Genomic DNA, 72,089 nt, shown 5'->3' with positions numbered 1-72,089 from the left:
CGTTGAGAGCTGGCCTCTGTTTTCAGGGTCTGAAGACACAGCTGATTCGGTATATGGTATAAAGCTTTCTGGATAATTTTATGGGGCCATGTAGGAGAGAATCCAAAATACATCTTTAGAAAATCCCTGTTGCCAGCATTATACACTGATTTTAATGTCATAGTCATTAAAGAACTGGCATAAAGGATTTTTATAGTAACGTGACAAAGATAAACTGTTGAAAAAAGCCTGAGTGGATACTGGTGAGCTACCTACAGAGAATTCAGTCAGTATAATCTATGGGTGGGATTATTTTTCCTGGTTTGCCTCACCTGGTGAGGACAATTTGTGTTGATATCTTACAGCAAGAACTGTGAGGAAAAAAATTAAGATAGACCAAATCATAGTGGCTTTTCTTCTTCTTGAGGAAGAAACAATCTGCACAAGAAAGACAAAAAATTCAAAAGATTTTTCTCAAATGGGTGTCATCGGAAGTAGGAGAATGTCTATTTATGAACCAGAAACCATGGAATAATTGAAATTGAATGGTACAGGTGATAAAGATGATCATGTTTAAAGCCTTGAAGGACTTCAAGGGTTAGTGGAAAGATATTTGAATACTTATTTTCATTAATTTTTTGCTTCAAGAAAGCTATTATTCTTTCCATAACATGCCAGTAGGTGTTTTGCAGTGCGAGTTCACGATTACAAGCACTGGGCAATCGAGGTTCATCCAATATCAATGTGCTGAAGTAGTACTAAGAACTAATAATGTTATTCCATAAAAGATGTTTAAATGTTTCAGTAAATTTGGAGCCCTCTGTGGCTGGAAGCATAAGGTACAGCCAAAAGGCATTCCTGAAATCATAAATTATTCTGTAGAGTGGTTTATGTAGGTGGAAAACCTTTGACGCTATGACTCTAGAGAGTTTGACAGCTAAAAAACCCAATTATCTCTAGATACAGAAACATTGAATTTCTGCTTAAAAACTAAGATTACAACATTAATTTGAAAGTTACAAACAATAGTGGTGTACATATGTAACTACTACTGATTTGACTAGGTTGAAATTATAGTTGTGGGTTTCATTCCATCCATAGAGGTGCAAAATATACTCATAAATCAAAGAAAACCTGTACACTCCATATCAGAGGCTTATACCTCAGTCAAAGAAAGAATTTCCAAGCTGCTATGCATCTGAAGGAGCATGGATACTAAAATTGCTTAGCAATCAGTGCAGCTTTGATTACAGCTAAGTTGTATTTAAATATCTTGAGCTTATTATCAGTAATGCTTCCTTTTCAAAGGAGAAGTATGCGTAATATAGCTTTATAATGCATGAATGATTGGTGTACCAAACTGTACAAATTTCATTTGACGAGCCTGTATTTCCAGAATGCTTTGCAGTCAGAGGTATAGTTTGACACATAGGCTCTATATTATACAGGAAAGAATGTTGCATAAAACAGATAAAAAATTAAGAAGTGGAGTTTTGTGTTGTTAAAGGTGAATATGGGTGATAACAAAATCTGTTTCTGCTGTGAAGAATCTCATCTCACTGGATGCGCAGAAGAACAGACTGCACTGATGCTATACCGTGTGACGTTGTGCAGTGTTGCTTACCATCTGCTCAAGGTACCCTGCACACGCTGCTTACGTGACTGCTTTGATAATGTCCACACTTGTGTGACAGTGCAGTGCTGAGGTGACTGCTGTATTTACTGTGAAAAATTCCATTATTTTTCTGGTCTTCCACACTGTTCAGAAGCTCTTTGTAGTTCTGTAACGGCCTTTTTGTTGCCCTTCACCTCTGGGTTTTGACCAGTGCATTGCAATATGCGCTTCCTGTCCTTCCTGTGTTTTATGCAAACCAAAACGACAGCTGAATTCAGACAACGTTACAGGGTAAATATGGTATAAATTTTAGCTAATGATTTGATGCTTTCACTGGTCTTTTGATCTTCTTAGCCTTTCTTGGCTTACATACTACTAAAATGCAACTTCCAAGCAGCATCATCTTCAAATATAGTGCTTTAATGTTTCTTTAATGGTGATTATCTCACATTTGGTGAGAAATCTGGATTTCCCACAGAAAAGTTAAGAGGAAGGTTATAATTCTTGGATGAATAGGTGGACTATAAATCACATCTGAGCAGTATTAAGCCCTTCTAGATCTCTGTCAGGACACACAATAGGGCAAAACAAGCTTTTGCAAGTAACTGCAATCTTGGAGGTTACCTGACCTGAAGACTTCATCACATATGCTCCTAAGAAGTAATTCTCATGGTCATCCTTGTGTTTCCCGTGTTTGTTTTTGCTTGTTTTTATTACTATTATTTTGACATTTACAAATACCTTGATTTAATCTTTCGGTTTCCATCATCTTCATGTTCTTCAGAAAGTTCTCTTTGCACTTTGTGCCCTGAATGCTATCACCACCACAGTTTGCTACATAGCGGCTACCCTGCATTACTTTGAGAGTTTTTCTACAAGAAGATCCTGCACTGTAAGTGAGCGCAAGGCATTGCCCGCTATAAGCAGCGGTACTAGTGGTATCACGAGATTACAGCAATTTTTTGTATCTAAGAAGGTTTTTAACAGAACTTTCCTTTGATTAGGATGAATCTCAGCTGGAAGACCAAGATGATGTTTTGGATCCTGATGATTTTGTCCCACCTGTGCCACCTCCCTCCTATTTTGCAACTTTTGATTCATGTGGCGCACAAGTGAGTCACAGGTAAACCTCTACAGTCTCTTCCTTTCTTTTAGTGTCTCTGGAAACACTGCATAATCTTAATTTTTTTAAAGACCATTCTCTCTGTTGTTAACGGAAAGAGGTTGGTGACTTCAGGAAAAAAAAAAAGGGAAGAAAAAACCTGTTGAATTAGAAGGTAGTGTAAATACAGTGTGGATGAGAGGTATAATTTTGTGGGTTTCACTTTAGATTCTGTAGGAACTGTTCCTGGGTAAGAGAAATACCGTAATTTGACAGGGCCGAAAACTTTTACGATGCTGCCGGGAGCTGGCCAGGGCGGCGACAGAAAGCCCCGCGCGACCACTTGGCAAGGCTTGTGCGAGAGCTCCCCGAGTGGCAGCCTGGCCGCCCACAGGTCTTCCTGCCGGAGTGATGCCCCTTCTCTCTTTGGCAATTAGGGCTGACTGAAGGGTATGTTTTGATTGTACAATTTGATGCAATTTGACATCTGATTGTCACAATTTGACCTTGTGAGTGGTCAGGCAGGGTTCGCACTGGTGTTACTGCTGGGCTTCTCGGCAGTGGCAGCGGCAGGATGGAGCAATTTAAAAATCAGCAATTTAAAATGTAATAAAAAGCAGAGTAAATTGAGACACTTTGGGTAACAGACTCCTCTAAAGACTGTGTGAGGAAGGTCCCCTTGGCAGCTCTGCTGTTGACCACCACGCTTTGTTCCAGTGTTAATGGGGTAATGTAAACTTAATGCTATCAAAATCGGCATTTGCCAAAAAAAGTTTCTCCAGGCACTGTTCTGATTTCTTCCCACTCAGAGCTACCTCCTAAGAGGAAAATGATACAGCAAAAGGTCTTTGGGATTTCTGCTGTATTTCAGGTTTCAGAGAGCTCTTTGAAAACTGAGAAGTAAGGTTAACCATGAGGTACATTTGCCTCATAACAAGCCTTCGTGAATTGATCAACTATAACTTTCTTAGCCAAGCATCATCACAGAAGTAGACATTAGTTTGAGTTTGCCTTTTTCCATGCAGCTGTACATGAGATCGTAAGTATCTTGAATTTCAGGTATAATTAAGACTTTAGTAGTTCACAAAAATCTGAGCTAGGCTATCGCATTTTGAACTACCACCTGTATTTGAATCTTTTGAAACAAAACTGACTCTCTGGGAAGTAAAACTGAAATGAGTTGGGCACAGTACTGCCCAAAGATATTTGTAGCTCTGGTGAGCACTTTGGAGAGGCACGTCCTAAGGAGTGATTTGGGAAAACCTCTTGCAGCTCTTTGTGAGTTCATTAGCTGTGACTGAGATCCCAAAATCTGAGCTGGCATGGGAAAACCAGTGGACTTTGGTAGCTGATGATGTTTTTCTGCAGCCAGAAAGCCATACTGATGGAGTTGCTCAGTGTTGTTTGTTGTTTGTTGCAGGATGCTTGGTTCTGATGTGATTCCATCGCCCCATAGCTACGGAGCGCGAATCAAAGACCTGGAAGTGTTCTGCCCTCTGCGTGTACCTCCTCCTTATGAAGCTGTGCAGAGACGTCTCAGCTGTAGGCAGGTATGACCCACAGGAGTTTATAGCATAACTTGTTTTTCTATTATAAAAAGTCAGATTGCACTGACAGAGGCACGGTAAACATGAGTCAGGTATCTTTTCATTTCAGAATAGCAGGAGAATATGTTTTGTTACAAATGTGGCCTGCTGTAAATTTCACATAAGTTTTTAACTAGTCACTTACCTTTATTATCGAAAAGTTTTCCTCAATTGGAAAACTGTGTCCAAGCATGGGAGAAGGAGCAAAATACACTGTGAAGCACCCTTGTTGCTGGTTATTCTAGAGGACGCCGGTGCTGCCTCCTTGTTTTACTTCCCTTCCACACCTGCACTCCTCCCATGTGGGACTAGGTCAGGGTTTTGCTGTGCTCACTGATCCTTTTTTCACTGCTGTTTTCAGAAGACAGCTGCTTTTTCCCAGAAAATACTTAGGAGGCTAAAATTGGCCGACCTGGGTGGTGAACGTGAATTTTAGACATTCACTAGTCTTGTTTTTGCAGTGGAATTAAACATGTATCACATAGTCACCGTGCAGTTAAGCAAAAGCATTCACTTTCTAAGGTGATGTTGCAGTTCTTAGAAAGTACTGGAAAAAAGATGTTGGCTTGTGAGTTTTTAACTCTTCTATTTTATTCCAGGAACGTGCACTGCAAATACGTGTCATGGAAGTTGTTGTTGATTTGAGGGAATTGAGTTATGGGTGGAGCTTTCAAGGTAAAAAATACATTTTAGGATTTATTCTAGAACAGTTCTACCCAGCCCAGATGACGTAATGTAGCAGTAGCATTATTATTTCTTTGAAAGACTGCCACCATATTGCAAGCCAGAGATACAGAATCGTGATTGTTTCGGACAGCAGGAATAGGCATTAATGTTTAAAATACATAAAAAGTTGTTTGCTCTTAAGATACGAAAAGAAAGATATATTTCCTTCTTAGTAATCTGCAAGTTAATTGTCGACTCTATGTCCATATGTTGTAAGAAATCATGTCCAGCTCCAGTGCTTCCATTTGTTTTGTACACCTGATGGTGCCTGTTGACAATTTGTTGCTGATGAAAATAGGAAGCGGATAAAATGATGCTGTGCTGTAAGATAAATGTGGGAATTACTCTTATTCAGCCTGCGCTGGAAGAATTACTAAATAGCTTCTGCATAATGGTAAGGACATAGCTAGACTACATGTAGAGACCACATCAAGCTTGTTCAGCATTGTTTTAGAAAACCATGGAAATGGCTCCAAGTTGTTCTCAGCCTAATATTTGTTGCAGTGTGCACTTGCGGTTAAACGTTATTGGCTCCCAGATAAGTCACAGGCAGCTTTTCCAGCACAGCCCTGGTGAAAATCTGTTTCATTTGAACTTGCCATTATGGGGCAGATTGTCTTTTGTGCAACAGATGGCCATGTGCCCATCTGCACAATGTTCACCCTGCAAGCATATAGAGAGCAAAGACACTTGGGGGAAGGGGGTGGGGAAGCCCCAAATCTGTGGCTTCTCTTCTGCCAACCTACCTCTCAAACTATAGGAAAACTTTGGTGTGAAGTTTATCAGCTGAAATTGTCCCTACTATGTGGTGGCAGGAAAAAAAAGGAATGTTTACATAAAACCATACTTTAACCAAATAACGAGTCTTTAACAGTTCTCTGGCAGTCTACCTGAAACTTCTGAAAACAAGTGCTTCGATGCTCCTTGTACCTCATCAGTTGTGATAACCAGAAAGAAATTTAGAAGAGTTGTAGAAAAACTTTAGTTCTCAAAGACTTCTCATTGATAAGACTGCTGTTGCTTTCTCCAGGCACTTTGGGCACAAACAAAAATAGGGTATCTAACATAGGGCTGAACTTATGAGAACAGAAAACAGGAAAAGAATACTATAGAAAATGCAAGTGTTGTGAAGGAGAGTCATAAAAGTAAAAAAAAAAAAAAAAGCCATGATGAGGCATTGTTTGAGTTTTTATTTTAAAACTTTCTTGGCAAGCAAGCAGACCTGAGCACATGTGATAAATTGTACCTTCCTCCCCACCTTCTTAACTGGTTAGTCTGTCTTTTTTTCCCTCGTAATAAAAAGGCCTGTAAAGAGACATTAAAGGCTCAGCCCGGCTGTTGAATTCAGATAAAGAAGAAAGTGAGCATCTTAATGAAGAAAATTAACACTGATGCTTCTAGATGCCAAGGCTTCCTAGGGGCAGTGAATTTAAGAAAAGGAAATATGCTGAGCAGTATCTCTTCCTTTATTTATATTTGGGGAGGTGTACTGGGTCTGTCCGGGATGGAGTTAATTGTCTTTGCAGCAGCCCATATGGTGCCATTTTGGATTTGTGACCAAAACAGTGTTCGTAACACACCGATGTTTTAGCTCTTGCTAAAAGCACTGCGGCTTCCTCCACCTCTTACTCTGCCCCCCACAGTGTGTAGACTGGAGATGCACAAGAAGTTGGGAGGGGCCGCAGCTGGGACAGCTGACCCCAACTGACCAAAAGGATGTCCCATGACATATAATGTCATGCTCAACAATAAAGACTTGGGGGGAGTTTTCCAGGGTTGCCATCGCTCAGGGACTGGCTGGGCATCAGTCAGCTGGTGGTGAGCAATTGCTTTTGCATCACTTGTTTTTGTTTGGTTTGGTTTTTTGTCACCCTCCCTATGCCAAGCTGTCTTTAACTCAGCCCACGAGTTCTCTTACTTTTACCCTTCCAGTTCTCCTCCCCATCCCACTGCGGGGGGAGTGAGTGAGCGGCTGTGTGAGGCTGAGCCGCCTGCGGGGGTTAAACCACAGCGGGAGGGCAATACAAAATGAGGGGATATGTTGGAATTGTGGCAGAGTAACTCTCCATGGGCTGTCTCAGCTGATGTAGAGTGACAGTCTGTAGATAAAAGCTGAACTTGAGGTCTATGCCAGCAGCCTGTCGCGACAGGGCATTTGTGTATGACACCATGATTCCCTGCTGCAGGAGAAGCTATAAGCTTCTCTGTGCCAGCTAAAACAGTTTTACCGACTTCAGAAGAACTCCTGTCAAGCAAAATGAGACTTTCCCTGCTGACTGTAGTAGGAAGACATGCAACCTTCTACTGATGGCAGGGGATGCTTGGCAGCTGGCCTATATCACCACATACTAGGTATCTGCATTTCCAGTATGCACCAGCTTAAGCCTCTGACATCTGATACCTTAATATTATGAAGAATTATTGCAAAATCATGAAATAATTGTTTCATTCATCTGTTTATTATTATAAACAAACAAACTTCTCCAGAGTGACAGCAGCACTGTACCTCAAGGACTGACTGCTAGCACAGCTCCACTGATGTTAAAAGGTTTATATTGGTGATGGATTCTTTAATCCTGCCTCATTCTTGTTCTGCCATGTTTTGGCTAGTTTCTGGGTCCCACTTCCTGACTTTCCAGACTGTTAGCTGCTTTATATAGGTTGTGTCACTGTTTCTTCTCTTTAGAGATTCTAGGTTCCATTTGTGTAGGAGATAAGGTGCTGCGCTCAACAAGTACGTATTATCCAAGCCTTAATTTTCTCAAATGCTCCAATCACTGGTACATTTCTGTTAGAGTAGCAGCACAAACATTTGTCATGTTCTGAATAAGAGACTGTTTACATTAATTTGGCTTTTTGCTCTTGTACGAGCAAGAGCACTGTTTCCTGTAACATGCCAGGTGCCATCAGGTGGAGGTACTGAACCAGGCTTAGTGAGAAATACATAGCTTCATCCTGTCCTGTTCACTAAAAGGCAGTTGTGGCAATCAGAGCATATAATTTCACCCTAAGGAAAAAGAGGAATGTTGATTAATTGGAAAGATGAAACACATGACAAGAATTCAGAAAAATCTTTATTTTCATAACGAACCTTTTTTTTAATTCCCTTATAGGGACTGGTGACTAATTTATGAGCTACCTACCTGCAAACAGTGACTGAACTCTGTGATCATATGCTGTCGTGTCTTGGTACAACTGCTTATATGCAGTTGTGTTTCAGGCTCTGTGAGATTTAGTTTTCTCTCCAAGAAAGCTGTAGCTCCCTTCTCTCCGATCAGGTAGTTTACAGTGATGTTTGTACTAGGCAAAGCTGTATTTTTTTGCTACTCCAGTTGTATAAGGCTGAACAGGTTTTTGCAAATGTTTAAGCTGGCTTTAGACTGGTGTTACTGGTGAGTGTGGGCATATGCACACATACATGCACCTCTAGGCTTTTGTGTCCAATCATTACAACTTTGCACAAAAAAAATCAGTAATAATATCTAATATCAGCTTGTACAGATCTGCTTTGTTCTGACTGCTTTCCTTCATCTTTGCTATTCCTGATTACTCAGGTGAAGAAATTCCTGAGTCTTCCAGCAGAGTGAGCTTTTTGCCTTCAAACTCAAGCGTGGTGCCTGAAGAAAACACACGCAGGATAGCCTTCAATTTCTTGTGGAAACAGTCTGAAGGTGACTCTATGCTGCACTGCTGGTTGCTTCAAGGTGACTTGCTTTTCTCTATCAGTGCTTATGATGTAATGAGTCCTTAAAAGAGCAGTTGTCAGAAGGCTAGTACCTTTAACGTAAGTACCTGTAGAAATCACCTACTGTCTCCAAACAGAGTACCTACCTTACAGCAAACAGTTTGTGCTTTGCTAAATCTTCTCCACCCAGCACTTTAGTCTTGCTGCTCTTTAGGCTTTCACATCTAGGAACGGGGTCTGTAGCAGGCATTGCTAGTTTGGGGAGGGGGAAGGGATCGTGGAAGATGAGGAGGAGGGAGCATGTAGGATTTCCCAGTGTATTTGTACACTGGCATCTAAAGGCTTGAAAAGGCAGTTGTCAATGTGATCAATCTAAAGCAAAATTAGCTTGAGTATTTGGTATTAGCCTATAAATTTGCACCCCTGTTCTCACTCATCATAGCATCAAAAAACCTCAAAACTCAACACAAAAAACCCACAGTGGAGAGCTGGTGAAGTCTGTTGCAGCTACTTTGGTGTCAGTGATCCAATTCAGTTGCTGTGGGAGAACTTCTGGTGCAGTGGTAGAGTTCTGATTCTGTTGACAGTCTTAAAAATCCAGTGGTCAAAAGTCTCACAGTTTTTATTAGAGGATGTTGGAATTCCCACTAGTAGCTGTTGATGCATATTAGCACTCACGAAATATAAGCAGGGAGTGGGCATGTTTATTACAACCATTTATTTTGAATATTGGGAGCATGCCTATCTGGATTACACTTACTATTTTGTGGAATGTTTTCATGTCTCTGCTACATCATGTGTTTTCTCTTTTCTTCCTCTCGACCTCCACCACAGCACCCCAGAGAGCCTATTCGTAGCTGTGAAAGCGGAGCAGAGCGCTTCTGCTGTAGAGTCCCTCAGTCAGAAGCATTTGGGTGCTTTAGGCTTAGTGTAACTGAGGTCTGTTCAGTACTCGACCTGAGAGTTACATACACGAGTGCTGCAGAAAGGGAACTCGGCTGGAACAGAACAACGGAAGTTGCTTCAGCTTAGTGCTCCTCTTGCTGGAAAGTTTTCGATATTCTCCTGGTATTGTTGTGTTTGGCATGAAGCCAATGTTAAAGTGCTTCTTGAACAACCTGTTGGTACTCTTAGGGCCAAAAATTGATCATTGTTATTTAGGCCAAAGGCAGTGGATTTTTATTTGGACTAAAGACAGTGGACTTGATTCGCTGCTGCCCTTTGTTTAGTCCTTGCAGGGTAATTTTGATTTTTAAAAAAAAAAATATTAAATTTCCACTTTGTAGTATTACTAGTTTCCAACTTGACAAGCAATTATTTTCAGATATTTTCTAGCTAGCCCTCTTGACTGGTAATAACTAAGTTGCAAAAAGTTTAGGAGACATCATAAAAGCCTTCAAGCTTTGCTTAACCTGCTTTGTATACCATGTGTTAACATTAATACTCAACACTCATTTCAGACCTATTCAGAATAGAAGCAAAAAAGAAAGGAACCAATGTATACAAAATGGCAAATAGTTTTCCCAGAAATGTCCCTCCAGACCCTTTGACATGTGATATGCACTCAATCATAGCTATGTACTACTCTTTCACGGGCATTTTCTCCAGTGTAAATCCAATACGGAGTGAGTCTTGCGTGCTGCCCTGACCACACCAGACCATTATGTTTTACGTGGTTGAACTGTGCACTGCATCATCACTGAATCAGGTTTGAAATCTCAGGGGATACTTGTTGAACAGTACTGTGAACCAAGCGGATTTTTTGCTTTGTTTGGTCTTTGTCTTTATGGGCAGTGCTCAGCCGTAAAGCTGCAATTCAGGCTGAAATAAAATCAGAACTCGGCACTGTCACTTTGCGGGAGAATGTGAGAGCAAGACCTTTGAGGGGAAGATGCCGGCCTTTGGTAGACTACAAGCCTTACACCAACACCAAACATCTTGTGGAGTGGATCCTGGAGGAGCTGACCTGCATCACGGGCCCTGAAATATATGAATTGCTGGAAAATATCAAGTTTATTTTAAGATCAGCTGAGGAACATATAGCAGAAGATATCACCAGTGCCACCCTCCTTGAGCAGGTACTTTTATTACTTGTGTTTATCAGGTGATGTGGAAACCCAAGCTGTATAGGCTTACTGTTTGCCACTCTGCTTTGTGTGTCAAAGTTTTTGAACCCAATTAGCTTCCTTCGGTACTTTAGTTTTATTTTGGGAGTGTGTGAGAGGCTGTGCAGCTATGATGTTTCTTCCTTTATCAACGACACAGCCAGGCAGGTTATCAGAAGACTGAAAACGTGAGTATTTAAAAGCTGAAGGAGATGGGCTTCTGTGGTAGAATCATGAACTGTAAGTAACATGACAGTGTTTTGTACTGAGCGTGGCAGGGGAGAGGCAAGAGGTGTTATAAAGCATTAATTGCATAAAGCAATTCTAAAGGCTGACAAGGAAATTTTTATGTCAACCCACTAGAAGCAACTTTTTGTGATTGGCTCCCAGGACAAAACTGAGACCTAGAGTACTAAGGGGAAAAAAGCAGAAAGTAGAAAACATGTGCTTACATTAATGGAATGAATATTCAGAAGTTTCAGACATTACAGACTTCATAAAAGAATTGTATTGGTAGCTTACAGACCATTTGGATAAATGAGTTGATTCATGCATGTAACAAGTGATTTGCTGTGACAACTGGTTTTGGTTTGAGTTCTCATGACAAACACATCAAAAATTGTAATTTAGGCTCTGCAGATAAAGGGAGATTTCCTACTGCAGCCTACAGGCAACAAAAGCCTCAATAAATTTGACAGAAACAGATGAAAAAAAAAATCTGATGAAAATCTAGTTTATCACACTGGTCTAAAGATTATTCCAGGCCAGTGGCTTCTGCAGCAAGCAACATCTAGATTCCTATCAAGCAATACCTGACATGCCATCGTTTGGGGTGAGCTAATTCTTGCATAGCTTTAAAAATAAACAAAAAACCCAACAGAACACCACCAAACAAAAACCTCACTCCTCTTCCCAAATGGGATTGCTTTTCCCATGCCTCCTTGACAAATAGCAGTTTTAGTCTCAGCTTTTTTTTAATTATTCTTTGAAAATAAACAGACAGCACTACAACTAGCTTCTTCCTAGTTGGGTAAGAAATTATTTTAATGGAACAAGAGCCTGAAAACAAATCTGATTTACATTTTTTTGTTGTTGTTGTTTTCCCTTTCTAAAGGTGATTGCACCTGCCCAGCAAGCTGTGCCGTTGAGTGCTGATGTGTTACCTGGATTGCTGCACGTGGAGAACTGTGGTGGCCTGAGTACTTTCACCACAGATGATGAGCTGGCAGAGAGGGAGATCCTGAGAGCAGAAGATGAACGGCCTTGCAATCTTATTGGCATTGTCAGGGAAACTACACTGTGAGCTGGTGTTTGTCTGTCTTTGAGCTGGATCCTCTTTATTCCTAAGTAGAGCACTTCTATGAGACATACATGCTGCACAGGAAAATAATCTCTGACAAGCAGGTAGAAGAGTATGGCAATAATCGATTTTTTTATACCTTCAAGCTCAGACTCTAAAGGGACGCTCATTCTAAAAAGCCTATTAAGCAGATTGCAAACTGGCCTTTACTGGACTGCTCAGGTACAACTAGTTTGTTTGTGAAATGGTACTATCCTCTTGCGTCTCTCTGGTCTGTCATCAGTTAGGATGGATTTGGTTTTTTTACTCAGCTGAGAAGAGAGATGGCAGAATGGCTCTGTGCCTTGGTTTACTGGGGTGAGGCAAGGACAGTTAATGCATGTGTGCACTTTGTGTCTTCTTGGAGAGCAGGACCAGTATCAGCACCTATGTTCATCTGGTGTGTGTTACTGTAGCTCCACTGATTTGTTTGGGTGGTTGTCTTTTTTTTTTTTCCTGGCATATTTACTTCCTAGTAGAGGTGCTTGACAGAGAGGTACCAGCTGATATCCATGCTGGAAGCATGTACACAGCCATCTCAAATCCTCTGCAGACATGCAGGTGACCTAATTAACCAGTAGGCCACAGTGACCTATCAGTTGACACCCTCTGCCTAACAAATAAATGTAAACACCAGTTGGCTCAAGCTGTTGACTGCAGATAGTTTGTTAAGCTATATGTGTGCTGCTAACTCAGAATACACTTAAGTATTTCTGGAGGCTGGGATCAGGCACACAAATTTTATTTGCAAGGCTAGTTGACTAGCGTGTCTCAGCAGGAAGCCTACACATTCCTACTGCTATTTTAATGATAAAGCTTCCTTTAAAAATTAAACAGCTTTCCCACTGAAACCCCAAAAGCTTTAAAGTGAGTTTTAATTAAGCTTGTTCAGAAGTTGAAACTGTGCAGTACGGCTTGACTCACTAAAGATGACAAATAAAATGCATATCTCTATATTGGACTTAGTGTTTTATTTTTCCTGTCTAGTAGAAGAAATACATTAGGGGTATTGAGTTTGCTGGAGCATTGGCATATTGGTACGTTTTGCTCTCAGAAGTATGAGCATAGCAAGTAAAAATTGAGGGGTTTTGTCTTGGAGAAGAAAGAAAACACCACAAGAACACATTGCTTCGTTATGCTACCTTTTACCTCAGATCTGTTACGTATTTTGCAGTTCCATCACATTTAGAACTCCAACTCCTCTTGTTACACGCATCATTTTAAGTGTGAGTTCTTTCAGATCTTCAGTATCAGCTTCCTTTTCCCAGTTAATCACTGCCCTTCCAAAACTAGGTTGTGGAAAATTATGCACACCCCATCAGTGCAAACAGTACTTCCAGCAGCTCTTGACAGCTCTTACCTTGCTGTCACCCTCTATATATAAACTTCCTGCAATCCTACTGGGACAAAAGTTGGCAAAGATCCCCGGGCTCCAAGTCAGGATGCAACGTAAGCTTATGCTTCAAGAGACTTGATCATAATTCAGTTAACTGCTCATTACCCCAGTGGAACAGGACTAACCTGAGCAAGAGTTATCAGCCATGGGACAGTGCTTCAAAATGCAGGTGCATGTTTTGGATAACAGGAGAGAAAAAAATCTGAATTCAATAAATTATGTGCTTACCATAGCTGTTAGTTTCTAACTGATGAGGTGATCACTCCACGATGAGAGACAAAATTATTTATAAAACCTATCAGTGAAGGTATGGCCCAAGTAAGCTGTTTCCTTAGTGACCTACACAAAACATGACCCATTTTTTTATCTGGTCGTGACTTAACAGACACTAAGAGTAACAACATGGCAACAGCAGCTGTTCCACCAGGGGAAAAAGATAGAAAAAAATATAAATATTCAGAGTCATCAGCCTTCACGAACAACGCTCACCTTTCTGTTATCACAGGCTTCTCTAGAAGACCCGTTCCCTGTCCCAGAGGAGTATTTCAGAGAGCTATCTATAGCCAGGGCTATCCCGGGGTGTGCTACGGATACCCAGTCTCATTTCATACAGAGAATGCACGAGCTGAAGCACGTTGTGTCAGGGTAGGAGCCTACCTGTTCTCCATGTACCTCATGTAATATACCTGCAAATTTTGTAGCTGAATCAGTGCATAAAAAATACTGGAACTCCCATATTTCTTGGAGACTGGCCTGGACACCAAGCAGGCCAGTTTCCGTAGCCAGGCTGTGCTCTATTCTGCACCAGTGACTTGACAACCTTACTGGCTCTGGACTGGACAGGCAGGTCCTTGCTCACCGCAAGGATTAGGTACCATTCAGGACTCTGTTTTGTCCACTACTGCCCAGCCCCCTCAGACACTACACCCAGTCCCACACCTGGACTGCCATGAACTTACAGCCCACCCCACACACCTCCCTGACTGTGGGTCACCCATCCAGGAAAGATTAAATACTTTCTAGATAGGAAGAAAATCTACTGCAAAATAATGCTCTCACAAATGGAGTAGTTTTCCAAGACAGAAGGTTCTCTACAAGTATTGGAACAGTAACACGTCAAGTTTCAAAAAAAATGAGTTACCCCTATACCCAAACAATGTAGTGAGTTTTAATTATCTTCAGGTGCTGAGACACACAGTAGCATAGCCAGTTGCCTTTTCTTGGTCATAGACAGTCTTGACAAGAGACACTGTAAAGGACACTTACCACACTTAATGCTATTTCAACAAGTTTAAAACATGCAAAGATTTCAAGAGCTACAAGGTGTCTAGTGGCTAACTTTAATCACCGCAGTTCCAGTGACAGTGCAGCCCTTAGCGACAGAAGAATAATTTTCATTTCCTGAAGTGTTTTTTATCCCTCAAGGAAAAGTTTATGCAAATCTTTTTAATCGAAAGTCTCCCACCTGTGGCTCCCTTCTTTTTTTAAAAAAAACTACCAGCTTTATGAGCTAGAATACATTAAAAAGATAAACTTCTCATGCTCTTTTCCGTGTGCAAACACAGCCCCATTTCCCATCCTGGCAGCCTTCAGAACTAATGAGAAAGTCTCACTTCATCAACAGCACTCTCTCAAACACACATGCCTTCACCACTCCTCCTGCAACTCTCACGCAGTGGAAAAGCCACTGGTTAGAGCAATGGGAATTTTTTAGTGGGTGAGACGCTGCCCTCTCAGTGCCAGACCTTCTCATTCTGAAACAGGGGGGCTCACAACTCAGCGCACTCTCTTCCCACTGCTGCTGGGTACATTCCCCTGAACTTCCATGGTCTTTCTGGAGATGCCTTTCTGGAGATGGAGAAGGAGCAGATACACATCTCCTCACTCCTCCTCAGAAGCCACAGAAGATGCTGTACAGGCTGGGACAGGGCAGAAAGGCAGAGTACGTGCTAGCTGTGGCAGTGTAAAGGCAGTAGGAAGAAGCATCAGTAGCTAAGTGCGAAGTGGATGCTTACCATGAGGATAAGCAGGAGAGATGGACTTAAAGGGGTAAAAAATTGTACCTGGTTTCACTTCACTTCTAAGAAAGTCTTTCCTATGTCTTTCCCTTATGGCCCTAAACACACGTGCATGCAGACTATCAGAAATGACAAGGTGGCAGAAGGAGAAGGCACAAGCCTGTTAGCTGACTGCTTAGGATTGAGAGAGACATTTTTCTGCCCTCTTAATTTTCTCATTGGTAAAATCATCCAGTGGGGAAAAATTCTGCACAAAATTGCTCCTGTGATATCATGAGAATTCACATTAATTATAGATACGTTGCCTGGCTGAGCTGGAAGACAAATATTTAAAATAGACACTAGGTTTCAAGGGAAGGGAGACTTCCAGGAGAGCAGTCATGCCAGGTGAGAATGTGGCAGAGAAAATGAGGGTGTCCAAAAGCACTGTACTGGAGAAGGAAAAGTATGTCCCTACTAGAGCGTTTTACAGAAATGGAAGTAGTTGGGATTGATATCTACAGCAGCAATCAACCTCTTTAAGAATGAACCACAGCTCCCTTCCCATGTGCTGCAGTTACCTATTTTGCACTAGGTTTGAGAAACATCTCTCTTAATTAACATGCTGTTAGAATTCTTTGGCTTCCTCAGAATTGCTGCTACCCTCCTTCAAAAAAGGCAGCAAGCAAATTCACGAATAATGTTATTTTATATGTAATTCTGTTTGCTAAATGTATGTATACACCTTATTCCTGTACACCAAGTGCATCAATACTGAACAGTGTCCCTAACGACCTATGACTATTATACACAATTGGGGCCTACAGTCACACTTCATTGCGGAAGCCAATGAAATTACTGTTCAGTGGTTGTCACATTGTTGAAAAGCCAGAAAAAAAATAGTCTATCAGGATGCCCATTCACAATCTGGGCATTTTACGTGCCACCCTACTTGAAGTTACAAATCAGAAACATTTTCTTGGCTCTGAAGCTTGGTAATCTGTGCAGTTATGGGGTAACCATTTAACCATTCCACCATTCTTGTGGAAGCAGCTGTCAAAAGCAGTATCAAAGAACCTTGCAAATTATCAGTACGATGGTTTAAATTAAAAGTTCCAGTCATAAAATGCAGACCTTCAGATACAAAGCAGAATTTCAGTAAAAACTGGTGTTCAGAGTTCTAAAACTATCCTTTATAAAAGAAGGCTGTTAATTTGTAAACTGTAATTAAAATACCAACTGCCCAAAGGAAGTGGTCTTTTGGCTCAGCGGCCTCCTCACTTAACAGTGGGACATTATTCTTGCTTACTGACAGAACCAAAACCAAAACTCCAACACACAGGTGTTTTGTACCAGGAGGTACTGGTTTCTTAACATCCCAGTAAGAAAGGCACTCAGACTCTGTAAAGTTTCATTAAAAGTCCTATTTATTGGAGCTAATGGTATAACAAAAGAGGATAGTATAGCTAATTTCATGTCCCTTCAGATGCTGGGAACGCTAAGTTGTGCAGCATCAAACATGTGTATGATCAGGTCACAACAAGTTGGGTTACCCCATTTTGGTCACTTGAGCTATTAAAAGATTTTCTTAGAAGAAAACCACTCCATTCATCACTTCTACTGCCAAACAAGAAGGAGAGAGTTCGCAAGAGAGCTTCTTGCTGCGCTTCCAGACAAAGGCAAAGATACCAGAGTGGTGCCACCACCAGTACCAGGCAGGGGATGCCTGCAGGCTCCTCTCTTATCGTCAACTAGCGAAATTTATGCCGTGGCCAAGGGACATCCCCGCAGGCCACGCTGTACAGCAGCGCAGAGCGGCACAGCACAGGCCTGGACCTACTCAGGTTAACTGACACGTGGATCACTGACTCCTCCACATACCATCTTCTTCAAGGTCCGGGTTGCTAGCCTGTGCTCCCGCAGCCAACATTTACTTCAGGCACAACCCCCGTCCTGTTCTTGGACACTGGCAGTCCCCAGAGAGCACCAGCACCACCTCTCCAGCCTGCAAAGCACTACAGGGTGCTGGAACTGGGGTGGGATCTGCTCGTCCTCCCAGTGTGGGTCCAAACCATTGAAACACTGGAGGTGAGGGCACCAAAATGTCCCTGTGAAGACAGCAAACCTGTGAGATTTGTATCTGTACTGCTAAAGGGGAAGTCAAGCTTAGGTTATCTGCTGCAGTACAAAAGGTCCGTAATACAGAAATTGGAATGTAAAGCTTTAACAAGAATGGTCATAAGCAGGAGGATGGAGGGCAGAACGCAGGGTAACACAGAAAGCAACCTCAGCTTGCCTGCTGCACCATTTACCAGAGACGTCACAATTTCTCCAATCCATCATTTAAGCAAACAATGTGAGAAGTGAAGAAATACTTCATTCTCCCATGTTGGCAATATCTGTATTTCATGTGATGAATAGCCACCCAGTGCCTGACGGCCCACGTTTAGTATTCCTTTGCATCTGCCGTGGCGTATGTTTTCATTTCTGTAGTTTCAAAGTACTCATGACAACCTATGAAGCACAGAAAATCCTACAAAGCCTCTCCTGAAGAAATGCTCCTTTGTTGGTTTTGCTGGTTGACTTTCAAATACCATCGTGTTTTTAATAATCAATCTCTCACTATACAAGTATTTTTTAACCTTAGCACTGGCAGTTCCAGGATTTATTCTAAGGACAGATATATTACCAGTCTACTTTTTATTTATTCAAATGATATTAGGTCATTAAGAATAAACCATGCTGATGACCTTCGAAGCAAAATACTGGTTTCATAAATAATAGTAAGAGTAAAAATTTTTAGCAAGGCCTCATTTATGAAAAAAGGTATTTAACGTTATTCAGGCAATTAAATGATATTTCTGTCACACAAAAGGCATCTCAAAATAACATATTTTTGGAAGATTCAAACATGGTGACATTTCATGTAGTAAAAACTGGGATGTAAACTTAGATAAGGAATCAGCTTCATTTAGGAGCACTAGTGTCATTTATTACCAAAAAGTAATGCTGTTTTAAAAGTAAGTAGCATTGGTTCACATCTGCAGAAACACATACAGTATTACTCCAGACTAAGTGGTAAAAGAGAAGTTCAGACACCTTCCAAGCATACACACACTTCCTACTGGCAAGCCAACCCCTAGATCAGTATGAGCAAACTCTCAGCCTTGTCTGAGGTATTTTTGTTTTGTATTTTATTGTTGCAAACCTTACAGACATTAGCGCTCTGTTAAATAAAGGAATGTAGCACAGTGAACACATCACAACAAAACAGCTGGCCAGAAACCCCCCACCCTGCCCCACCCAAAATAAAGAGCCCACTCCTCTCCCCCCTTCCCTCCCCTTAAATCAAACCACTGCGGCTTCATTAGAGGTCAGAGACCTGTGGCAAAACACATCAGAGGAATTACATTCAGTAGATGTGCAGTATCAACATTCCAGGCTCACATATATTTATATATATATTTATATTTATATATAGAGATCATTAAATGTTTACAAAGAACAATATTGTTACAAATACAATACTATACTTTTCCCAACGCTTTACAATAATTTCTATTCACCCTCTTTACAGAACAACAGTACAACTTCATGGTCTAGGTACTGCGCTAAATATGTACAAGAGATCGCAATCACACTGCTGTCTTCAGAACTACATTTCATTTAGAAAACAAGGAAAGCAAGCAAACCTGGAAATCCCAACTAAGTCTCAAATTCAAAAAAGATTCAAAACAAATGTGTGAAACTTGCTAATCAAAAAAATATGTTTCATCCTTAATGTAAACACTGAAGAGTTAATTAGACTGTATGAAGCAGCACGGATGAAAAAGAATTCAGGTCTGTCACTGAAGAAGGAATGTAAACCAGTAGTTTGTTCCTTTGAAACTGTTAAAAATTCACATATGTAATCTAACAAACTGCTGCAACAGTCTAGAGAACTGCCAGCTTCCCCTTTTGAGCTTCTTTTTCTTGAAACTCTTTCCCTTTACAGAGTAAAACAGGATTCTCTACAAGAATGTTATGAGAAGTGTGCGCACAGTGTGGATCTCCCAGTTTAGAAATCTTACGCACACACTGTCACTAGAAAAACAGATTTTTTGCTAGACTCTGATCCTGCAAGCATTCACTTGCTTAGTGTTAAGCACCTATTTACCATGAACTGTTCAAGCACTCAGGTGCCAGTAACTTCACAGAATCTTGGTTGCAATATTTTCAAAGAAACAGTTGTTTGATCCCCAAATACATTTGCATGTTCAGGTCTTCACCATTTCCCAGTGAAGTGAGTTCAAGACCCCACCACACGAGCTGGACAGAAACAAGTGAAGCTGAGGGTGTAAACACAGCAGGAACCAGAAGCACGACACTGTGTCTTCAAGAGTTCACTGAGCTTCCTCAGGCAACTTATGGGAAGGCTGCATTGTATATAATCTTCTAAATTGTACATGGTTATATATCATATTTACATATATTACTATATATATGGAAAGTTCTGGAAAAAAGTTCAAATTATCATAAAAAACAAATGTCTACAGTTAAACAACATACTCACAATTCATTCACTATCTAGTTGCATCAGTCAGGTAGCAGAGGTAAGTATTAACCCGGAATACTAACACCGCTCTTGTGCAATCTGCTATTCTGGAGATTGGGATTAAACTGCATAACAACAAGAACTGTAGTAAAATCAAGTCATCATACATTAATCTCAACACTAAAACATATTCACTTACTACAATAGTTTATGCACCACTTTATTATCCCCTTTAAATATTTACTGCTCACTTTTAAATATAAAGTTTATTCTCCACCTCTGATCAGCCCATGGATACGCATGATTTCTGAAAGCCAAAAATGGACCTCTGGCAAGAGGGCTCAGTGGCTCTCGGCAGTGTTTGCACCAAGTGGGCGTCTGCATGTACACACACACACACTCCCACAAATCTCTGCAGTAATCTCTAGGTATTGTTGCTGGACTGCAAACAACGCTTACAGTCCGCCCCACAATAACTGAGAAGTGACTATGACCAACAGCACATGTGCAAAGCAGAAGTGGTGTGTGGCTGCGTGCAGCCTGCTCTTGTTTTCATCTCTCTGAGCCTTTTTATCACAACAAAACACACCAGAAACTGTTTCTTTAAAAGAAATCAACACATTAGCCTGGAATAAATGCATGGTTCAATTTCAGCATAAACACCAGTATACAGGCCTTGTAAAAAGTAACCACAGAGGATGGAGAATTTTCCTCTCACGAGAAAGAAAAGCCACTGCTGCTTTCCCTCCCCATGCCCACTCCCCCTTAAAGAAAAACCCAACCCAATCCCTTTTTCCCCTTTTGTCTCTAGCATGCAAGTTAGAGGCCAACCAAATCCTAAATTTCATACATCCCTACAGTTTACCATCTTCATATAAGTGCATATAGTACACACATAACTCCTTTAAGTGTCATACATATGAAAAAAATCACAAGTTAAATTATATAACAAAATAAATAAGTTTATTCCCACCTCATCCCCTTCACTGTTACCTATATCATGAACTAAAGAGAAAGTCAATAAAATTAGACAGGTCTTTGGACAAAAATATATGTTAAAACTGGCTCAGAGAACAAAATTACTTAGAATAGTCTGCAGATCTCTTATATTCAAACTTCATAAATAGCAAGCATAATTTTAAAAATGTCTATATACACTGTCACACGTGGATGTGTGCACCAAATTCAGAATTAAGAGACTAGAAAAAGTGCAGCTATTGAGGAAAGCCCCTCACTATTTCTCTTGTAGATATTTAAAGATCCTCCCCTCCTCCTTTAACCTCTAAAATAGGCAAGGGACTATAAAAGACATGTTGCATTTAAAAAACAAAGTAGAATGAAACAAAGAGTTAGAAAGCTGGGGGCAGAGGGGGAGCGGCAGCTGTAAAAAGTGCCTCCCAAATTACTTAGTGTAAGTAATGCAAGTGTAACATGTTTCAGCAACTCACAGAGTACCTTTTGGGGCCCTACTGTCATGAAGAACTGATGACAGAAGGAAATTAAAAGGTGTGTATTTGGACAGTCCATTTTACAATAGCAGCATTTGCTGAGTCTTCATAAGCAAGTAATTCTTCCTGAGGGGAAAACTATCCTTTTGGTATCCTACTTTCCCTACAGACATAAACCTTTAATAGTGAGCTCAGCTCCTGTGAGAGAATAGGTGGGAAAAGTAAAGTCACATACAGGATATCCAAGAGAACAGTCTGCATATACTTTTAAATGTTTGGTAAGACATCTTTCATTCAGCAACATTTGATTTACTCAGTTTGTCAAATTATAGCCACAAAAATAAAACTGATAATGTAGCATGCAGCAGAGTCAGTCTTCTCTGTGAATCCTGCTCTGAACAATGCTGTTGTTATTTTCCTGTTTTCTGTGTGGAACTGCATGAAGTTTCACTTGTAAAAAGATGCAACCAAAATAGTCCCATAGATCTATTTTGCCCCTTCTCAAAATATAGGGAAATGGTGGGGAGAAGAGGAAAAAGGGAGGGACGAGAGAGAGACCGTGCGTTTGTGTTTGTGAAGGAGAGAGAGAGAAGGAAATGTCTCTGCAGACAAAGAAATGCAGCACTAGAGAGACAAGCACTAATGAGGAAAAACATCCTCCATGCACATTGTGACGGTGAAGTGTCAGCTTTAGATGTAAACTGGTTGCTCTTGCGCAGTCAACAGTCTATACATAGCAGCTGGCATAGTCTTCATATGAATCTAGAGGAAATAGGACAAGTTAGTCAATGTTCCTAGCACACATACTGCAAGAGAGCACTGGTGAAGGAACTAGCTAAGGTCATACAGGACTGAAGGGAAAGGTAAAATCTGAGAGTTTTCATACCCTTATTAAAGTATTACAGGTGGTGATTTTATGAAACAGTGTGTTTAGTATCAATGAACCATCAAAAGTTGTGGACATTTCACATTTTCAGACTAGGGTTCTTCTAAAACATAGGAGAATTACAGGTAAATAATAAAAGAAATGCTGTGTTGGCTTGCTCTCACTTCCACTTTTTAGATTTGAATAGCAACAGGCTAGTAGAGGTAGAATCACAGAATTATGGAACAGTTTGAGTTGGAAGGGACCTTTGAAGATTATCTAGTCCAAACTCCCATGCCGCAGGCAGGGACAACTTTCACTAGAGATCAGGTTGCTCAGAGCCCCATCCAACCTGACTTTGAACACTTCCAGGCATGGGGCACCCACACCTTCTCTGGGCAACCTGTTCCAGTATCTCACCACCCTAACTGCAAAAAATTTCTTCCTTATGTCCAACCTAAACCTACCCTCTTTCAGTTTAAAACCCTTATCCTGTCACTACAGGTCTTAGCAAAGAGTCTTTCTCCATCTTTCTTAGAAACATTCTTTATATATTGAAAGGCTGCAGGATTGTCTGCCCGGAGCCTTCTCTTCTCCAGGCTGAACCCCAACTTTCTCCAGGCTGAACAACCCCAACTCTCTCAGCCTGTCCTCACAGGAGAGGCATTCCATCCCTCTGATCATTTTTGTGGCCCTCCTCTGGACCCGCTCCCACAGGCTCATGTCTTTCCTGTGCTGAGGGCTTCAGAGCGGGACGCAGGACTCCAGGTGGGGTCTCACCAGAGTGGAGTAGAGGGGTAGAATCACCTCCCTCCACCTGCTGGCCACACTGCTTTGGATGCAGCCCAGGATTGCTTGGCCAGGATACAGTTGGCCTTCTGGGCTGTGAGTGCACATTGCAAGCTCTTGTCCAGCTTTTCAGCCACCAAGTCTTTCTCAGCAGGGCTGCTCTCAATCCCTTCATCCCCCAGCCTGTACTGATATCTGGGGTTACCCTGACCCAGGGGCAGGACCCTGCACTTGGCCTTGCTGAACTTCATGAGGGTCACATGGGCCCTGTTTTCAAGCCTGTCAAGGTCTCTATTACGGCATCCCTCTTTCCTTGAGCTTATCAACTGCACCACACAGCTTGATGTCATCCGCAAACTTGCTGTCTGTGTAACTGATGAAGATATTAAAAAGTATTGGTCCCAGCATGGTGCCTTGAAGGATACCACTTCTTACTGGTTTCCATTGGTTGCCATACGTTATATTGCCTAGACACATCGCTTGCTCTTACCTCACCAACAGCATTTGAGAGAATGTGAACAATTTTCTCATGGGGTGTTGCTACAACACTCTGTCCATTGATTTCAATAATCCGATGGCCAACACGCACACCTCCTCGTTCTGCTATACCTCCTCTCATAAGGCTACAGATCTGGAAGGGAAAGGAGGAATTTATCAGAGTCTGGATAAGGAAGAGAGTCTTTAGATTACCCATTTTTGCCTGTAAACTGCAAATCAACATTTAAACACAGAGGCTTGCAATGAATTCTGAAATGTAATCGATCACCAATTAGAAGTAAAATTTCTTAGTGACAAATAATTACTCAATATTCTCTTCCAAGAGCAGAATAAACTGTCAGAAATGGCTGTATTGTATGTCACATGTGCGGTGGTTTGGAAAGGAGTGCATGAAGGAACACAGTTTAACAACGTTCAGGATACAGGTGCCTTATAACAAATGATGATCAAGAATCATCTTTTTGTTTTGTGATCATCCAATAGCTTGGTTAGAGATTTGAATGATGCAAATTGAAAACAGCCTCTGCTACAAATTTTTGTTTCTCTAACCTAAAATAGCTTTTCTGTTCCTCTGGCTGACTCTAAATTTGTGAAGTACAGTAAGAGTTGTGTAAGTAGAGTCAAAGAAAAAAAATAACTCCGATTAACTCAGCTTTTGTATCTTAGACTTAACATATATGAAAAGCTCTGCTTGCTATAAGGGAGAAAATGGCAGCTTCCCTCTTCCCACACTGAAACTTACCCACAAATGGATAAGAAGTGTCATGTATATTAAGGCTTAACTAGAGTGTGTGGAAGCTACTTACAATCCCATTCTGCACACTGAAGCCCAACTGATATCTGAGGTCTGGTCTCCTGATCAAGACTGTGGTTACTGGAGGACACCTAACTATGTTCAGTTTAACCCGGGCCTGGTTTTTCAAACCCTGTGAAAAGAAATCACCATGAAAAATGCTGGCAAAGATAGAGTCAAACGTTTAATATAAGTACTGTTGGAGGAAAATAAAGGGTTAAAATCTTGACATGGGAACAGCCCTGAATAAATAGCTGTTTGTATGCATTGTAACAGAATCTGATCACTGAATGCCAGACACAAGCATCAGACTATTCAGTGAAATGAGTGATAAAATACTGAATTCTTCTTGCCAAGAAGCAGACAGAGTTATTTTAAGAAAACTAGCTTCCTGTAGGCAATTTCTTCATTTGATAACACAAATAATGTATAAAAAGAATATTAAACAGGTCTGTGCAGCTCACCAAAAAAGCCAATGACTGTGGATGGGAAATCAAATTTTAAATAAGTAGCTAAGACAGTTACAAGTAAGTGGCTTCCCTAATAGGACATATTCAAATCTGTCAAGCAAACAGCAGGTCCTGCTGATATCATGCTTGTATGAGCAGTGCTCCTAATTCCTGTTCCTCCTCCCTTCTAAATGAGTTGTATCACATTCATCATGAACTTCTTGCTACCAGAAGAAAATTGAAGGAGGAGAATTTATGTTTACAGTGGTAAAACACTGGAACAGATTACCCAGGGAGGTTGTGGAGTATCCAACCCTGGAGTTATTTAAATCCCAGTGGCCACAGCCCTAAGCAACCTGCTCTACTTTGACCCAAAAGGTTGGTCTAGACCAGCTTCAGCAGTAACTACCAGCCTCAGAGACTGATTGTACCGCTCCATGAAAACTCAAGTGTAAAGGTGCAGAAATTGCGATTTCAGTCCTTGTACACCTTCAAGTACTCAGGGCTCTTGGAGATTGTTAAGGTATTCTTCTGAAATCCTTCATTCACACAAAGGATTAGCCATAAATGAATATATAAATAAAATCCATGTCAAGAAAGAAATGCTTTGTGAAGAATACAGCAACTTCTAACTTACTTAATACAACACCCACTAATTCCAGTAGCTACTTCTGAATTCCTTTTACATGTGCAATTGACATCTGGGTCCCACTGCAACTAACAGGTATCTGACACTGACTTCAAAAGGTTAATTCTGAAAAATAATTCTTACTGTAGCTAAGGTAATACACTGAAGTCTCTATGTCCAGTTTACTGCCACTGATTACGTTCAGCTAAACTCCAGATTCAGCAAGTGACTTGAATAACTAGACTGGCATCCTGTCAGGGTGATTTGCCTTAAGGTCCATTTTCTTGTCAGTGCCTTACACCAGATGCAATTATCAGATGGGAGACAGCTGCCCTCACTTCCACACAGTGCTGAGCTCAGCTTGGCTCATTATTGAAGGGTGGCTCCAAGAGAATGGGTGTGTGAACACAAGATGACAAAGCTCGTGGCTGTGGGAACTGCTTCTACTCAATTTTCAGCAGAAAGAAGATCTGGATGCCATCTCTTCCATGACTGTGGATTCCTCCAGTCTGGTGAGGAGTTAGCAGCACACCACACATGCTTAAAGGCCCTTCATCTCCTCTGTGCAGGTCTTCAAAACAACACACATAGAAGACAGGGACAAATCAACCTGTACTAAGCTGTGGGTATAATGTTTACTCAAAAGTCTGAGAGACTTCTGCCTCAGCTTTCTACATCCAAGAGGGCATGCAGAGTACTGGAGATCCTCATTTCTATGACGAATTTAGGTGTTAACTTCAGTCATCTGAGTTCAGTCAGGTTACATGCCCTCAACAGAATTGATGTCATTTCACTCTTACTTCCCTGATGAATGTGCAAGTTATTTATACATATTCCTCAAAAAAAAAGTAATGTCGTCCCCAACAAATAATTTTCTAATTTTACAGAAAGCACGTGTATTTCAAAACCGGCTAATTTCCAGTAAGTAATATATTTCCAGACTAGTAATATATGCTGATCAGAAATAAAATAACTGCATCATTTGACTAATTTATTTGCTTATCTAGTCCCTGAGTCTGCTTCTGATAGTGACCAGCACCAGATGCTTCTGAAAAAGATACAAGTGGCATAATACAATTAAGAAATAACCACCATATATGGGAAGCTTCTTCCAAGCTCTATCAGTTTACAATTCGTTTACGGTCAATTAGTAGCAGAGATTACATCCATAATACTGAAATTATCTTATTTGAAATGTTTGCAAGATATTCTTCTTAATAATGTTATTATTGAGAACATAATGTTCTCAACAATTCATATTGTTATTGAGAACATAATGTTCTCAACTTTTCATAGGAGTCCCTACAGCACGCTCAAGGAATCTGAAATCTTGAGATTATTTCTGCCACATTTAAATGTGTGCTTAGATCACTCAGTGCTATATGTACTTATTACCAGAAGCACTATATGTACAGCTCCAAATGTATGGTTGTGAAGACCTGCAAACATACAGACTATCTTCTCTTTAGAAAGACAAAATAAATGGCTAGCAGTTCCTATGGCAACAGCAGTAAGTATCAGTAAGGAACAGAAAGGACTGCAGAAGCTGGAAACAACAAAGCTGGCTCTTTCTGTTTTGAGAAAGTACAGATGAGCACAATGAAACTCCACCTGAAAAGGCTCACAATCAGAGAAGCATAACTCATAACAGTTTTAGAAATAAAACTGACATGGGATAGGAAACAAGTATGGCTAATGTGAAAAGCCTAAATTTGCAGGAAGTTTTGTTCCACTGAACATGGCACAAAAATATTTAATATGGTTTCTTTTTCTCCTTTTCAGAAATGTAAGACTTTTTTGCCATGTTTTTAGTATGCTAAGGATATAATTTCTACACCCTGATTCTAAAATGTCTGCTTCAGGGAGTTACATGTCTATTACTTATCAGAACTCAGTATTAATGTTTTTGGAAACCAGAATGGGAAGTCTTTATAGCAAACATCTTAGTTCAAGTATTAAGAAACTAATCTGTGGACAAAAAAAATATTAATGTTTACTTTGTAATTTTTTTAAACTTTGAAAATTTACGTTGTAAATGCAAAATTTACTTTGCAATTTAAAAAAGTACAAAATGCAAAAAAATAATAATTACATAATACAACTTGTTACCAGAAAGTCGCCTAAATAACTAAGTTCAACAGGCATATTCCTAGAAGTCAGAGAAGGATTTCTGTATAGTACACCACCAGCATTACATTTCATGTCTACATGTTATGATCTGCAGGAGCTCTGTGGGGCTATTTAGATAAGTAACAAAGTCCATATAGCTTCATCTTAAACATTCCCTAGTGATGCATCTTTTCAGCTATTGAAACTCTTGATGTTTAAATACCTATTCCCTTGTATACTACAGCTACCCCAGGCACTGTTCAGTTGACCTGCTGGCTTTATGGAGTCACATATTTTCTGACAACTAGAAGAAAGCTCTTCTAATCAAAATATCCCATTTAGCCAAGTGAAGAGAAACATCACACTTTCAAATAACTTGGGCAAAGTTTCTACAAAGGGTAAGTACATCTTTAATTCAAAGTTTAAAGGTTTTTTTAAATAGTTATAAACAACAATGACAAAAAAGCATCAGCACTGTTTCAGCCAGATACTAGGAGGCAATTAAACAGCTAATATGGCCTACGACAACATTAGGCACCTGTGCCTCCATTTGTCACATGAAATTTTAAGTGTCTTCAGATGTATATCTGGTAATATCTTCCTTCTGAACAGAACATTCTCTTGTGGAGTGAATTTCTGCAGAGTCCTTGTCTATACAATAGCACAGCTCACTTCCTAAAAGTCAGCAAATTGTTGTAGCATAATTCCCACTGTAGTTTAAAGATCATGAAATGGAAAGTGCTATACAAACATTTGGTAAGAATTTACTTAAGAGTTCTATACTTTTTGCTCTCCTATTATATAACCCTTTAAAAATGTGTAACTTCCAGAAACATTCACCATACCTTTATAATGCTCTGACATGTTGAGAGTGGTAAACCAACCAAACTGGTCCCATTGATTGACATGATCTGGTCCCCTATGTTCAGCTTCCCAGACTTCTCTGCTGGTCCTCCATGCATCATGTTGGCTATGATAACTGTAGGCAAAATGGATCCCCACCCAGACTCCACAATCACTACACCTAGGATTTCTCCTTTTTGCTTTTCAATATAAACCTGCATTATAAGAAAAAGTGTTTCAAAAAAATGCTTCTTCACACCTATGGAACTGACAATGCTCCCCCCTCCCGGCCCCCCAACAATCACATACCCCTCCTTATTTGCAACCTGTGCTTCTAATTCAAAGGCAAAACAAAACAAGGTACACATTTTACTACATTCTGTTTGTATTAAAACATGAAATAATACAGATTTTGCTTATCAACACTACATAATATAGTCTTTTGCTTAGAAACACCCCTCACAACTTATTTCTGCATATGAGCAGTGGAAACTGGAGTGGAAGAGACTCTGGTGCCATGGGCTTCAGTGGATAAAGCTAAACAGGAAGAGATTGCAAGAGTTTGTTACTGTGGATTGGAAAATCACCACCTGTGTGTTGCAGTGGTGCAATGGTTCATCTTTATTAATCAAGCTGCAAATCCCTTCATCAAATACAATCCTTTAAAGTCTGGAATCAGACACTTTCACAAACACCCATGCCTCTATAAATTTTATATTGTTTACTGTGATCTGTTAAATTGTATCACTCTGTTATCTGTTTTAAATCCATTTCATTAACGTACAACGTCAAACATGTCTGAAAATTGTTTGGTAAAAAGATTGCAAACACATGGTAAATCATTTCACTGCTGACAAATTTTGGGTTTGCTGTTTGAAACAGAACTGATGACAAGGTGTCCTACTTGGGAGGATATTCTAGGCCCACTGAGGTAATTTATAGGAAGTATTAATGGTTTTCTGAATTCTGCCAGCATGGGCCTGCAACTGGTACAGAGCAGCTTAATGTTGTTATGGAAAAAATGAGACATACATCTTTGCAGTTTTCAGATTTGGAGAAGTGAATCAGGTCATCATTGTACATGTCCTGGGTATTGAGCAAGTCACTATATTCCTTCTGGCTAAGGTCTTCTGGGTTGATTCCATTTGCCCTCAGAAATTCCTGGTAGGCCACACTAAATGCTTGACCTATGGACTGTGCAATCAGCTGTGCCTGTAGCAGTTCCCACAGAAGAGAAAAGAAAAAAGTGAAACATTCTGATGGTCTTGTCCACTGACACTTTCTCTGTTACAATCACCCTCTAAAATGCATCATCAAGTCAAGCTGATGAACCTACAAGTCAAGTTACTGCAATCCAGTATAAAAAATTTTTGCCTTAAAAATTAATTTAAAAGACCCACAAAATGTCAACACGTTCACCTGTGCCACAAATCCAGCTTGGTAAGCAATTATAAATGATAAATATAAATAAAGCCATCCTTTCACAGGTAAGAACTGCTAGTACAAATGTAAAGGTACACCCACTGCAGTGACTGTAGCTTGCACCTAAAATTCTTCCCACATGTGCACGTCCCAGATGGCTCTCTCTTCTAGCAGATGCAATGCCATTCTCTGACAAGCCAGCAGTGAAAATGAAAATGTCTGCTAGAAAACACAACCACATTTAAGAGGGTATTTCCTCCTCTCCTACCTCAGTATCAGATGAAATAGGAAAAGGGCAGCAAGTAGTGACCAGATCCAGGCCTTGAACTGACTGGAAATGGTCACACACATCTCTTTCTCCACCCTGCTACCTCCTCCAACCTCCCTCCCCTACATTTCTTGTTCCCTTTCCTCCAGCTCCCATGACCCTGCCAGTTCCCTGCCCCCTTCCTTCTCAGCCTGTTTTTTATGCGCATCCTCTCGTACCTGCAGCTTCCTGTAGCCTTCTCTGCACCTAAAGCCACCAGAAGCAACACTCAGTACACTGCATTGCTCTCGCCATGAGCTGTTCTACATCTGCAGCAGTGTGAAAGAAATTGGGCACAAAGCAGACATGGGGAAAGCTCTGTGTCTTGGAAGGTGGGGGATGCAGACCAGAGGGATGCCTCCCTTTGAGGTAGTGAACATGCTTAGTATGAGCCAGGTAATGGAGTGGAGAGGAAAGCAGCACAGCGTGGTGCAGAGTACTGCTGTGCATAACTGGAGTGATACGCACAGCAAGCACTGTGTAGTGCACAGGAGTTGGCCATGGTGTGTTCTGAAACAGTCCCTTGGAGCACAGTGCTGGCTGTGGTGAAGGGAGGGAAGAGAAGAGGAGAGCTCCACAGCTGACAACATATGCCTGGGGGAGTGCTGGTGATGTACGAATACTGCTGAAGTATATTTTTATATAGCCTATCCAACTGTATTTATAAAGTCCAGTTTGGTCCCTAATAAAGGAAGGGTTCCCAACCCTGAAGTAAAAAGCTGATTGTATCTTAAAACAACCCAAACTGACACTAAACCTGCCGATGAGAATAGCATGATTGCTGTTGGTGGAAGGGCCAGTATCTAGAGAGGCAGTATTTTACCAATGCTCAAATCAACCCAGTTTTGACAGCAAGAACAAGACAGCAAGAAAATGGGAAAACCCATAGCTCAGTAACCTAGGTGAGGAGATACATGTCTATGAATGTAAAGTCCACATGTATCTTCTCTTCAAGAAAAGATCAACTCCCATTTAGACAACCAGCATTTGGATGCATCACTAGGTTTCAGCTCATTTGGAGATCCAGCTCTAAATACAGTTGAAAATCTGGTGCTGTCCTCTTTAGATAAGGACTCTTCCAAGCAAAGACACAAGCAGATTCTGGCCAACACCTGCTTGAGGGCTTACAGCATCTGTGTCAGTTACTGGGTAAATTCTTCTAAATACACAGATGACCCAGAAGAAAACGTGACAATGATAGATACATGAGCTTTATAATTAAACAGGCTGTACTTCTACACTGGATGTACAAAGACTTTGAAGTTGCCTTCTCCTTGCTGCCAACAGGTGCCACAATGTTTCTATTCTAACTCTTTCTTATCATTTAGGTAGCTGAGATAAATTTTGCAAGCTATTTGTGAACTATACCATGACTAAGGAGAGCTGATACAATCTCCTGAAATTTCTCAGCATGTTTTCACATTACTGAGCGATGCTTTTATTTGATCTACAGTCAAGTACTTTCCAGGCCAATATTTGGTGACATAGGGAGGATCACATCTGACACAAATACGGGCTGATCCCAACAAACCACAGAAAGTAACGTCAGTGATTCCCAAGCGGAAGCATAGACTCCAGCTAGCTAAAGTATTAACAGCAGCCTGGATCATATTCAGCCCACACACACTGAAGGAAAATAAGCCCCAGCCTCTGGCATCTGACAGTTTGATTTTTGCTTCTTCAACTGACCTGTAAGAGAGCTAGCGGTGCCCAAATTTGTGACTAGAAATACAGGAACAGCAAGCTGGCAGCATATCAAATGATATTAAGCCAAAAAAACATTGGCTACTTTTTTTGTTTTCACACCAGTTTCTTGAAAGGCTTTGCAAAACTGGCTTACATGTTATTTTACAGAAAAAAAATCTGCAATTTTTTATGCTTTCTGTCAAAATTTTGGCAGAGGATTACTTCTATCAGTGCTCTTATCCTTACTGTTTAACCTCAGCAGTGGGTCATGTATGTACATTCATCTGCAACCAGATAATTTAACCACACATGGGTTTAGAACAGACTCATTACATAAAATCAGCTCCTTATTCAAGAAAACCTTCCTATCTAGAAGTCCTTGCTGAAACACTTTAGAGTGGAAGACATAAGAGGATTTTATAAGAAACATCTTTTCACCTTACTTCTCTTAAGTAATACTCTGCTAGTTGGAGGGCTTAGAATTGAGATTTTTTTATTTTCCCAAATTATTAGGGCTAACGATTATGATCCTGACAACTACATATCTAGCCACTTGAAGTTGATATGTTTGATTTTACCTTTCAGTTACTGACCTTTAAAAAGTGCATAAAATCAGCAAGTTGTGCACAGTGATTGTGAAGACAGGATACCAAGTCCTATATAAGGTAACTTAGTAACCTGCACCATAGACTAAACTTTACTCAGCTGCCTCTCTATTCAGCACACTTTGGGACTGGTGGAATTACCAACTTTCTTTGCTGGCTTTTTGATATGATGTCAGCAACTACTCCCCAACACTAGTCTCCTCCTCTTTGGAAAAAAAAAAAAAAAAAAAAAAATCACCTTTCTAGCATGTATCAATGATCCTTGATGCAATACTTAGGATTAGAATTTCACTAGGAAAATAAGCATCTGTGATGGATTTTCGCTTTCACATGCAAAATCTGAGCTGGTATTTGTAAGCTGTGGCAACTGAATCTTCCTCTCATTGTTACTGGGAGGCCGTGAAGGAGTTTAAAAATGGGAATAATTTCTATAAACATAAGTTTAGTGACTAAAATCTCAGGTCCAAATATGTAAACAGAAGGCAAGTTCCTCTGCTTAGATGAAATATTTGGTTGCAGTTAATGAACAAGCAGGATCACTCGCAATGGACTTCAAGCACACCAAAATGTGCTTATACTTCCACGCCTAGGAAATTACAAGACAGAGTAATTCCTTACATCCTCAGACTCAAAGACATGGCAAATCATTTTGTACTGCCTCTTTCCGTCTTGGGAAGGGTGAGATGCTTCCACATTATCCTGGGAGTTAGACCGTGGCATTCGCCTACGAGCCATCAAAACAACTATATTTCCTATATCTGCAATGTAAGAAATGGTCCGCAGGGGATGATCCATCATGGTTTCCTGAGGAATACAAAAAACAACATGAGCAGCTGTTTCAATGAAGCTCTTATTCCACACCTAGTATTATGAAAAGAAACAAATGGCAATGTAAGACCTTTGTTAAGTGACGTCTGTCATACCTGTCATGCATGAAGGGAGATGCCAATAGAAAACAAGACCTTCACTACCCAAAAGTAAAGCAAAGTGCAATTTTTACTAATTAAAGTTGTGTTTTCTGTGGAAAAGCACATAAAGACCTCAGTATCAGAACCTGAATATGCTGGGCATGTACGTGCAAAGGACTATGAACTTCAAATTATCACAACCAAACATTCGGCCTACTCTGGGCACAATCAATACTTGATACGTCATGGCTTGCAGGAAATGAGCTGACTGCAATTAGCTTACCCACAAATTCTAATCATTTCTACAGTCAGACACACCAGAGTAAGTGCATGTATGATACAGTTCTTGAGCATGGATTTCTTACTAGGAAATCCTGGAGGGAAATAAAAGAGCCAGCACTTTTTGAAGAACAAATTTTGGCAGGTAGGTGGAAGTCTATTTCAATAGCCTACTACCACAATAGCGACAAAGGCATCTTTGTCTATACCTGTGTGTCTGCATTCAGTACTTTTATTCTCTGTGTAGAAATGAAGAGATCCACTTCGGTCATGGGTTGAGATTCACCTTCTGGAGCCTGCAAATAAATGGATTAGAGTCAAACAAACACATTAGGTAACATGCTTACTAATGATGTTAGCTCACGAACAGGGGCGCACTAAGACACAGTCACCAGAACAGCAACGCAAGATAGAGTATTAGACTGCAGAAGCTAAAGATAAACACAAAGATATGGCAACTATATACATATATGTGAAAGTGAATTGGCTATTATTTGAAAAATTGTTAATCCCATAATCCCAAAGCTTCCTGCTATTTTTTCTGATTCAGTAAAATTACACCTGACTGCAACATGAACTATATAAAGATTTCATGAAAATCAAAGTAAGTCTCCCATTTTCCCCATACTATGAAACCCGCTTTAAAGAAAGTTTTTCATACAAAGCCTAACAGTACCTCTTGCCTGAGGAATTTCTATATAGACTAATAGTGACTGCCAAGATCAATGGAAAAACTGTACCACAGGTGGGTACAGTTTAAACATTTTATAATACACTTCCGGTAAGAAGACCTTCACAGTCAGACAACATACTATTCAAGCACTAAAGCAATTTACAAGTCATATTTTGTTAACAAAAGCAAATGCTTGTAATTTAAAAAAAATTAGATTTGTTAAAAGATACTTAAAAAGTCCATAAACAAAACTTATTATTAAGATAAGTCAAATCTCAGCATATTACTGTGTGTATATACACAATTTTTTTCTTTTTTGCATCCAGCAATTTGACACATCTGTGAATCAAACAAAGCACTCTCATAGAAAGATAAAATAATGAAACCCCCCCCCCCCAACTTAATTTTAATCTATCATTTTACAGAGCTAAAACCTTTGCCATGTCCTGTTTCTTTAGTAAGCATTTTGGGTACTGCCTGTAACCATTTGATAAATCCAATTTTTACTCTATTTCTAACATGAAATGGCTAATGATAAGCAACAAAAAATGGCCAATCAGGCAACTGATTTCTGAGAAATGTCAACTTGTATGGTGGCTCAGAAACAAATCTTAAAAAAAACCTTGCTGGATGCAGAAAATAAACACACAAAATAAAAAGAAAGGGAAAAAAACGTCCCAGAAAACAAAAGAACAGGAATAACATCAAGCTGATGGAGTTTGTACTGCACCTTCTTCCTGCTTTTGGCTAATTTCTGGGCCATCTGCTTAGCATGGAACAAACAGAGACAGGAGAATAGTTAGAGAATAACTTACAGAGACTCCAAGTCAAGCAGGAATCTGTATGCTAATGTCAGGGCTCACAGACTACTAGCTGTTCTAAATTAGTCCCTGCTTAGACTAATTTCCTCCTTTTCTTTTGGCTTAAAAAAATTAAAAATTTCATGTTTAGTACAATTACTTTAAAAATTAAAAGAAACTGCACTAAAAGCGTGAGGAAGAACACAAAAAGTTTGGGTTTTTGTTTTTGTTTTTTTTTCCATTTAAAATGTTACTTGCAATAAACAAGGGTGGTAGGGGTGGGATTTCCCTCCCCACTACCACCCCCCCCCACCCCCCCCCCCGAAAAAACCCAGATCTTCCCCTCACTTACAGTAGTGTAAACCATCAGGTTACTTCTTTTGAAGCAACACCAGTATAGGTGAGAGAAGAATCTTAACCATTATTATTCCAGCTTTTTCAGATCTAAAGAATTTAGAATCAAGTTTTCTAATGCTCTCAAACTTAAACAGTCTTCAAAAAACAACCCCCCGCTAAACCTATGCTACTTTTTCTTGAAAAAGCAAAGTGACAGAAGGTAACTTTCACCTCCATTTTCTCCTCCTGCTGTGCAAATACACTCATACCAATGTTAGCATTGCATAACTGGACAACAGGTTTTCCTGTGACACCTGTACCAAGATATGTCCATACCACATTTTTTCAGGAAGGCAGTGGAACATGTATTTCAGTTCCACAAACACCTGAAAACAGGTCTCTTGTCACTAAGTAGTTCAATTGATTTACATCCAGAAATATATAAACCTATTGCAACAAAGTGATTCCTTATGTACTACTGCCTACAGCAACAATAACAACACAAATAAGCACCATTCTTAAAGTCTTGCAATCACTAATTCAAGGTGAACTGAACTTACAGACCTGCTTACGGAAGAGATGCAATACTCACCAGGCTGGCAGATATCTTTTTACTTCCAACAGTAACAGCCTCTTTAGCTAATTAAATTAATTGGTGTTCTTGTGGTGGGAAGGAGGGTTACTATTACAGTCTTCATAGAGATTCATGGCTAACTACTTTTATGAAGAACAAACAGGAGGCCTGAATTACAAGACACATCAAACGTTTTCTACTGATGCTCACAACTTAAATCTGTCAGATTTTGTCTAAACAGATCTGAAAGCAGCTAGTGAAACTTTAGATCATGCTGCTTATTTACAAATATTAATATTCTCACAAGAGCTTTTATTCACCTTTTCTCAAACTAAGACATATTTGATAGCCTGGTGATAGCAAACTATTGCAAAAGCAATTAGAACTTCCTCATGCTGCAGGCTCTTCATTACATAAATATTAATTCACACTGGTACTCAGAAATAATATACTCGTCCTGAATAACAGCTGCCTGCCATACACTGGCCAAGGGGGAGACACTCATGAGATAAAGCATTTAAACTGCTTTCCAAAATCAAGCTCCCCTTCAGACAATTTCCCCCGCTCCCCAAACTTTTCGGAGTGATGGACCTCACAAAAGAAGAAAAGCACATGCCAAAAAGAAGAAAAAAGGGGAAAAAACCCCTGCACTAGAGGCTTACAATGCAGAATCAAAGACCAATCAAAATATACTGTCATTTGATTTACTGAAAATTCTGCCCTTGAAATGGAAGCATCTGATCTTAGTGCTATTTTAGTTTTTTGAAGAATGACTTTCAAAGATGTCATAAAGCTAAGGTAATGATATGGAACAACCAATTTTAATAAGTAATTTAACACTGCACAGAAATGTCATAAAAGAAGTTACGGTCCATGAAAAAATAAATTAGGATAGTTCTATGCAAGACACTTTACCACACAAATCCTCTTTATTACCACACTATTCTGCTAATTTAGATCAAAAGATTCCTTCTAAATTCTTAGAGAAAACCAGAAACTACCTAATCTAAACAAAATGCTCTTTTTTTTTAAATTCAGAGTGCAGGCTTTTCATTTAAGGTAAATGAAATGTAACTATGTATCTAGTAGCAAGTTACAAATTATAAATTGTTAAAAACCAGCAAGCTTCCACTTCTGGTACAGGGATGTCTTAAATACAGTCAACTCATCTTCTACAAAAAATGTACTGCAACTCAGTGAACACCCAGCTGACACTGTGTAAACAAAATGTGCAGAAGATAAACTATTTCCACATATGGGTTCTGTCTTAAATTACATTCAGTAATTAAATCAGTTATTATCTAAAAATGTTCAAACCTGTCCTACATCTCAAATCTGCTGATGAAAAATAAAAATGAAAGTTAATGTTCAGTTCCCATGTGAAATGTTGTCCTGGTTTCAGCCAGGGTAGAGTTAATTTTCTTCATAGAAGCTAGTGTGAGGCTATGTTTTGGATTTGGGATGAGAAAATGTTGATAAGGTGCTGATGTTTTGAGTTGTTGCTAAGTACTCAAGGACAGTCCAGCTTCTCATGCTGGCCTGCAGCGAGCAGGCTGGGGGTGCACGGGAAGCTGGGAGGGGACACAGCTGGGACAGCTGACCCAGGCTGGCCAAAGAGATATTCCATACCGTATAACGTCATGCTCAGTATATAAAGCTGGGACAAAGAAGAAGGAAGGGGTGGAGGGACGTTCGGAGTTATGGCGTCTGTCTTCCCAAGAAACCATTACGCGTGACGGAGCCCTGCTTCCCTGGAGATGGCTGAACACCTGCCTGCCCATGGGAAGTGGTGAACAAATTCTTTGTTTTGCTTTGCTTGCGTGCGCGGCTTTTGCTTTACTTATTAAACTGTCTTTATCTTAAACCATGAGTTTCCTCACTTTTACTCTTCCAATTCTCTCCCCCGTGCCACCGTGGGGGAGTGAGCGAGCGGCTGCGTGGTGCGTAGTTGCTGGCTGGGGCTAAACCACGACAAATGTAATAGCACAGATCAGCTGTGAATCGTAACCATGAACATGAACTTTGTTACTGTTCCAAGTATTATGGATATACTCCAGTAAAACATGAAAAGATATTTCTTTCTATGCTCCCTGATGAAATGAGACTACAGTCTGAAAACGGTGAAATACCTTTTCTATTACTAAAAGTACCTCCTAATGGAAATATGAAATAACTATGTTCGACTAATGCCTTCAAAGCACTGTATTTGTTTTAACTTAATTAGGCTTCACAGAGATAAATGGCCAAGAAAGAAAACTCCCAACTTTTGTACTTTTAACTGAAGAAATACTTGTTTTAAGAAGCAGCATGGAGAATTGTGCTAAAAGGATGCATTATAGGGATTATTAAACTCAAAAGGAACACATTCATATGGAAGGTATGTATACACAATGGGCCTTAAACAGAGCTATTCCACCCTTTTTAATGCTCTTAACTTCAAGTCTGCAAATTTTTAGAAGCTCATGCTTAATTCATAACCTTTGTTTCCTGTAACTACAGAGAAATGTTGCACATGCAACACCTAACACTCAGTAAACAAACATGATAGAGCACAAGTATGATAGTCATTGTGCAAGCAATATTTTACATGTTTGGGCTAAAGGCTATCTTATGCAGTAATGAATCTGGCAGCATGAACTCCATCTGTCATAATGAATTTCTCACTGCAAATGTTTAGCTTTTACGGCAATCAGCAACAAAACCAGCCAAAACGAACCTTAATAAACCAAAGACCCCAATGTGCAGAGAAGTGTATTTACATCGCCTTCTAGCTTTGCCTAGAAGCAGAAAAGCAGTAACTTTCAAAGAAGTGTACAATGTGTTGTGTGCCATGCAGTAAGCCAACAGTTCTCTGAAGTACAGTTTCAGAAAATTATGCACACAAGCTAGGGTTCTATCAGGTCAACAATGCAACTGCTTGGGCCCCTACCCTGAGACAAATTTACTACAACCAAGAATATGCATGCCTGCTGATTTATATGGATGCATATATTGCAGGTTTTATGAGTGAAATGAGCTAAACAGACTTCTTCTGTTTTAAGGCGTAGCAGTGCTGACGCATAACAGAGTCCTCAGAAATAACTTCATTTTGTTAATTAATTTCTCAGAAATAGATTTAGTATCAGAGAAAGATTCTACACTCTTACACCTTATAGACCCGCTTTGAATCAATTCTGTTCCAGTTTTCTCTAAACACGTTGCTCCAATCTTTGTCTATGATGTACTCCCATGCAAGCTTTACCTCCTAGGTGCAAACTTCCTGCTGAGTCCCAGGCTCAAATTCAACTCCTGATACCACTTTCCTGTGACAGCTGATGCTAATCTTTCCTTTCGACCTCCAGTGATGCATCCCTTCTAGATCCAGCCTCACTGAAGCCCTTATTTCTATCCCTTCTCTATCTTACGTTTAGTTTCCTCTGCAGTCAAATCAGACAACTTTTCCATCATGCGGCCAAGAGTCAGGAAAGAACACACGGGAACGGGAACTACTGAACAGACAGGCACAGCTTTACTTGCACCCAGAGCAGAAAAGAAGCAGACTCTGTAAGGGAAAGCTTCCACTGTGGGTTCTTCAGAAGAACCCACCAAGACCTGCCAGGGTTGAGAAAGCTGAGTGAAAAACCTTTTTAAAAGATGTCACTGAATCCACAGTTTCCAATGAACACATATAAATAGTTCTTTTTCAATAAGCTCAGTAGTTGCTTAAGTTTGTGGAAACTTCTACAGAAGTGGCAGAAGATGACTTCTGTGTAACAGGAGGGTTACATCCCTGCCGCCTCTAAAATGCTAGACTGCTAATGATTTTTCAGAGACAAGGTTACAAGAACTTATGTATTTGTGCATTAGCAAAATTACAATTTCTGGAAGTGTCTCAATGCTAATAGTTGGAGCTTCGCTGTGAAAGTTTATACACAGACTGAACTGAACACCTGGCATGGAAAACATTGGAAGGCATCAGCTGACCTTAACAGACAGTGCTATCGGCCTTGCTGATGACATGCTGTCTCCCTCTCTCTTTTACACAATTGCACACACAGTCTGAGTTGGAATAAACTATAGAAAAAAACACCACACAAATACTAAACTGAGGAAAACCTTCAGATGAGATTGTGTAGGTTAGCTGAATTAGCAGAAGATGAAGCTGTGTGCCTACTACCCAGTCAGGTACAGGTAGCAGGAATATTGCAGCATCCTTTACAGCCCTGCAATACTTCATCCACACACCTTAATTTCAGTTGACAATGTCATCAGTGTAACTTACAATACAGCAGCAAGCCCATTGCTTGTTGTGGCCCGTACAGAAATCAGTGGGCATTTCTGTTTCCCGAACAAACAAAGTAAACATACCAGATTCCAGCACAAATCTTTTTTTTCTGTAAACCTCTGTACCATCACAGGCTTTTCTTTTGCTTTTTAAATCAGTTCATAGCTGTTATGTGGTGGAGAAACTAATATTGACAGCAGGGTCAAAAATAACTGTAGATATTACCACAGTACCAGTTCCATCAAGTACCAAGACAGAAACAGCTGCAGTGCTTACTAAATACACCCTAACCCTGTTTTTCCTCACTGCCCAGGTAATATACAACTTAGACCACCACTCACTTCAGACTTTGGCTTAGAGTACCTGGCACAACTATTACTATAGGGAATTAAAATGATCTGTTAACTTACTTTTCCTTATCAGCAGCATTAAACATGTGATTTACTTTGCAAAAAGAAGATGAGGCACTTAACCTTTCTGAAACCACATGAAAAAAACTATTGCATATGTAAGAAATTCGTATCTGCAGCCTTAAGGCATCTATATGAGAAGCAGCAGGAATTATTCCTCACCTTGATCCTGCTGACAGCTTCCTGAGCTTGCATCATTCTCACATTCTTGGAGGGAGTTTTATCAGAAAGGAGTTGAGTCGAGCCAAGGTAATTGGCAGCAAAAATGATTCCATCAATTAAGTCTTCAGGATCGCAAGGTCCAGGAACTGTAACACAGGAAAGCAATCACAAAAATCATGCTAAAACATAGAACAGCAGCACTCTGACAACTTAAGTCTGCATCTCATGGCTGCAAATCCTCCTCTGGAATACTTCAGTTTAGCATGATGATATGGCAACCAGTACTTTCAAAGCTACAAAACACCAAGCAAATGGTCTCAACATCTCTCCAGCAAAAGCTGTATTTGTTAATCCAGCCTCTCTCTCACAATAGCTCATGAGCAGGGATCACTCTGGAGCAAAATAACCTCTGTGGGTTTTCACTGTTATACAAGGACAAACACAGTTACTCAGCCTACCCTCACCCACCTAAACCAGCCTTGCAATTCTAAGATGAACAGTCTCAAACAGAAAGAGGATGGGTGCAATTTTGTAACAGCCATCAGCCCCTTGCTCACTTGTGTGTAGCTGCAGTTTACACAACAGGCAGAGGAACCTCCCCAAGAATGCTTTACAGGTGCAACGCATCTCCCCTTAGCAAGAAGACTGATTGCCCAATTAAGCAAAGTACTTTTATGCCATAGACCTCTAAAAAACATTCTTAGTCTCAACAAGGGTACTGAGGTAAAGTACAGAGTTATATTAAAATGTTGTTAAATACATAGAGCATGGGCTCTCCTGATGGCAAAACAACTCTCTTAGCCTCACAGATTCTTAAATGGTCCGACTCCCAACAACTTCTGTGGAAAGTTAGAGAGTGGTGAGGTCTTCAGTGTCTAACAATGCAAATCCTTACAAAGGAACATTCATGACCTGCAAACATTTTGGTTTTTCGTCATTATGTCTAAAAATTGTACATGTAAAAATGTTCTGTTTTAACACCTAGCTATATATTAAAATTGTCATGATCCAAAAGGGAGGCTGGTTAACCTAAGAAGCTTCTTGTTTTCTTACAAGTAAGGAAAAACTATTGATGTTCAAGACAAGTGAAAATGCAAATCATCTTAAAGAATGCTAATGGTAAAAGTGTCCACATTTCAAAACCAAAAAAATAAACTGTTTTTAGGTTTGCCTTTTTTCCCTCTAAGAACAAAGCAAAACCCCTACAATATTAGAATAGAGTTTTTATTAGTTCAAGGGGTATCTTGAGATACCAGGTGATAGGTCTTAAAGTTTGACATTAGTCAGAATGCCAATTTTGTTCTAATTATAACAGAAAAGATTAACAACGACTCAGAATGAGCATGGCTAACTTTGTCCCCAAAGAAATGCAAGTTATTATTGAGATTAAAGTAGCAGAAGAAAGAGCTGGAGATAAGTATCGCACTGCAACTATACACACAGACATAAGTAGATATATAAACCTTATGAGCAGGCTTGTACCCTTTATGGTTTCTTTAAATATGAAAGTTTATGACTAGTAATTTTAAGATGCTCATATCCAGTGTGCAGAATTTGTTCAGATACTATGTATCTGGAAAATTCTCGAAATGAACGAGTCACTTTCAAGTACACGACCAAAAGAAACGGAATTTTTTCCTCAGGGAAATTTATGCACCTGGAAGTACTACATATTTGCATGCTCTTCCAGCCCTGAAACCATACAGCATTTTAAGTGTTACTATTTATTACTCTACATGTCAAGGTTTTTTCACCACTTGACTATAAAGAGTTGTCCTGGCTCTGTCTCCTCCCACCTTCCTGTGCACCTCAGCTTTCTTGCTAGCAGGCCAGCACAAGAAACTGGGCTGTCCTTGACTACTTAGCAACAACTCAAAACATCAGCACATGATCAACATTTTCTCATCCTAAATCCAAAACATAGCCTCATACTAGTTCCTATGAAGAAAATTAACTCTATCCTGGCTGAAACCAGGACAAGTTTACAATGTGTTATTTTTTAAGGAGGGGGGGATTATTTAAGATATGCCTTGAAAAACAGGGCTACCACTAGGCAATGAATTTCAGTTCTAAGAGACATCCTTCTGCTGCAAAATTCCAAAGCTCATCTAGTGTCAAAACAATACATGAAATTTATATTAGTTGACATTCTGGCCACAAACACCAAAATATGCACCTCATACACTGAAGACTAAGCTAATGATCAACTTGTAGTCTAAAAAGAATGATCACATAATCGTTTAAACACAGCACACTGTGAAACAATCTGAGGAGTTCCAAGACAGTCCAAATGATATATCACATGAATTGTATGTATTTCTGGCATTTCATCAAGCATATGAACAACAGCTGTCAGGGGGAAAAAAATGAGATGACACGTCAAGTATCTGCTTCTGTCATGCTCTCATAACAAGATAACTGGGTTTTACAGCATGCAGTCTTCCTGTATACACAGTTCATGTAGCAGGTAACTTGCTTTTTCACATTTTTCTGATTAATCACTACTACAAGCGCAATTTTAACTCTGAGACAGGTAGCACTATTTAATTAGAGGACAATTAGCTGTAAAGCAGTACAGATTTCCTCTGGTAGGCCTGCCAATTAACCCAATTAATTCAATTTGCTAATTAATGCAACTGAGATTGGATTGAGCCTGCCAATTGAAATCAGTGCTGGAGAGCGCACTACACCCTTCTTGCCTAACATATTTTCCTTGTCCACACACACTCACATGTGTTGTGTAAATACCATACTAGTGTTTTAGGTGATACTGACAAAAAACCAGGAGAACAGAGACAGAAACTATGAATGAAATACTGAAGAATAAAAGCTCCACGTTTATGAACTTCTGAAAGAGCACACTAGAATTTAGCTCAGGTTCCAGATTGGAATCTAAAACAGCATACTCAACCATAGGAGCAAATAAAAACAAAATTTTACACAGTATAAATATTGGAGTTTTCTGGATATGAAAAAACATTTAGAAATTGTAGAACTATCTTACCTTCAACATAGGTTGGAAATGAAGCCAAGCTTTTTCTGGACTGTAATTAAGACAAAAAGGATTTCAAACAGAACAGAGCATGCACAAATATGCATTAAAATTTTTTTAACGACAGAAAAATAAAAAAGTAAATCAGTTATAGTTATTAGCAGAGGAAGTTTTGTTCCCTTTATTCACTTTGCTACCTTCAATTTTGTAAAAGGTGAACAAATAAAAAACCATCTTGACTTGCATATGTAAATACACAGTCTACAGTAAGACCTTGCTTCCAACTGCAATTTTATGTGAAGGACTCTGTGGCTAACACTTAAACACCTGAAAACTACAACTTGCAGTGAGTAAGACTCGCCATTTTATTATAATCTGTAACATAAAACAAATAGGAAAATTCTTAAAAGAAAATTCAGTGTGGCAATATATAGATGGCAATAAGTATACTGAAATATCTACTGCTATCACATGTGTTGCAGGTAAGAATTTTGGATAGTCCAAGGATTACAAAGCTTTAGTGAATATATGACTCCTACAATGACTCAATATAGTTTTATTTAAAGAAAATCTATATATGATAAGAACAATCCATAATGTCTTAGACAATTTCAGTATTTTTCCAGACAATATCCATTGAAATATATGCCAAATTCTTCTCCTTTATGACAGGCAACTTACTAGGTTCTGTGTATTAGTGGAAAAAACAGGTAAACTGGGAAGGTCACACTTACGTGAAAGGTTGAGTGACTAAGCCCTGTGAATGTTTTCCATTGTACCAAATAGAAAATGGATGTAACAAGTAATATTTTTCAACCAACAATGCTCGTCTTGCTATAAAATAAACTAACTTGTGAAATAAAAACAAAAGGTGCCTTACACAGACAGAAGAGTCTGTGCAGCCTTTAAGTACTTGCTGGTCCTTATGAAAATGACTAATCTGTACTGCAAAACCAAGAAAGCTTTCCATCAGAGATTGTACTAGCATAAATAAAGATGTCAATAAACAATGTTCTCCTGCTGCCAAAGCATTTAAGCTGCTGTGAGGACACTGACATGCCTTTTCAGGTCTGTGGCTCTTTCATGTCTTCACGTGAATGTTTTTACTGGACCATCTATCCATACAGACTTCAACAATTGTTTATAATTGCTGCCAGTGTAGTGCTAAGAGGGAAATTCAGCCACTGGACTCTGTCAGGCCTGGAGGACCAAATTCCCTACACACCAGAGATAGCTCATGCATAGAAATGCCCTTTCCAAAGTATTTTATTTTTTTACATAGAATGAACCAAGTCTGTTAACTACAGATTTGGCAACTATTCAGCAATCTGACTAGCTGATGCAACTTCTTTTCAGGATAGAGTGGTGTAAACTGTCATCATATACGCTTCTATTTCAAAAACTCAAACACCAAATTTAGGTTTTTTTGTTCATTACCCAGGTTAAAAGACATTCTACTAAGACCACAGGAATAATAAAGTAACAGGTAAAGTTACCAATAGGAGGAAACCTATACCCTTTAATTTCACATATCCATGAATAATGAAATATCAAACTCATTAATGTTTCATTACTCTTGTTAATCTTGTTGCCACCTAGCATTATAAAATTTATATTTTCCAAAAAAGTTTTACTAAGATCTAAAAGTCATTGCCAAAAATTGTGAGGGAGCTTTATCACTATTGTTCTTGCATTGGAAGTACTAAAGCAAGTATTACCGCTTGTCTGAGGGAAATGGCCTGACACACCCTACTGTGACACCTGGTTTACCATCTCTGACACTACGTGTGAGCACAACCTAAAAACTGAAATTAGTAGCATCTTGTTTGTTTTCTTCCTTTGAGTAACTTTACCAATATCTAAAAACTGCTAAAAGCTAGGATGTATTTGAAGTGAAAATCTCCACTGAAGTAAACTAAAGGCTTTAACAAATTAACAACACAGCAGATGAAAATTTAATGGCACAATCTATTGTTGAAGGCTTTAGCACATAAGAAATTATGAGTTTCTTAAGTCTTTTGAAACCTTTCATTATTTTCTCAATGCAAATACAGACTGGCATAAATACATACATGTTACAAGTTTTTTTATCCCTTGATCATAAGAAAAGAAAAAGAGAAAGAAGGGATTACTAATTACTGTTTCAATTTTACTCAGTATTTCAAGTTATGGCAGATCACTTTTTTTCACTGTGGAAGATGACTCATGCATTGTTATCAGTAACAATATGGTATCTTGTTAGACTACAGTTTCTATATATTTCTGAGATTTAAAAAACAAAAAGCAAATAAACTAAATATTTGCAGATTTTTCTGTTTACAGTGCCAGCCATTCTATACTAATGCAAATCTTTTCATGCCAAATGATTTTTTTTCCCCACACTGCAAGAAGTTCTACTCACACTTCTATTTTGTGTTGGTGGAACTACTGCAGTGTAAAAAGCTGCCAGGTGAGAGGGAAAAAAAAAGGAAAAAAAAAGAAAGTAAGTATTTAGCTGTATTTTGAGGAGCCTGGAGTCAGGAACTGAATTCTGACTGTGAATCACTGGCAGATCAGTTTCTACAATGGCAGAATATTAAGCAGCATAAATTACTACCTAATTAATTTTACTGAAGCAAGCTTTTTCATCTGGCACAGAAACATTCTTTTCTGTGCAGAAGGACATTCTGCATGGAGGAAAAAAAAAAAGTCTTTTTTCTTTTGCCTGTAATACAGACGTGATGTTGGCTGTTTGGTAAATCAATACCTCCCAGCATGTTAAATAAATTTAGTGGCAGCTGACCACAGAGTCAGAAATGCCATGATGAACAGTCTTAAGCATGTTAGAAATTCAGTCTGACAGCCAGGCAAGCATTAAGGGAATGGAGCTACAAATCAGCTTTTCAAGTTTGTTGCAGTTTTGGAAGAAGAGGAGGGATTGCAGAGGTACAAGGGGGAAAAGGAAAATAAAAAGGCATAAGCAGAATGAACAAGACTGTGGCTTTTAAAAAGATTTCACTCTACCTCTTTATTAGTGGAGGCCTCCGCTGTACTGCAGACATCCTGGTGATGTTGCCTACTTGACGATTCAGCACCCCGAGGTGAAGAGGAATCTGGAGATGGAGACTAGATATGGCAAGAAAATCAAATAATAATCTGAGTGACCAATGTAGAAATTGTTCTTTGATATCTTCCTCTAACTTGGCAGTGGAAATAAGAGATGAGAGGGGAAAAAAAACCCCAAAACTAAGACAGAAAGTTTTAAGATGTTGTAACCCTTGCTTTTTATCATAACGATCACATATCAGTATGTACTGAAATTATCCTGAACACCTAAGTCTGTTAAAAAACACCTGTGTTTATTTGTTAGTAATGTATGAAATGAAGCAGTTGGAAAAATAAAAAGCTGTACTCAGTGGCAAGCAACACTCAGCCAAAAAGTGTGTCATAGAAGTGTATTTTTGCAAGGTGAATAGAGGGTCGTCTGATGTTGGTATTAGGCCAACTACTTACACTTACTGTCAGCATTCACTAAGCTGCAGCTACAGGACTTTGAGTTGCACAAGTAGATGCCTATTGCATGCAGGCTAATGACTGTGAGCTTACTGAAGGCTACAGGCAATGCAGACTGATGTCCTAAGCTCTGACGATCTAGGAAAGAAAAGATAAGGTCCCTAAGAAGGAAGCTGCGATGGGAGAGAAGTGAATTGACCATGACCATATCACAAGGATTCAGCTAAAGATTAATTAGTTGTCAAATTGGGGAGAATGTAGAAAAGACTGCAATTTCCCCATAACCACACATGCTTTCAGGTATCATTAATCTTAAGTGCAAACAAATCTAATCTGAGCAGATGTAGGCTGCAGTGCTTGTCCATAAATGTTATTCTATCATCTTAGAAAACAACTTTTATATATTGTACAGAGTAATACTAATGTATTCAAGGACTTAGGAACCTATTCAAGGACTACTCAATACCAATGTAATTAAAGACTATGATTCCTCATCCTAGTTACAATGTAAACCTGGAAAATATTTCACAGTTTGTACTATAATTTTAGTATTATACATGCTCTCTAGGTCAGATTTCTCATTTTTCTTCCTTTGCTGTAAACAATTCAGTGGAGAAATTGTCTTTCCCATCATGTCCTAGCCATTCATGATCATCAAGAATGTCACAGCAGAAAAACAAAGGAAAGCACACAGGAAAGCAGTATCATGGAATATCTAGATCTATGTGATCTGTCAGCAAGTATCTTGGTAAAAGGAAAGAATGCTTTGGGAAAGGGTATTCTAAACATGGGCAATTCCTAATGAATGCTGATGACACTACAAAGCTGTTCAAAGCACAGGGGACTGGTATGGAAGTATGACACAGGAACTCAGAATGTGGAATTAATGAAGGTGACCAAAAGAAAGAGTACAAAGCTTTGACTCAGCAGGCATTTTTAAAGGCAGATTTTAAGAAGATACCTGCAAAACATGCCCGTGCCCATGCCAAGATGCGAATCCTCAAAAGAAGGTTTAGCATTAGCTATGGAAGCTGGGTGTTTAGCCCAGCAGCCCTGTCATTCTACACTCTCCTTTAACATAAGGGGTTTGACCCTAGCTTTGCCAGCTCAATAGTTCATCACTAACGGTGAAACAGACAAATATTGCTCTTTTGGTTTCATAAACTATTACATGACATGGCTTTTCTCTAAGCCAATGAGTCATACCAGAAAAGGGCTACACTTCCAGTGCTCTGAGCTGGCAGCAGCTCCAGTCTAGGAGTACCCTCCTGCTATGCCTCCACTCCAGCTGAAGCACTGAGTTCTGTGCAATAGTGTGCAAAAAAATCTAAGTTTTGCAAGCTTAACTTCATAGATATGGAACAAAACAAGACAATAAAATTCCCTTCTCCTCTTTTTCTTTACGTTCATTCCTTCAAAAGGTTCATCTTGGCTAATTACTAAATATTAGAATTATAGTTAACTAATAAAGGCTTCCAAAGAATTAAGAAGCAGCTCCTTTTACAGATACCTCCTGGGTAAAACAGCTGTCCTTGCATCTCTGTATATTTTGAATTACAGCTGCAGGGCAAAAAGGAAGTAGAGCTGTGAAACAGCCCCTGACCAGATACAGCTGTGAAACATTCCTTAGAACACTGACATGTGCTTGCGCTGTCAGGCCGAAGGATTGTTCACTGCGCTGCCAGCATTCATGCAGGGGCAGTGGGAGGGATACAGGCTGCCCTGACTTGCTGTGTAACTACCAGAGGAACAGTGCCACAGTGACTCAACTGCACAAATGGAAACTCCTATTCACTTAAGGAAGCATCCTCATAGTGCTCACATTCCCAACAATTAGAGAGTATTTCTCTATTAGGATTAAATATAATAGTGCACAATACTATCAACCTAATAATGGCATTGAGATAGTGTAGGATTTGAGCTTTAAATAGTAAACAAAGTAAAGCATATCAAACTTTAGCATCAAATGTTTCCACAAAAAAAGAAGTTACTTAAAATGTCTGAAAGCTCATATTCACACACTAAAGTGAAAACAATAAATTAGTTCATTTAAACCAGTTGGTTGCTGACATTAAGAACTTTTGCACCATCCGAAATGTATTAACAGTTACACCAGTAGCACTACAAATAGCTTTACTCAACTATTTTCATCTACAAAGTACCAGAATTAAGCAATCATCAAAATGATCACACAGCTTTCCACGTGCTCTGTTTGAATGTCTGCTCAAATTTTTCTGGGAAAAAAAATCCCAAACCTAAAACTACCAAACCCAAATATCAAACATCCTACAAAGTTTGCTATTTGACATGACATGAAAGCTGTCCCCAAAAACACTTGTCCAAAAAAGTTCAGTCTTTGAAGAATAAACATTCAGTTCTCTTCTGCATCAAGATGCATTTTTAGAGGTACCACATACAATGCACAAGGAAAGAATGCAGTCACAGTCTGGAAGCAGCTTTCACAGCAATAACAAGAAATATTTTGATAAATCATAGTGGGAAGACAGCTTGCATAGCTGCTCAATACACTACAAACTGAAGTCTAAAATAAATGCTTAGTGACTGCTTCATTGTCTGTTAACAAAACACTTTTTAGAAACCTAACAAAAATGCTGTCAGAACAAAAATAGTACGTTCATGTGAAGCATGCTGTTATTACATAGTGACATCCCTCAGTGGAACTCCAAAGTATTTTCTTAAGCACAGCAATAAAAAAGTATGAGTTAGCCCATTTCTCCTCTTGAATATCTACTTACATTTTTCTTACGATACTCAACCTGGTACATCCAAAAATTCTCCATCCCAATTTTGGCGTTGTTTGACTCTACCTAACATGCAATCCACTCCACCTGAGAAGACTTCCTTGCTATTGTGCAGAGGGATTTAGTAACAGAATTTGTAACAGGAGAAGATTGTGTTGTATTGTGTTGCATTTAACCTATCCAGGTCAAACCAACTGGCTACTGAGCAGCTCATGAAGACAAACATAACTGACGCTGAAACATCTTCTAATACAACCACCTGCTCTTGCTTTATAAAAGCAGTGTTATTTCACCTGCTTTTAGAGCAGCTTAGCTGAAAGGAGTATAACCTAGTGGCTCACATCATCACATACAAGTCTGGGACAGAGTGGATGACATCAACAAATACTTCAGCAACACAAGATTCACTTAAACAAAAGGCCATTACTTCTATGGCACTAAAGTCCACCTACAGGCTTCTTGGCAGGGGAATGGCAAATATAGTCTTCTTGTACATTAGTTCAGAGGAGACAACCAGATAAAGCAAAGCTTTTACATTTATTTGATTTCAGTGATAAAAAGTCTTCTGAGAGGTACCCATACACATTAGGCAAAGGTCAAAGCACTATGAAATATTCAGGTCCAACATGCAAGTATAGTCAGATGCATGATTTTACAAGCACTGCCCAGTATATCACAATTATGGCAGTAAATCTTTTCGGTTTTAGCACAACTATGTTATGGCAGAGCACCTACTGTGATTTTAACAGTTCAAATTCTATTCACTAAAACATAGACTGAGATCATCAACTTCTGTTCATAGCTTTTAGACAGCATAAAGTACACGTAAAGGATGGAGCTGAAAGCTGAATTTCCTTACAGTATAACTAATCATTATTATTGGTTATCTTTGTTTAAATTTGCTTTAACTATAGTGTTAAAAATGGAGGGTTTGAAAAAATAAAACCAACTCAGAACTACTGTACATACACTTGCATACTGTGGGACAACCTGTGCAATTTAATTTACGCTGTGACATAAGGATGAAACTTAAGTTTGTACTATAGTTGTGGTGTACTGCCCCTGCACATACGTAGTGCACTTACCCACCAGTTTGCTGGGTGGTTCAGGACCTGGCCCTGTTTGTGCACAGATGATACAATGAGTTGACTTGAGACAAAGTAACTGACTGAACTGCTCACATTTGACTCACTGCTATAGGACTGTCCATGCCCCAGATTCCCCCCAGCGGGCTCCTCCTGTGCATATGACAAGTGAGAGGCACCACTCATCACTTCAGGGTGCTACCTACCATCCTTGGTATGGACTGCAGTTGACCCAACAGCTCCCCAAGCAGTTTCTGCTGCAAAAATGACCAGAAAGTCATGGGTAAGATACTTGCCAGTAGTCAACAGAAACTATTCCTGCAGATGCAAATAATGTCATGTACAACCATCTTATGTACACAGTTAACATAGGAGGTGTTCTGTATGTAATTTAAGGTAAACTATAGCAATGGATCACATGTGCCAAAAAAGGCAAAAGTGGTCATGTAGGATCACAGACCAGCTGTATGCAAGACCTGAGAACAAATGCAGTTTGGGGAACCTTAGCTTGGGGAATCTCCCCTGATCCAGCTGACGATGTCCTGTAAGGACAGAGCCTCCTGCCACTTGCCTCCATCTGAACAATCCCACATGAGAGATCTGACTGTCCACACATGTTACATTATGCAAAAGCTCTGAATAAACTAGCTTCTTTAAAACAAACACACTGTCCACGAGTGTCCACACAATACCACTGAGTGGTAATTCTTCAGTAAAATTCACTGAAGTTACAAAAATACAGACTTTGACCAAAGCAATAACTATGCACTTCTGTCAAAGTCTTTGAAGAAAGAGTTCCACCTGTTACTATTATATTACTAAGTCTCAAATACAAAATTAAAATACACCTAAGAATACATAGATGTTTAGATGTCAGAAAAGTCTGAGTGAGCAAACAATACATTTAACTGAGCTTGTTAGGGCAAGATGGCCCTTTATTTTGCCCATTTCAAAGAGTGTCTTGGCTACACGTGTCAGTAGCAGTAACCATGCAGTACCACAGTCACACCCTGTGAGCTGGTAACTTCTCTTTGAATAAAATCTTAGGCTGTACAGACTCTGGCTGCCCATCAGATCACACACACGGGCTATGTGGCTAGGGTCTGTCCATCAGCATGCACGCTGGATGGAAGCCTGCATGCTGATGGAAGCTGGTTCAGGTGCTGGATGTTCCTCTCTGAAGTATGGACTTCCTCAGCTGTATTTTCACTTGAACTTCTAGTTCAAATGCAGCTTCATGTGTCAGTCTGTAAAAATTAGTGTGGATCCCTCTGGTGTTTTGAAAAGACTTTAAAACTGTAATAAGTGCTGTTCTAGTTTTCAATAGCCCACAAAAACCACTTGAAATCATTCTCATCTTTCAATAATTAAAAAAAAATTAAAACAAACAAACAAAAATATTCAAGGGGTTATGTATCCAGTGCTCATTGAAATTTAAAAGACTGTAACTCATTTGGAGAGTGTTTGTCTTCAAGCAGACTAATTGATAAATTTAAGCTTTCTCCTGTGTGATCGACAAATCAGCATAAAGCTTTCTGTCCTGGACGTTAAAATGCTTTTTGTTGTTTTTTTAAAATTATTTTTGGTTTGGGATTTTTGCAGCATTTTTTGGCTGTATGATTTTAAGACTATGGTCTTGCATAGATGACAGGAAGATGACCTGTATTCTGTGTGCTCAACAAACAGTTTCAAAAGATCTGCTCAGAAAAAGAAAACAATATCCTATCAATATAAACTCATCTTTATTTAATTTCTTTTCTTTCTCTTTTTTTCCCCTTAGTTCATCTATTACTAAAACTTGCTTAATTATTTAAAACAGACTTCTCTATTGACTTGTTAATAATAGATTACTCCTGCTGTGGAAAAAGTGAGGCAAATTCATGTCCATGAAAACACTTCACTTCTGGAGTTACCAGAATTGAGAAAATCCTGCAAGTGAGAACTCAAAAGTTTAAATAAAATATACGCAGCCAAAAACAACAGAGAAGCAAAACAATGCAGCTCAGTCCTGTTCTACCCGAAAGGCTTGTTTTCAGCTCTGAATTTGTACTTCACAAACCACCCATGTATGTGGTTTTACTTTATATTAGGGTTTATTCTAACACTGCACCACTTCAAGCGTCTGCAGAGGAACAGAGACTGTGAACACTGATGAGAGGGATTTGCAAAACCAAAGTCTGGCAAGCAGCAAAAAACTGTGCCCTGCAGGTCAACAAAACTCGGCTTTCAGATCTAATAACCCCATGGATGACTGAATGGACCTCAGAAACAGATCATGGCATTCTGTTCTGAAATGGAGAACTTCCCCCTCCAAACTACTGTTTTCCCCTGATTATGGCAGAAGTGGAGCAAGCAGCCTACTCTTCTTCTCTGGACATAAGATGACAGAAATGCTCCAGCCCCAAAAAATCTACTTGAGTTTGTACCTTTCAGTGCTTTTCTCAGCAAGTCTCTCTACTTCCTCAACTAAGCAACCCACTACTCTCAAAGCTCTATGACATTTTAAAAATGCTTTTTTAAGCCTTCCATATAGTTTACAGAATATTTAATTGTATTCTGAGATATCTACTCCACCAAACTATTCCCTTTTCCACTTGAACATGTGTTCATCCTTAAGTCCAGATCCATGTACTGCAGATGTCTTCTATTTAGACCTTTAAACACCACTACTTCTGTGCTTGGCCAGGCACTTCCACAGCAGATTTCTCATGGAGAATCTGACAGAGAAGAATGATGGGCAAGAGCTACCTAAACGGGATACAGGCTTTCCCCTCCAGTGAGATAACATTGTACATCTAGAAGAACACCTCTTCCTAAAGGGTATCCCCCTCCACCACTCTCAGACATGTACATACCATAAGCTCCATGGTGTTCTCCAGCTATGAACATTATTCAGTACAATGTGAATAGATTCTCTCCTGTTTCACACTCAGAAAACACAAGCTATAGTTCCACAGCCTTTTCCATCGTGGGTCAGTTTCCTGGTATCACATTATTGCAGTTGTGCAGTTCTAACTGCTATTGTATTTGAAAAAGATACCCTTACAAGGTCATATCCAAGTGATGGTCTGCTTTGCTTTAAGAAGTTTTCTGATAAACAGATTTTGGAAATATATTTCAATTGTTTGTATCTCATATGTGTGGCAAACAAAAAAAAAATCTTACTGCATTTATTCAAAGGACACTGAGATAATTTTTCAGCTTTTATCAAATGCACAAGCACAACAGCTTCCCCACAAACTAGATGTCCAGACAAAAGTCTGCTATCTGCTTCCTACATCACAGGACTACCAGAGTTTATTACAGTAGAATTGTCCATCGGTTGTGAGCAATTTTCTTTTTCGTATACTTACAAAACATTTCTTCTGAGCAGAAATACACAGGAATTACTGAAATGTCTGGTGGATTAAACTGTGAATAAACCTGGAAACAGGGTGTCTTAAAAACAAACTGATACAGCAATATGTAGCTTTCTTACCATCGCAGTCATTGCATGTCTTTCCTAACATTCCTAACATTCCTTTCCCAAATTATACCCATCTGCAGGCCAGCAGAACACTTCTGGATTGTTAGCTTCTCAAACTAGTCTATGGACACTTCCAACTAATATTCTGCTGTATCATCCAAATGCTCAGTACTGAGGAGTGACAGTCGCTTTCTTGTGAAAAAAGGCAAAAGAGGTCGTCATATTTAATGAGTCTCAACTGCAAAGCATTCTTCTGACTCCCTGGCTTCATTGCTCTCTCATGGAGAGCTCCTAGCTAAATAAAAAGTGACTTGCTATTTGGATCTAAAGAGGTCTTACGAGTTTCAGTATCGTATGATTAATAATACAAAATGATTACAAATATTTTCAAGTAAGTTTTATCTCTAAAAGCAAAACAGTTTTGTTAAAAAACAATGTGGGGACAATTATCAAAGCAGACCTAAAAAATGACTGAAGCACCCAATTTACATCACTTATCTGCAGCTCCTTGATACTTCTGGGGGAAGAAAGAAAAGGGTTTACACCTGAAGGTAAAACAGTCTCTTTACGTAACTCCTTCTTCTTTCAAGGTCAGTGTTACAAATCAGACTGAGTAACATCTCTGGCATATACTGGGTACACTGAAAAGCTCCTGTCTGAGATCCTGTTTCTTTCTCAAGGGAGATAGAAGAAAAATCTACATTTAGATGAATGGGCTTCAACTATATTTTTATTATAATTGATCACTCATGGTCATTTAGTCAACAAAACCTAATTTTGTCCAATTTACTGGTAAGCAATTCTAGGAATGCTTCATTAAAGAAAGCAGACTGTTCATGAATTGGCATCTGAATTAAAGAAACCAGTAAAGCAAATATGCACCTCAACCTCAGTGAAAAATAGAACTCCTACCTAGTCCCAAGTCCGCTCTTCTACAACATGTATTCCCCTCAATCTGCAATAGATTTTCTAAACTATTTGCTTAATTTACTTCCTCTTTCCAAGAACACAGATTGTCTGCAGAGCTACAATCATTGTTTATCTTTGCACTGACCTATACTGTCATTATACATCGCTGTTTTGATTGCAGCCAGCACTGAAAATCTCAGTCAGGTTCTCAGCTGACTAGCAATGAAAAATGTCGAATGAGAAATTAACTTCTGATGCAAAACAGGAACCCCTGTGTACTTCCATACCTAATGTAGATACAGACCAATGGAAACAGCTGTTTTGTTTACTATATGAACATACCAGGCTGACTCCTACCAGCACACTTCAGAAAAGTTAAATTCTGCAAGGTGCAGAAAGATTTTGGAGAGCAGCTGGAGCATCTCCAGGAAGGACTCAGTGCTTGCAGGATCCCCAAGCTAATGTCACTGAGACCATCATGGTACTGGGTGTTACAATCAGACAATCTGGAAGCAACAGGAAGTTCTTTGATCCTCCCAGACAAAGATAGCACTTACAAACACAGATAATATGGTGAACAAAATGTATAGCAAAAGAGTAATGTGATCTATTTCAAAACAGGGAGAGAAATAATTAGAGCTTTTGGAAATTTTTAAAGAAGGTTAAGTTAAAAAAAAGTTGTTCTCCGATACAGAATAATCTTGGAAGATTGCTTTAGCCCTCCACATGACTGCTAATCAATTCTGTAACATAGAATATAGACATAATTTAAAAAATATTTGTAAAAGTAATTTTTGCAATATAGTTTCTAAAAATAAAGTTTAAATGAAACTGAAGAAACAAAAAAACAACCCAAACATACTAATCACTGTATGTTTCTAACCGTTTTCAAGGAAAAATAAAATCTGGAAGCAACATGTCTCAATTGGCTTGTTATCAAGCAAGCTAGAGTTAACCTTTATACATGCAAATGTAGGCATAGCTGAGGTATGTTCTTTGTCAAGGAACAAGCTGACCATCCTTGAAGAGAGTGAAGGAACTTCTAATCTCGATTTTGCTTCAGATCTGTCCTTCAAGAGAAGAACATCCCGGAGCATGAGTGAAGTAACTGTGCAATTAATCAGTATATTTAGAATAGTCAGCCAAAAGCATGATTAAGCTGTAGCCTTAACCGAACTATCCTCATAGGTCAAGACGACCCCAGCCTGGGTCAGACTCCCACCCCCCGGCATACGTAGTATGTCGAAATGGTTGTGTAACCATATGTAAATTAACTTGCCAATTGGTGTGAGGAGGGGGCTGAGTTAAGGCAGTGGTTATAGATAAGAATGTTTGTGAGAAATGCTGTGAAAAGTCCCCAGGTGTGCTAGCTTTCTGTCTCTGCCAACTACCACCCAAACTTGCACAACTTTGTAATAAACTGATACCTCATCTCTGTTTGTGAAATTGGCTTATTGCACACCAGGTAACATATTTGTCTTTTCAGACAATAGCTTCCTGGCAACCCAGATAGGACCGCCATAAGGCCTTGCCCGGATCAACTTCCTGCAACCGTCAGGGAGCTGAGATCCGACCAGATTCCAGCGTGCACCAGCCTCTTGTTCGGGGACTCTATCAGGCCCTCTCCCCTGCTGGAGCAGTAGGTCACAGAAAGGTGCAATGTTTAAATCGATATATTGATTTCCAGGATAGCAAGGAGATAAGAGTATTTGGATTATTAGTTTTGTTGGTATTGGATTTTTCTGATAAAAAAAAATAAAAAGCTGGCAGTTGGTATTGATATTTAGTTTGGTAGAACTGATCATAATATACACGTAGATGCCTGGGTGCTGAGTGTATAAGGTCCTACGTAAGGGACTTTAACGATAATATGGGGACCAGTCCTTCATCTGAGGTCTTTCCTTGCTCTCCTTTAGGATGCATCCTTAAGAATTGGGGTAAATTTGGTGGGGATCCCTCAAGAAAGGAAAAATTAAAATGTTATTGCATGCAATGGTGGCCAATGTATAAATGGGAAGATGGAAAAAAATGGCCAGCTATAGGAACTGTGGGGAATAACACTATATTGCAGCTGATGTTATTTTGTTGTCAGACAGAAAAATGGGATGAAGTCCCATATGTAGATTTGGTTTTCACAGTATTTTATTTATTGGACAATCAGCCCCTGACATTCTAAAGAAATTACAGAAGGTTGATGGAGTTTCAGGAATGTCCATTCCCCAGTTAACTGAAATAGCATACAAGGTATATAATAATAGGGAGGAAGCGGAATAAGAAAGCAAAGGGATAAGCAGAAGAATAGTAAGATGCCAGAAAGTTTTCTGGCAGCAGCTACAGTTCAAACTACCAATCAGAAAGGAAGAAGTCATGGGGCGAGCTACAGAAGAAAGGATTACAGGGCGAGTTGTGGAGAAAGAGGTTGCGGAAGGGGATTTAGTCCCAAACCCAAAACAATGACTACTGGACTTCTAGGATCAAATCACTGTGTGTCTTACTGGCAAGAGGGACATTAGAAAAGAGAGTACCCAAAGTTGAACCAGCAGGACATCTCTGTGCCAGGGCAGGTGCCAGAAGCAGATTTGTTAATGATGGGAGAACTAGATTCTGATTGACAGGGACTGGGAGTAAATATGCCAACCTCCCCAGCCGAATCCCTGGTTCCAGTAATGCTGGGGAATGAAGCTGTTAATTTTTTAGTGGAGACTAGAGCTGCATACTCTGTTTTGAATTCCTGTAAGGGATCTTTAAGTAAATTGTCTACGCCAGTGATTGGGGTCATGGGAAAGTGAGAAGTAAGGCCTTTTAACTTACGAATTTTTGTATACGCCAGAGTGCCCCTTACCTCTCATGGGATGGGATTTACTAAATAAATTAGGAGCAGAAATAACTTTTGGTAAAAACAGAATTCGCGTATGTGTCCCACAAGATAACGCTTGGCAGGCGCAAGTTTATCTGTTACAGGAACCTTCCAAAGAACAAGAGGAACCAAAAGAACAAACACCGGCAGAAATTACGGATGCAGTAGTCCCCTTTGTATGAGCATCAGAGAAACTGTGGAGAGGTAAATCTGATGAACCAGTGAAGACACAATTAAACCCAGGAGCAAAACTGACGAAAACAGCCAGGAGATGTTTGCGTTTGAATGGGAGAATCCTGTTACAGGGCAAAAAACAGCTGTGCTGGACTGTGCTTCCCCAAGGACTTAAGAATAGTCCTACATTGTTCAGTAATGTACTTGACAAAAAATTGGAACAACGGCAAGGTAGGAATTCATCAACTACTTTACTGCAGACCATTCAGCAGGTATATACCAGTCAAATGGACTTGAAAGATACCCTCCTGGAAGATCCTGACTAGGAATTGTATACTGATGGGAGTAGCTTTGTAATTAAAGGAGAACGAAGAGCTGGATATGCTGTCATAACTTCGGAAGGAGAATTAGAAGCAAAGCTCTTACCAGCTAATACATCAGCTCAAAAAGCAGAACTGATTGCTTTAACCTGAGCCCTGGAATTATCAAATGAAAAGCAGGTTAACATTTATACAGATTCAAAATATGCCTTTGGGGTAGTGCATGCTCATAGAACAATTTGGAGAGAAAGAGGACTACTCACCTCACAGGGGATTCCTATAAAATATAGTTCTGAAATTATGAGATTGTTGGAAGTGGTCAACAAACCTAAAGACGTGTCAATAATGCATTGCAAGGCCTATCAATCAGGATACACTGATGTTGTTAGAAGAAACAAGAAGGCCAATGAGGCTGCAAAAAGGGCAGCATCATCGATATGGATAGAAGTATTAGTTCCAGAGAAGTCACTGAACATTGAAAACCCCAAACACAGTCAAAAGGAGAATAGATTAGCTGAGTTACTAAAATGTACCAGAACGGAGGTATGATGGTGGATCACACCACCTAGGACAAGGCATAGTTACCCCTCCGGTAATGAAGATATTGATGGAGAATAAGAGCGCTTATATGTGAATTGATGCTTTTATTGAAGCAGTAAAGAGATATGTGATTGGGGTAAAAACAGTACTAATTGCTAAGAGTGTTGTACAAAAGTGCGTAATTTGTCTTAAGAATAATCCTAAAATTCAAAAGAAATGCCCTCCAGGTGAGGTAAGAAAAGGTATAGTACCTGGGCAATACTGGCAAATTGACTTGTCTGAATTACTAAATTGTAATGCATATAAATACCTATTGGTATTAGTGGACACTTTTTTGGGACGGCCTGAAGCTTTCCCGTATCGAACCAACAGGGCAAGGAAGGTGGCTAGGATATTGTTAAAGGAAATAATCCCAAGATTTGGGATACCAGAAGGGCTCTCCTCAGATTGAGGACCCCACTTTGTTGTGGAAATAGTGTGGGATATATCCAAGTCCTTACGAATAAGATGGGATCTGCATACAGCCTGGTGACCACAGTCAAGTGGTCAGGTAGAGAGAATGAATCAGACACTGAAAAGACGAATAGGGAATCTTTGTCAAGAAACACAACTGAAATGGGTAGAATTGCTGCCCTTGGCACTAATGAGAATTCAGGTAACTCCCAGAGTTAAGGATTTAGCCGTTTTGAAATTTTATGGAAGACCTTATATGGTAAATCTAACTGGAAAGTCAGATCAAATGCATGTAATAGGTAATCAAATATTAACAGAACACCTCTTGTCTAAGGGAAGGGTCCTTTCCTCCCTCCACAGGTGCGTACAATTGAGGTACTAGTACCTTCAAGCCAGGAAACTGTGTATCTCTGAACTTGGAAGGGTGAGCCTTTCACGCGAAAGTGGAAAGGACCATACTTGGTACTCCTGATGACGAACATGGCAGTAAAGGTGAAAGGAGTGGATTCTTGCATACATTATACATGAGTCAAAAAGGCCCTGCAACAAGAGTGGACTTCTACTGAAATGTGACTCTTGAGGTTGAAATTTAAATGGACCTAAGGACTTTTGGCAAAATAAGTACTGAAGTATGTTGTAAATAAGGACATAAGGATTGATGATTCTGTACTGGGTCTGCTGTAACAACATAGTGTTGTTTTTGCAAAGTGTAAGAAAGAAAGGTACTAGTCGGGGGATACTCCTCTGTTACCTTTGAAGAATAAAGCAAGCTGTAGGACAGGACGGGGAATCAGGAACTCCCTGGAACCAAAACTTGTTTCATAAAGTCGTTATCAGGGTGGGAGGATTTCCATGGACTTGAAAGAAATTTGGAAACAAACGAAAATATTACATGAAGTATGGAAGGACGATACTTATGGATTTGGAGAAGTTGTTAATTACCTGACTTCCTGGTTCCCTAACTTGAGGTTATGCGTTAAGAAAATAGTGGCAGTTGTGATTATAGTTATTTTTGTCTGTTTATATGTTACCTTACAATATATATCCAAGTGCTGTGTTCCATTAGTAAATAAGATTTTGGAGAGGATGAGACTAATCTAAGTCTACTAGTTAACAAGTCTCAAAGGGGGGAATTGTTATCAGGCAAGGAAGCGTTAACCTTTATACACGCAAATGTAGGCATAGCTGAGGTATGTTCTTTGTCAAGGAACAAGCTGACCATCCTTGAGGAGAGAGAATAGTGAAGGAACTTCTAATCTCGATTTTGCTTCAGATCTGTCCTTCAAGAGAAGAACATCCCGGAGCATGAGTGAAGTAACTGTGCAATTAATCAGTATATTTAGAATAGTCAGCCAAAAGCATGATTAAGCTGTAGCCTTAACCGAACTATCCTCATAGGTCAAGACGACCCCAGCCTGGGTCAGACTCCCACCCCCCGGCATACGTAGTATGTCGAAATGGTTGTGTAACCATATGTAAATTAACTTGCCAATTGGTGTGAGGAGGGGGCTGAGTTAAGGCAGTGGCTATAGATAAGAATGTTTGTGAGAAATGCTGTGAAAAGTCCCCAGGTGTGCTAGCTTTCTGTCTCTGCCAACTAGCACAACTTTGTAATAAACTGATACCTCATCTCTGTGTGTGAAATTGGCTTATTGCACACTGGGTAATGAATCTGTCTTTTTGGAGAACAAGCTTGTATGTGTTTTTCAGCAACTCAAAACACTATGCTCCAAAAATCTATTCCCATTTGTAGAATACAAGCCTTTTTGAAGGCAGTTAAAAAAATCAGAAGCCTGCCATAGATCTATATGGCATGTGATCTTTTTTCACCATCTGAATTCCCTCTGCAGAGGCCGAGGTGTTTTGGATAGTTCTGATGCTTTCCTAGAAGGTTTAAAGCACCAAACAACACACAAAATGTTCTATCTTTTGGTGTTCTTCCAAAAAAACAAAGGTCACAAAAAACATTCCAAAGCTCCAAAGAGAATGGAGCAGATGTTTGCAGTGAAGTTATCCTTGAAGTAATAGCGTGGGTCCATATGATAGACTATTTTTGGCCAGTAAATTTACCTACCAGCTCTTTTCATATCAGGCATAAATTTAATGCAGTTAACAGTTGTTGATGAGTTTATTTTATTAGATATGCAGAAAACCCAGAAAACTTCAAGTAAAGATTATCATACAGGCAGCTGGAATGACAAATTGTGAACTGATTCTGGTCCAAGTTAAGCCTCATGCCAAAAGTACAGAGTTTCAGAAATGATGATGCTGTAACTTTGAACAATAGCCTTAAATACTTTGGTTGCTGGAGAGTAAATACGCTTTACAGTGATAATGTAATATGCTAAGGTTTTTACCACATTTCTAGAGCCTGCAAGTGGACAAAAAACCTGCAACTCTTCTGGAATATGAATCTGATCTATGATACCGTCATAAAGAATATTAATGGATTTCTGATGGAACTATTAGGATTGTTATGTGACAGAAAATGAAACTTAGAAACCTAGAATTAACAGGAACACACAAGGGTAGATAGTAGAAGACAAAGTGTTCAGTAGCTCTTCTAAAATATCCCATGGTGGTAAAAAATGTAATAGCATTTGTTTCATAAAAAACAAGTAAAGAGCTTCATGTTACAAATTCTTATATAGTATAACTGGGGTCAGCAGTGCTTCATAAAGAAAAATTTGGCCCACTCACAATGCACATGCTTACCTCTTACACGTCCTCTAGATTACAAATGTAAAACAGACAAAGCACTCCGTACTTTTACTGAAGGGTGAGTCACAGAACAAGAACGAAATGCACCCTCCTTCACTGCCATGTATGTCACAATTGGAAGAACGAGACATACCTAAAGGTGAGAGCTGAAAGCTATACTCACATCTCCATCTAGTGGCCTCTGGTCGTCAGAGTCCCTGGTTGGACTGATGTCCTGCCTCATCACCCAGATAGGCTCCTTAGGTTCATCAGGGGTATAAGGAGAACGGATGGTCCTTGTTTTCACTTCCTCAATAGCCTCTTTAATGTCCTTGATGGCCAGTGAAATTGCATCTCTCTTTTCCTTGCTGTACCTCTGTACAGATTCTCCCGAGCTGGATGTAACCTGAGAACCAGCTGGGATCTGGTCATCATGCCCGCCATCAACAAGAGCATGACCATGTTCCAAACTCTGCTCTGCCTCCGGCATGTCTTCAGCTGCCTTGTCTAAGCTCTGGGAGCTCATGCTCTGCTTCACCTCTGCCACAATCTGATCAATGTCCTCCTCTTGTTCATAACTGTCCATTCTTGGGTAGGGCGCAAACTCTGCCTCCTTCTCAGGGCTGTCAGACTCTCCGTCAGACCGTTCATCATAATGGTGAAGGCGGGCACCAAGTGCCTCCTTGCGGTAAGTGTCGGCTTCTTCCCTCTCACGCTCATACTGTTGGATTCCCTCCCTAACATCGAGGTCTGGTGTATCTCCTATCTCCTCATACACATGCTCCTGCAAACCATAGTCAGCGTAAGGCTCAGCATATTGTTCATCCTCTCCTCGGTGGAAGAGCCGATGTGTGTAGACATAACCCGAGTAGGCTGCATTCATGGCTTCCTCGTGTTCAATGGAATGGAAATGTAAGTGGTTGGGCAATGCTCGATTATGAATGGCCTCGCCATGCTCAGCCTCAGCATTCTCCGTGTACTCCTCAGACTCAGGCCTGTATTGCACTGCATATGCACTCTCATCCTCATTTTCCTGAACTCTCTCTGTGTCGTAACTGTCCTCGACTGTGGCTATCACATCCCCTTCTGCAGTATCCGTGTGATTGTGGAAACCACTCTCAGTGCTGGCTGACCGAGCTAACATCCCTTCCTCCTCCTGCCCAGACAGGCCCCCTTGGCTGCTGTTTGTAAGCCTTGGGTAATGAGTTGCATATCGCTGCTCCTCTTCCGCTTGTGAGTGCTCCAGGTCAGCCTCCACTGACTCGTTCACTGCTCCATTTGCTGGCTCTTCATTTACTTCCCCCTCAGGTGGCCCAGCCAAATGGTTCATGGCAAGTTCTGGTAGGTAGGTCACTTATTCTATTGACATTCTGTCTATCACAGCTGGAAAGAAATAAAAAAACACTCTGATGTTACTCTTAAAAAAAAAGTGGTCAATAAACAGATGCAACAAAAGGCACCCTTCCTTCCCCAGCAGACAAATGTTTGACTTCATCATCTCTGAGGTCAGGCAACAGCCAGCACAACAGTATGTCCTCCCATGCAAATGATCTCCAACGGCAGCAACCAACAACGAACCCCTTGGGGACTGTACTTCTCCCTTCTATGGACAAATTCTTTGTGGAAGAATAATTTCCAAGCAACTTCTTGGAGATGCTTCTATGGACTACTGTGGCGTTTCGATTACACTGGCAGGCACATGTTAGAAAAGCTAAGTTTTGCCAGGGGCCCAAGCATGGTAAAGATATGACAGAAATATTCCACCTTTGCTCCACTGCTCTCCCTACAACTCACTAACTTGGTGCAAAGGAAGGATGCTGTAATGCAAAATGACAGATTTTGTCCCATCACAGCAGTCTGCAATTGCTCAGATATGTGACAGCTATGCATACTACGCTGCTTCACTATCTTCAGCTGAGCTAGTTACCCCATGCACTTTTAAAAAATCGTTAGAAATAAAAATGCACTCTCAGGGTATGTGAAGTACTTGTTCCTTCTCCCTAGAGAAACACATGACAGCTAGATACCATATAGTTACCTTCGTGGAATGTACCTATAATCACTTAAGATGGCTTTTGCACCAACCACCTTTCCTAAAACATGGAGAAGACATTACTAATTTTCATAATCATAACCATGTTGAGACTAGTGAGGCATCTTAGCCTTGCTGACTTTGACTAAAAAACTAAGAAGATAATTACTAGAGAGGTCTGCCAATAATACTAAATATGCAGGTCACAGAAACAGGAAAACCCCACAAGAATACAGATTAGCTTCTACAAGTTTCATAGAGCAAACAGGCCTATCTAGCTCAGAACGTTTCATTTTTATCTAACAGCTTCAGCTATTTTGAACCTTGCCCTATGTTTTTAAATTGTAGTGTCATAAAAAGGACATTTTATGTCCTTTCAGGTCCCAAGTCAAACCACATATCCGTAAAATACAGCTCTAGCCTGTGACTTATTGATAAGTACCAAAAGAAAAAGTACCTGTTGGAAGACTTCTAATTTGAAGGATCTACAAAAGCATGTGTCAATTATCAGTTAATGAAATTAATGTGAATGTAAAATAGAACTTGAACCAAATCTACTGAACTGAGGCAGGGAGGCTCAGGTGACACTTTGCTGACTAAATGAGCTCTGTACAAAAAAGCGGTGGGAATAGCTTCCTGTGATGAGAAAGCAAACAGTGATTTCAGTTGCCCTCTATTAAAAAAGTTGGCAGGCAGGCAAGGCTAGGTGGGAGTTACTTGCTCTATACTTCCATGGAAAAACTAGTGGGTGCAGCTTCCAGCTCAGTGAACACTTCTCGTCGTCTTTGTCATGCCTGATGTTTTAGCCGTTAAAACTTAAGAGTCCTCAATAAAAAAAGCCCTTGTTCCAGACAGATCTTTTCATTTTCAGGAACAGCCAATACATAGCTTTTGCAAATCTAGCATGCTGTGTTTAACCTCTAAGACTTGCCTTTCCTACCCTCACCATAAGGGATAAAAAAGTATAGTGTATCATCTAGTACATAAAAAATGCAGGTGTAGAGTAATAGTTAATCAATCACATTAACTGAACAGATGAAGATGTTCTACACAAACTAACACTTTTCCAAAACAACGATGAAAAATCTCAGTTTGTTTTCTCCAGCTAAAGAAAGCATGTTAGTAAGAAGCCTTCAGTGACAAGGTAAGTTATTTTCCAGATAAAGACTTCCAAGAAACCAGGAAAGAATGGGCAGAATACAGGTGTGTATGCAGGTATATGCCAGAACTAACAAACCAAACACTCTCCTCCTTGCAGCATACAACATATTATTTAAGTAAACAAGAACAATCATATTGAAGAGCTTTCCATTTTAAGACCACAAAAAAAAGGGTGGAGATGCCAAGGCATATCAGCCCTTTGAAAAGTCCATCCCAAGCAGGATTTCCTGCTTCCACTAAAGTCAGTTATAAAATTTCCAGAGCTTTGCACATAGAAAGATTTACGCTAAAATTGAGGGCTGTTTAAAAATGCTACCTTAAATCTGTTGCATTCAAAGTAGCCCCTGACTTGCATCTAAGTGTCATTGGTCACCCACAGAGAAAGGGCAGTACTAGCTGAAGGAAATGAACTTACACATAAACACAGGATGATGACCAACTTTCTGAAGTCTTTATCACATATATCCCGCCACACCTTTAACTGGACTATGTTAGGTTAAGAAAAGAAGGCAAAATTCAACTGCATGAAGACTACCTACATCTGAAGTCAAATAAGGCATCAAAACCCACAACATTTACAACAACAAAAGTTCTGATAATAGCTGAAAATATGTGTTCCTGTTTTAGAAGTCTTAATACAGGCTCACAGCACAATAGCATACTATGGACAGACAGCATCGTTGACATGTCTAGCTACGAGAAACAAATTACAGAGATTACAAAACATACAAAATATTGCTAGAAACCACCTGGGAGCCCAAACATTTCCTTTTACAAATTGAAAGTTTCCAGAGTTCCACTTGTGAAATTGCCCTCTCTTGAAGAATAATCTCCCGAAATTTTCAAGGTTGCATCTTTTGAGAGGATGAGGACAAAATTTTAAGCTTTACTTAAAGCTTTTTACTGAAAAAGGTCCTCTTCTGTTTGCCTTTCCTGCAATAATTGCAATTTAATTTCACTTTTTAATTTTGCAAACAATAAAATATTATTTCCAAATGTATTTTGAAATTTAAAAAAAAGGAGAAATTTTAGTTGTCAGAAAATAAGATAAGTTTACTTATAAAATTGCAGATCTGAATGAATGTCCTTTGGTCACCTAAGCCCCAGTAATTTTCAATGAAAAGTAAGCTTCTAAGTCAGGTGCCTTTATTTGTTTAAGAATCAGTCTTTAGGGATAGCAATTTAAAGAACCAACTATTAAGGTTGGGGGTTAGAAGCACTAAATCCCTTTTCATACATGGTAGCTGGAAGACTATAAAAAAACCACATTTTTTTATTCTTAGTAGTATTTACCTCAAGGATATACAAGGTCTGCCTGATTTTTCTCACCAGGCCTTCAAAAAGCACTTTATTTCCAGCAAGCACACAATAATCAATAACCTACATAAAATACCACAGGCAGAGGAGAATATAAGCAAGAGAGGTCATCTGACCTTGGAAATAAAGACACAGCACTCATCTGAAAGATATTATACTCTCATATTAATTACCCAGAACAGCAGCTGTGCTCCAGTAATCAAACATACATGGAAAAGTGCTCTGCAAGCTCTCAGCTTTGCACTCAGGACTAGATGGATGAATCTGTCTCCAAAATAGAGAAATCAGAGGTTGGTTACTAATGCAACTAGCTCTTTGCTGAAGGTTAAACTACCTTCCTGGCTGTAAAGAAGAAAAACTAAACATCTCCACATATTTCTCCAGCAACATAAAGAAAAACCTTGAAGTTTAAGGCTTTTTCTCTGCTATTTTATATTAAAACAAAAAGTATTTAAAACACATCAAAGGGCACACTACCATCTTGGAGAAAGACCACAACATCCATGCCCAGTGCTACTCAGGAAAAGACATGCAGTAAGAAAAGGTGAAAATGTGAGTATTCAGATTCCAATTTGGTTTGCTATTTGTTTCCCAAGTCCAGATGTATAACTGTTTACTTTCTTGTGCATGCAGGCAGAAATGAAGCTTTTCTTTTTTTCTTTAATTCCAAATATGCGTTTTAGAGTTTACTTTATAAGAGCACTATGCATTGTATTTCCACAGTCTAATCCTGACTATTTGAAATAAAAGATCACACTTTCGATAGGTCTGTATACTATTGTTACTGTCTCAAAACAAAGCCGTATGCCATCTGGAACCAACACTACACCTACACACACATACACAATGTCTTTTGTCACATATAAGATTACAGGATAACTCAGGAAGGGACCCCAGAAGGTCTCCACTCCAAAGCCTGCCCAAAGCACAGCCAGACCTGAGCTCAGACGAGGCTGCTCAGGCCTTTATAAAGCTGGGGTCTGATAATCTCCAAGACTGAAGATGGCACAACCTGTCTGGGCACCAATTCCACTGCTGGGCTGTCCTTGCAGGGAAAATGTTTCTTCCTTGCCGGCAGTTTGATTTTCCCCTGTTTCAGCAGGCACTAGCTGTCTCTAACCCACCCTCCCACCACACACTACTGAAGAGCCCAGCTGCATCTCCTCCATCCCCTGGGCTGTTGTTGGGTGCTCCCAAAGCTGTCCCTCCTCCCAGGTAAACCAGCCCCGATCCTGCAGGACCTGTCAGACCCAGGTGGGGTCTGACAGGCGTTGAGCAGAGGCGGCAGTCCCTGCCTTCCCCTGGCTCCTGGGGCCGTGTCCTGCTCACCCGCCCCAGGCGCCGCTGTCCCTTTTTTTTGCTGCCTGGGCCATGTCCCAGAGCTGCTCCTTGGCCCCACCAGTCCCAGCCTGTATCATTACAAGGAGTATTTACATACCTACTTTTTTAAATTAATCTTTTCATTTAGAAGAAGCATAACTGTTTCTTCTTATTTTGCAGATCTTTTGCAAGAGAAAAGTTAGTATTCCAGTTGAGTGTATAAGCAAAAATAGTTTTGCCTTCCCTCAAAAGCTTTGGACATATTTACCTGTGTCTTCCATCTAAAATATCTATATTTTGAACATATTTACCCTAATTCCAAGTCACACCAAAAGCAGAGACCTCTGACTGAATTTGCAAAGGCATCCTACCCTGAATGCAAGTTATCTTGGCACATTCTCTGAGGAATTTCACAAAGCACCTATGTTTTTCCAGACTCCAGCAATACACCGGTGTTTCACTTTTATAGATACAGTTACCTTGACGAGACATATGTACACAAGCTATCTTTCCAAAAAACAACACAGTCTTTTAGCAAACACATGTCTTTGAGACGCATCTCCAAAATCTTTTTTTTTTTTTTAAAAGAGCCTCTATGGTATAAAATGGCCGAGAATTTAACCGCATATGCAAAGCCCCCTTAGAAAGAATTCCCCACCTCTCCTGTGTTAGATGACCAAAATACTTAAAAAAAAGTAATCACAAATCCCAGATTGTAATGCGTTGAGGGAATAAATCTGACTGCTCTCACCAATCAGAATGATTAAGCATCATAAGTAGAAGTACTGTTAACAGCTAAACTAAGGAAATTCGGCTTTCCCTCTCTTTCTGCTGTGAGCCTCTGAATGTTACTGCTGGTTTTATTCCTGGGTGTACTATGGATTGCATCTTTAATTAGCGTCTGGGTAATCTAAAATCTTGACCACTGGAATTGTTACTCTGGTATTTAAATCATGATTACTAATAAAATCAAGTTCCAAAGAAGAAAGAGAAATTGAAACAGTATATAAGCAATGTCAAAGTACAACAACATTTAAGATCAATATTACGATGTGAGACTAGATTCAATCTCTCTTCTAGGTACAATTATTAAAAATGTATCTTTATTAAATCTGAGCATGTGGTTGTTTGTAGTTTACCATTTTTTCTCCTCTGTGTAAAAGGGCAGAACTGTCTCAGAGAGCAGAGTGGAAAACGCTGACTCTTCAGTGATGAGGTTTGAATACAAATGATGTTACCTTTACATTAGTGACATTTTGACAGCAATGAAAACTATGTATTTGTCTCTATTTAAACAGATTAATTAGATCTATGCTACAAAAAAAAACAACCCAGCAAACTGATCCCAGCAAGCCCAATACCCTTTCCATCTCCTTTCAGATGCCATTAATAGTATAATACAGAACAACTGTAGACAGAGCTAAAAAATATGATCCAGTAAGCTGCAGGGCATGGCTACCTTCAGGGTGAGTAAGAATGCCTCAAGCTTCACTAACAGAGAGAGTAAGAACTAGTATGACCAAAAAGCCCTTGGATTTGTTTCCTCTGCCTACACGTAAAGACTTCATCCAATCTTTCTGGTTGAGACAATCTTACCCAGCTGTATTCTTCCTCAGTGTTGCACAGTCTTGATGCAACACACCTTTGATATAAGTGAGATAGAAGATGTATCAGCCAAGAATCAAGACTGAGAACACTCCGCATCTATTGAAACTTTTGAGTTGCTTAGTTCCCCTGATTTAACAACGTAAAATGATACCGTGACAGGAAAATCAAGTTCATCAACTTTGTTAAGGAAAGCAAAGTTTTCAAGTGAGTTAAGCACTAGATTTTTGAATTATTTCACGCAATCAAGCCACTTGTTGTGTCAAGTACACAGAAACATTTGGCTGGTGTTGTGACCATTTCAAGGAAAGAAGAAAGGTCTGTTAGAATATGAGAGAAGGCTCTTCAACAAATAGGCAGCTTTTAGGAAAACCAAGTTAAACAACAGACAGTAAAGTCCAGCTAGTTAGTCTGGCTAGTTAGTTGGCTTTCTTCAGCTAAGAGAAGCAAGTTGCAGAATTTTCTTTCCAGGAGAGATTGTTTCAGAGGCAAAAAGGCTAAAGCAGCAGAATAGTACACACATGGAGGAAAAAAAAAGCCTCTAGGACACCTAAGTAATAATGTTTTTACTTCTTAAATGCATCTGTAACAAATCTAGAAGTTACCAAGACAACTGAGCAACACATCTTGATCTAAAAATCTGTCTCCTATCTTCCCAAACCCAAATCCACAAGTAGAGGACCAACTCATTGAAACAGCACAGAAAGTGTGCTGGAACCCCAGTAACTTCCCAGATTCTGTCATGTGATCAGTAAAAGGATTATGAGGTCTTCATTATTACCTGACAGCTTCAAGCTAAGGATACTCCCGCATGAAAAGCAATCATGGCTCAGACAGCATAAAAGTAAGAGATGTGATCCTCCTTGAATTCATTTTATTTCAAAACTTCCAAAAGAGCTATACCCAAGTTAAGCGGGAAAAGTGGGATAGATGGGATATAGAACTTGCTTACCTTTCATAATGTAACATGTATTTAGAAATGTACCACTGCATGGCAACTGTAACTCCTAGATACTGAAAACACTAGATTTTACAATCCGTACCTGGGCCCTTCATCCTAGAAAAATAAAAGCGCTTATTTCCACTGTTGTTTCTATTAGACTTACACTTTAGCACATGTGTTTTGGCAATTACTTTTTCTAGAAAGGCTTAAAAAAGGCAATATGCAAGATGTGGAGATGTTATTCAGACTGAGGAAGAATGAGGAAGACAGAGAGATGAGAGAACAAAAATTCCACAGTATCTGATTATGGTGGGCACATCAGTTCTTTTCCATCCCCTACTCATCATTTAAAATAAATGACTTAACACTTTCTGGCTGCCATACCATAAGCTCCTTTTCAAGATCTGATGTATGCCTGGATGACATGATTGAGAAGGTTTTAAGTATTTGATAATTTGTCTCTTCTTTCTGAGTGACAGCAAGACATCACAGCCCATATCTGCTTTCACTCACAGAAATTAAGTGAGCAAGAGCATGTAAGAGCTGTAGGCTATCAAAATCTTCTGGAGAAACAGTGAAATCCCACTAACAAAGAAATTTCATCTGAAGTTACAGTCACAGCTAAAAACTTCAGAAGTTAAAAAAAAACAAACCAAAACATAAAATCCCTGTGGTTCAAGATGCAGTATTCCTGGAATTAAATGCTACTTCAATAGATTTGAGCTTGTATCTACATAACTTTAATTTTCAGGAAAATGAAAAATCACAAGAAGGAAAAACTATGGAACAAAACAACAGATGCAAAGGAGGAAGAAGTAGGAATGCACAGATGTAGGTTACAGGAGATTAATAGTAACTTTCTTCTCCCCCCTACATGGACAGCTTTATCTTCCACTGTATTTTCTGTTACCATTTTAGCCCACATAGTAAACACAATCTCATCTCCAACCATCAAGTTCTGGTAACATCTGCAGATCCTTTCACTTCTTCTATTTCCAGGACAAGCTGCTGATTCAGTCAACATTAAGAAAACTCCAAAGCTGCACAGA

At 39.6% G+C, this 72,089-nt stretch overlaps 2 protein-coding genes across 3 annotated transcripts in view; one reads left to right on the top strand and one right to left on the bottom strand.

The window, feature by feature from the left end:
* Window positions 1-12,101, top strand: part of ENTREP1 (endosomal transmembrane epsin interactor 1) — a gene marked incomplete at its 3' end in the record, with an annotated part of 24,646 nt that extends 12,545 nt beyond the window's left edge. Inside the window, exons 4-11 of the mRNA XM_082013303.1 lie at window positions 1,487-1,615; window positions 2,379-2,486; window positions 2,599-2,717; window positions 4,117-4,246; window positions 4,882-4,957; window positions 8,563-8,712; window positions 10,488-10,771; window positions 11,913-12,101. Of these exons, the coding sequence (XP_081869429.1) occupies window positions 1,487-1,615; window positions 2,379-2,486; window positions 2,599-2,717; window positions 4,117-4,246; window positions 4,882-4,957; window positions 8,563-8,712; window positions 10,488-10,771; window positions 11,913-12,101 (1,185 nt within the window). The remainder of the gene's footprint in view (window positions 1-1,486; window positions 1,616-2,378; window positions 2,487-2,598; window positions 2,718-4,116; window positions 4,247-4,881; window positions 4,958-8,562; window positions 8,713-10,487; window positions 10,772-11,912) is intronic.
* Window positions 12,102-22,202: 10,101 nt separating this feature from the next.
* Window positions 22,203-64,242, bottom strand: APBA1 (amyloid beta precursor protein binding family A member 1; the record flags this gene model as incomplete). 2 transcript variants are annotated; one of them, XM_082013405.1, is made up of 12 exons in its annotated part: window positions 62,847-64,242; window positions 46,908-47,009; window positions 43,917-43,956; window positions 40,913-41,058; window positions 35,097-35,129; window positions 33,903-33,989; window positions 33,125-33,310; window positions 29,519-29,698; window positions 28,489-28,701; window positions 24,471-24,590; window positions 23,657-23,797; window positions 22,203-22,274 (listed from the first exon to the last, which is right to left on the bottom strand). In XM_082013405.1, exons 1-12 carry the CDS (start codon window positions 63,990-63,992, stop codon window positions 22,203-22,205), a joined length of 2,466 nt encoding a protein of 821 aa, XP_081869531.1. In that variant the 5' UTR covers window positions 63,993-64,242. The 2 variants fall into 2 exon arrangements, with proteins under 2 accessions (XP_081869531.1, XP_081869532.1); XM_082013406.1 differs by lacking the exon at window positions 35,097-35,129.
* Window positions 64,243-72,089: the final 7,847 nt, after the last annotated feature.

The sequence above is a fragment of the Phaethon aethereus genome, assembly GCF_964289735.1.
Source record: "Phaethon aethereus genome assembly, chromosome: Z".
Lineage (NCBI taxonomy): Eukaryota > Metazoa > Chordata > Aves > Phaethontiformes > Phaethontidae > Phaethon > Phaethon aethereus.
This window is presented reverse-complemented; position numbering and strand designations above follow the sequence as displayed.